The 72,089-nt window shown below is 39.6% G+C and overlaps 3 protein-coding genes and 1 long non-coding RNA gene across 8 annotated transcripts; 2 read left to right on the top strand and 2 right to left on the bottom strand.

The window, feature by feature from the left end:
* Positions 1–18,530: 18,530 nt before the first annotated feature.
* On the top strand, positions 18,531–20,523 carry LOC113282785. Of its 4 annotated transcripts, none has more exons than XR_003327164.1 (4): positions 18,531–18,838; positions 19,039–19,118; positions 19,286–19,455; positions 19,746–20,523. It is a non-coding gene; the product is annotated as an uncharacterized LOC113282785 (long non-coding RNA). The 4 variants fall into 4 exon arrangements; XR_003327163.1 differs by having other exon boundaries at positions 18,957–19,118; XR_003327165.1 differs by lacking the exon at positions 19,039–19,118.
* Positions 20,524–21,065: 542 nt separating this feature from the next.
* On the bottom strand, positions 21,066–24,168 carry LOC113282778 (wall-associated receptor kinase 5-like). The gene is made up of 3 exons (XM_026531861.1): positions 23,210–24,168; positions 22,950–23,105; positions 21,066–22,495 (listed from the first exon to the last, which is right to left on the bottom strand). The coding sequence occupies exons 1-3, from the start codon at positions 24,105–24,107 to the stop codon at positions 21,357–21,359; spliced, it is 2,193 nt and encodes a 730-aa protein (XP_026387646.1). The 5' UTR covers positions 24,108–24,168; the 3' UTR covers positions 21,066–21,356.
* A 14,035-nt stretch (positions 24,169–38,203) lies between these two features.
* LOC113282773 (probable F-actin-capping protein subunit beta) lies at positions 38,204–41,660 on the top strand. Its single transcript, XM_026531848.1, has 8 exons — positions 38,204–38,550; positions 39,426–39,496; positions 39,790–39,903; positions 40,026–40,111; positions 40,219–40,292; positions 40,395–40,514; positions 40,855–40,950; positions 41,264–41,660. Exons 1-8 carry the CDS (start codon positions 38,422–38,424, stop codon positions 41,348–41,350), a joined length of 777 nt encoding a protein of 258 aa, XP_026387633.1. The 5' UTR covers positions 38,204–38,421; the 3' UTR covers positions 41,351–41,660.
* An 898-nt stretch (positions 41,661–42,558) lies between these two features.
* LOC113327460 (putative receptor-like protein kinase At4g00960) lies at positions 42,559–45,248 on the bottom strand. Of its 2 annotated transcripts, none has more exons than XM_026574685.1 (7): positions 44,418–45,248; positions 44,171–44,305; positions 43,960–44,081; positions 43,673–43,883; positions 43,364–43,595; positions 43,105–43,255; positions 42,559–43,018 (listed from the first exon to the last, which is right to left on the bottom strand). In XM_026574685.1, exons 1-7 carry the CDS (start codon positions 45,226–45,228, stop codon positions 42,710–42,712), a joined length of 1,971 nt encoding a protein of 656 aa, XP_026430470.1. In that variant the 5' UTR covers positions 45,229–45,248; the 3' UTR covers positions 42,559–42,709. The 2 variants fall into 2 exon arrangements, with proteins under 2 accessions (XP_026430470.1, XP_026430471.1); XM_026574686.1 differs by having other exon boundaries at positions 42,751–43,018; positions 43,128–43,255.
* Between the last annotated feature and the right edge of the window lie 26,841 nt (positions 45,249–72,089).

The raw sequence follows: 72,089 nt of genomic DNA, 5'->3' as shown, positions 1-72,089 counted from the left end.
TTTTGCATTTTTAGGGAATAAATAAAGTTTGGATGAGTTGCGGAGCGAAAAGAGCAGAAAAATAGTGAAAAGTCGGGAGAAATTACGCAAGGAAGCTGTGAAGAATGATGTGCGGAAGACCAAAAAGGGTAGAAATGGGCTTTAAGAAGAAATTTGTTCTTAAAGAAGAAGTTGGCTCAAGATTTTCCAAGCCCAAACTCATTTCTCAAACCCATATTCTAAACCCAAAATCCTAAAACCCAAATCCATACCCGTCTCGGATTTCAGCCGTCAGATTTATTCTCAGAAACATCCTACGGTCGCTCCCTTGCTGTGCATCAAAGTTTGATATATCTGATTCACACTACAGTACCTAACTCCATCAAATGCCGTTCGTTTCATTGTATCCCTTCATCTGACGGTCGCTCCTCGCCTGCCTCCGAATCGCCGTCAGATCTACCTACCATCTTCTCATCCTACGACCCGAATCGCATAACATCTTCGCTCGCTGAAACTGCCCAACACCCTAACATCCGAGCCATATACCCCTATCAAACACCCCCTTCTCCTTCTTCCATCGACCTCTCCCCCTCCATGCCTGTTGCAGACCACCACCACCTTCTCCACCTGCTCTGCCTTCACCACCACCACTCCCTACGCCACCAAACCATCCCTAAACCTAAACCCATCATTGCCAACACGTCCTATTTCTTTATCAACCACTAATTTCTCCAATTTCTCATCTTTCTTCTCACTGAAACCCTAGGTGAGAAATTGGGGATATAAGTGATGTTAAAGCAGAAATTGAAGCAAGAGATGAACCAGTAGAAGAAATTGGAGAGTGGGTCGACGAGTTGGAGTGAATATCTCATCTAAATTAGGTAAATCAATTTTACCTAATTTCTGTTTTTGGGGGAAAGTTGCTGGAACCTAATTTGGATTTTTGGAGTATATATTTGTATAATTATGTTGTATCTAGGGGAGGACAGTATATCTCTCTGGACTAGCCAGAAGAGAATTGAAACAATTTTATTTTGCAATTCCAAATTCCAGTTCTTTATGCAGTTAACAGTTGATTGTGTATGTTGTTTTGATTTATCCTCAATGCTGTATATTGTATTTAGATTATCATATGTGATGAATGCTAATGTTGTTTACATGCTTAGCATGAGCTAAACTGCACTAGCTAAGGCTCAGATGAAGCCTAGTGCACTGTTGAATGATGTATTGCTAGGATAGTTATCTTGATGCCTGTTTTGCTTGAGCAATGGGAAGTAATCAGTGCTCTGGTATGCGTGTGATTGACTGTGCTGTCAAAAGACAGTCAATACTAGGGGCATATCAGTGAGCAAGCTGATTTTCCTCCCATTCTAATATATGCTCAAGGTCTTCAACTCAACCTAGAATTGCATTGCTTGATTAGGTCACAAGGTGGATTCTAAGCCTTGGCTTAGCCACAAATCTTTTTACAGTCACTTATAATTTCAAGCCTGTTTTGATTCCCTGCTCAGTTAAATTTCTTAGCCATCTTGTTCAGTTTTTCTTGCAAATTGTAGCTGTTGTGCATTGAAATCAGTGCACAAACTCCTCCCTGCCCTTGGCTTACAGCCTTGGTTCTTAACTGTTTTGCCATATTGCTTTGTTGTTTTGGTTCTTAAATGTCATGTCATTTGCTTTGCTTTGTTAACTGTTTTCCCATCTTTGAATCTGCCTTATTGCTTTGCCTTGCTCACTGCCATAGTGCTTTGCACTCATTGATAGCTTAGGATAATTTCTTTTGTGCTCCTACTCCCTGTGGACTGATCCCTTGCTTATTTTCTATATTAAAGTTTGGCCTTGTATACTTGCAAGTCTTTTGTGTGTCTTTACCATCCACACCACCGCATAGGGAAGGTCGGAATGCTATGGCGCGGAAAGGTGGTTGGCATGCCATTGTCACATGTGGCATGACATGCCTTGGCGCGGTTTGACGTGGCCAAAACTAGGGTTTTGGGCCAACGGTTACCATGCGTTGTTTGGCGACCTTGGACGGCTAGGATTTGCATCTAGGATTGAAGGGTGGCCGTTGATCGTCGCACGTCTTTGTTTTGGTAGCCGCATAGGGAAGGCCGAAATGGTATGGCGCGGCAAGGTGGTTGGCATGCCATTGGCACATGTGGCACGGCATGCCTTGGCGTGGCCAAAACCAGGGTTTTGGGCCAAAGGTTACCATGCATTGTTTGGAGACCTTGGACGGATATGATTTACATCTAGGATTGAAGGGTGGCCGTTGATCGTCGCACGCCTTCGTTTTGGTAGCCGTATAGGAAGGCCGGTATGGTATGGCGCGGCAAGGTGGTTGGCATGCCATTGGCACATGTGGCATGGCATGCCTTGGCGCGGTTTGGCGTGGCCAAAACTAGGGTTTTGGGCCAAAGGTTACCATGCATTGTTTGGCGACCTTGGACGGATAGGATTTGCATCTAGGATTGAAGGGTGGCTGTTGATCGTTGCACGCCTTCGTTTTGGTAGCCGAATATGGAAGGCCGGCATGGTATAACGCGACAAGGTGGTTGGAATGCAATTGGCACATGTGGCATGGCATGCCTTGGCGCAGTTTGGTGTGGCCAAAACTAGGGTTTTGGGCCAAAGGTTACCATGCGTTGTTTGGCGACCTTGGACGGCTAGGATTTGCATCTAGGATTGAAGGGTGGTCGTTGATCGTCGCACGCATTCGTCTTGGTAGCCGCATAGGGAAGGCCGGCATGGTGGGGCCAAGGCAAATGGCGCAGACGGCTTGGCATAGTGGGGCCAAGGGTTTGGCACGGACGGCTTGGCATGGTGGGGCCAAGTCAAGGTGCGTTTGGCTTGGCATGGTGGGGCCAAGGTTTTGGCATGCCATTGGCGCATGGTGCGTCTAGCATGGTTGGGGACAAGGCAAGGTGCGGTTGGCTTGGCATGGTGGGGCCAAGGGTTTGGCATGCCATTGGCGCATGGTGCAGCTAGCATGGTTGGCATGCCTTGGCGCAGTAGACGTGGATCGCATGGTTTGCCATTGGCACAGTGGTGCGGCTGGCATGTTTGGAATGCCTTGGCGTGGAGATGTGGCTGGCATGGTTTGCCATCGACATAGTGGTGCGGCTGGCATGGTTGGCATGCCTTGGCGCGAAGATGTGGCCGGCATGGTTTGCGATTGGCACAGTGTTGCGGCTGGCATGGTTGGCATGCCTTGGCGCGAAGACGTGGATGACATGGTTTTCCATTGGCACAGTGGTGTGGCTAGCATGGTTGGCATGCCTTGGCGCGGAGACGTGGCTGGCATGGCATGCCATTGGCACAGTGGTGCGGCTGGCATGCCTTGGCGCAGAGACGTGGATGGCATGGTGGTGCGGCTGGCATGGTTGGCATGCTTTGGCGCGGAGACGTGGCTGGCATGGTTTTCCATTGGCACGGTGGTGTGGCTAGCATGGTTGGTATGCCTTGGCGCGGAGACGTGGCTGGCATGGTTTTCCATTGGCACGGCGGTGCGGATTGCATGGTTGGCATGCTTTGGCGCGGAGACGTGGATGGCATGGTTTTCCATTGGCACGGTGGCGTGAGAATTAGGGTTTGGTATGTACGAAGATGATGTCGGTCAATACTAAGGGTTCTTCCGTGGAACTTGACACATGTATAAAAAAAGGTACCCTGGTAATTCTTACGTAGGCATGTTGATTGATTCAATAAATACGCTAGTGGTCATAGTGACGTCATGTCGGATGTATGGTTTTACGATTTTAACCCTAAGCTAAAAACCACCATCAACATTAAGTCCCCTGCTTAGCTCGGAACATGGGCATTGTTGCGAGGTAAGCATAAGATGGTGACAGGCGAGGACAAAATCGAAATGACAAGTCGTGAAAATATGGTCAAGAAGACCCGGCTAACCTTTTTCGAGAGGTAAGGAGAGTTCGTGATTCTCGTGTTGAAGGCCTTACATAGATTCTACTTGTGGTGTTGTTGGCTAGACCGTGAAGTGGTGAGATGTAGATTGTCAGCTTGGAATGGGAGCCGCAGGCGTTGGTCGCTTGTAATGGGAGACGCAGGCGTCGGTCGGCTTGGAATGGGATCCGCAGGCGTCGGTCGGCTTGGAATAGGAGCCGCAGGCGTCGGCTGGCTTGGAATGGGAGCCGCACGCGTTGGTCGGATTGGAATGGGAGCCACACGCGTTGGTCGGCTTGGAATGGGAGCCGCAGGCTCAGTCGGCTTGGAATGGGAGCCGCACGCGTTGGTCGGCTTGGAATGGGAGACGCAGGCGCCGATCGGCTTGGAATGGGAGGAAACTGGCTTCGGTCCGCGGAATGGTGGAAACTGTCTTCAGTCTATAGAATGGTGTAAACTGGTTTCGGAACTTCGGCTACCAAATAATGGTGATGACACTGGAACTTCGGTTATCAAATGGTAGTGATGGCGCCTGGCAACTTTGTCTAAATTAGGGTTTGGCATGCCGAAACCCTAATTAGCGTCCCTTACTAGAATCTTTGTAGAATTCTCGTACGAACTTGGATTTTTACGGTCCGCCCCTCCATCTGACCGGAAAAGAATTTTCGATCTCCCTTCGCGGGAGTATTTAGGTTTTGAGATCGTTTAGGAGGTGAAAACGTCCCGACAGTGAAACTCAGGAAGAATTCAGGAGGGATGTTGCGGGCCCGGGGTAACATAGTCGCGCCGAGTCATCTATTCCCGTTCATGTAGCAAGAAGGAAACTTTATTCTGTGAAAACTCTAGAAACTCCGTCCATATGAAAAGAGGTATTGACCTTCTTCTTTTTTCTGTCGCTCGTCCGGATCCTTGCTTTCGTCTGCAGTGTCTCTCCAGTGGATTCCAAAATTTACCAAAATCCATTGCATTCTTGGGACGGATGGATGTGGTTGCGTTGTCGGTTCATCCTTGATTTTAGGTTGTTCAGTCCTGGACCTTCTGATCGCGATGACAGTATGCTGTGGATGCTTGTATGGTCGAAATCTTCTGGAGCCACTGGATGAAATAGATGAGTTGGGAGACGTTTCGTTACCGACGTGCCGCTATCAAGTCTTCAAGGACTTTGTTCCAAGAGACATCCTTCGAACCATCTTCTGAATCTCGGACTATCGTATGGAATGAGATGCGGTGAGCAGTCCCCAGTTATATTTCTGTTAGATCTGATGGCACAGCCGAACATATGAATGTATCTCTGTGGCGTGGTTTTGGAGTCTTCGATGCACATGTACGTCTTTGTGTTGAGAAATTCCCTTGGATCGTAAAACTTCGACAGTGATGATGTTGAAATCAGAAATAACCTGGTTCAGGGGAGTCAAAGCGTCCCATGCTGGTAGTCCCCATGTGTAGATTACTTTCATTACATCGTCTTGACTCCACGTCCACGGGGTTTGATACAAGCTTATTGTATTCTTTTGGATGCGACGCTGGGATGCCCAGAATATCACATGGACGAAATATTCTAGATAGCGAAGAGGTAGAATGAGAGAGTTATGTTGTTTATCGTGGCTTCCTCTATTTCTTCAAGAAAATATTTCAGCCGCGTCTCTGGAGTTATCTCATGAGTTTTGATGGTCGTCGAGTGCGATGAGCAGTCTCCAGTCGCATTTTTCTTTAGTTTCTGAAGTTGTTTTCCTCATAGCAGTCTTGGGATCCTCCGCGGCCTCGCAAAGTGTTGAAGGCGTCTTCTAGACAGAGAGGTGATGATATTCTTGTGATGCACCCTTGAAAAGTAGATGACCTTGTTGTGGCTATGGCCTTTTGGTTGACTGTGTCTTCTGAGCTTTGACAGTGAAGGGATTCCGTTTATATCCTCGGTCCCCAAGTATGGTTTACATGCTTTGTAGCGATTGCTGCTGTGGTGAAGCTCTGGCTGATATCAACAAATGAGTGGTAACAGTTCTTGGTAGCAGATGTAATCAGAAGAGACTATATTGTCGTGGTAACAAAGTAGGTTGGCTGGAATTGTATGGGAATCCATGGAAGTAAAAGGATTGGATGGATGCATAAGCGAGCAAATTGTCCATGATCATGAGTTTTGGCGGGATGGATCAAAAGGCGTTCATGACTACGAAGATTGGCTGGCTGCGATCATGATCCTTGACATGGGGAGCGTGGATGTACGACCCTTTGCAGGAAGGAGGGGCGGCCCCGATACGATCCTTGGCAGAAGGAAGCGGCGTTGAGGCGGCTTCGGCTCTTGGAGAGGATGTTGAAACTTAAGAATACAAACTTTGAAGCTTCGGCTTCGGTCCTGGAGAAGCTTATGGAGAGAATGCTGAAGCGGAGAGGCTGCATCAATCGGTGTGCTGTCAAACTGGACACCCTTCAAGCGAATAGTGGTTAGAAGTCCCCAGTTCCATCTATCGTGCTTTCCAAGAGAGGTAGGGGTTTGGGAGCGGCTTCTTGGATGGAAATAGATGTTTTTGGGAACGGATTCTTGGATGGAAATAGATGTTTTCCTGACACAACGCGGTTGAGGGCTGCAAATATGTCTTGACGTTGCGCTTTGGTAAAATATAAAATCTCTCATAAATGTTCCACCATAGACTGCACAATTTTGTGGGCGAAGTCCCTCGAAATCATGCATCTCCTGACAGGAAGAGAGTCTTTGTGAACTCAGGGGGTTGCTGATCTCCTTGCCTCGATTTTGGAGAAGTCGTTCATGATCTCTACGTGTGATGAAATTGGATTGTTGATTCCCTTCTACTGAGCATTCAAGAGAAACGCTGGAAGGAGGCAAGCTGCTGGCGCTGAGAAGATGCAAGTTGTTAGCGTTGGAAGGATGCAAGTTGTTAGCGCTAGATCGTCTTAGAATGGGCGCTGGCTTGGCGTGGGCGCTGGCTTGGAAAGGCGCTAACTTGGCATGGCGCTGGCTTGGAAAGGCGCTAACTTGGCATGTCGCTGGCTTGGCATGGGTGGTCGTTGATCGTCGCACGCCTTCGTTTTGGTAGCCGCATAGGGAAGGTCGGCATGGTATGACGCGGCAAGGTGGTTGGCATGCCATTGACACATGTGGCATGGCACGCCTTTGCGCGGTTTGGCGTGGCCAAAACTAAGGTTTTGGGCCAAAGGTTACCATGCGTTGTTTGACAAACTTGGACGGCTAGGATTTGCATCTAGGATTGAAGGGTGGTCGTTGATCGTCGCACGCCTTCGTTTTGGTAGTCGCATAGGGAAGGCCGGCATGGTATGGCGCGACAAGGTGGTTGGCATGCCATTGGCACATGTGGCATGGCATGCCTTGGCGCTGTTTGGCGTGGCCAAAACTAAAGTTTTGGGTCAAAGGTTACCATGCGCTGTTTGGCGACCTTGGACGACTAGGATTTGCATCTAGGATTGAAGGGTGGCCGTTGATCGTCGCACGCCTTCGTTTTGTAAGCCGCATAGGGAAGGTCGGCATGGTATGGCGCGGCAAGGTGGTTGGCATGCCATTGGCACATGTGGCAAGGCATGCCTTGGCGCGGTTTGGTGTGGTCAAAACCAGGGTTTTGGGCCAAAGGTTACCATGCGTTGTTTGGCGACTTTGGACGGCTAGGATTTGCATATAGGATTGAAGGGTGGCCGTTGATCGTCGCACGCCTTCGTTTTGGTAGCCGCATAGGAAAGGCCGGCATGGTATGGCGCGACAAGGTGGTTGGCATGCCATTGGTGATGAGTGCTAAAAAGTGCATATTTCTATATATTTTTCATGGCATTTAACTCATCTTTTGTGCATTAATTCTACATTTTATCCCATATTCTGTATTTTCATTGTTTTCAAGAATAAATATTTTTATTAATTAATTTTGCATTTTTAGGTAATAAATAAAGTTTGGATGAATAGCGGAGCGAAAAGAGCAGAAAAGTAGTGAAAAGCCGGGAGGAATTACACAAGGAAGCCGCGAAGAATGTTGTGCACAAGACCAAAAGGCTAGAAGTGGGCTTGAAGAGGAAGAATTGTTCTTAAAGAAGATATGGGCTTGGCATACCCAATGCCCAAAACCCTCACCCAAGTCCATTTCCTATATCCATACCCGTTTCCCTTTCTAGCCGTCAGATTGGATCATCTCAGCATCCTACGGTCGCAGCATCGCCATTACATCAAAGTCTGAAGATCATGTCTAACACTACAGCACCTAACTCCATCTTGAGCCGTCAGTTTCGTTGTATCAGGCATCCAACGGTCGCTCTTGATCTGTCTCCATCTCGCCGTTAGATCCGTCCCAGAAGATATTATCCCACGGCTCAGCTTCGCAAGACATCAAGATTTGTTGTACCCGCCTCACACTCGAACAACCTAACCCTATACCCAAAACAAACACACCCTAGCCCAAAACCCATCGAGCCATCTCCTTCTTCCCCTCTTCTGCAACAGCGACGCTGTCTCCATCACCACCATCTTCTCCCCCAAATCACTCAATCACCACCATCTTCTCCCCCCAAATCACTCAACCACCACCACTCGAGCCATCATCACTTCTAACAACCAAGACATACTTTTCTAGCCACTTATTACATCACCTCCTAATCGTTTCATCTCACAGGAACCCTAGGTTAGGAGTTGATGAAATAGGTGAGGTTAAAGGATAAATCGAAGGCATGGGTAGCATCAGCAGACGACAAGGAAGCATGGGTGAGAGCTATCAATCGTTTTCAGAGATTAGGTAAGGATTTTTTGTAAAACTCTAATTTCACTGATTTCGGGATTTTGGAATTTTTTTGTTGTAACTATAAAAGGGTGTTAGGGGTTGTAAAATTCGACATCTCTGGACTAGCCAGTAGACATTTGAAGAAATTTTCATTACAATTTCAAATTCAGTCCCTTTATCACAGTTGATTTTTGAATGTTGTGTGTTGTGCTTGAATTATCTTGTATGATGAATGCTTGTGTATGTAATATGTTGAGCATGAGCTAAGTAGCATTAAGCTAAGGCTCAGTTGAAGCCTTATGCACTGTCAAATGACAAGTTGCTAGGATTGTTAACTCCATGCCCTGTTTTGCTTGAGCAATTGGAAGAAACTAATGCTCATAGTGCCTGTGATTGACTGTTCTGTCAAAAGACAGTCAATACTAGGGGCAAACTAATGAGCAAGTTAGTTCTCTTCCATTTCTAGATGTATGCATAGGATATTCAACTCAACCTAGAAATATGTTGTTTGATTAGGACACAAGGTGGATTCTAAGCCTTGGCTTAACCACAAATCCTTTACAATCACTTATAATTTCAGTTCTATTTTGTTCCCTGCTAAATTTACTTTCCTTCACTGTTTTTCTTGCATTTTGAAGCTGTTGTGCACTGAAATCAGTGCACAAACTCCCCCTGCCCTTGGCTTACAGCCTTGGTTCCCTGCTATTTTTATTTTATATCCTCTGCCATTTAATCTTTGCTGTTTTTCCATCTTGTGTTAACTGCTTTGGTTTGTTAACTGTTTTGGTTCTTTGCATCTGCCATATTACCTTGCCTTGCTCACTGCCATAGTGCTTTGCACCCATTGATAGCTTAGGATAATTTCTTGTATGCTCCCACTCCCTGTGGACTGATCCCATTCTTACTTTCTATACTAAAACTTGACCTTGTATACTTGCAAGTCTTTTGTGTGTCGTTCCCAAGCACACCAATTGGCACATGTGACATGGCATGCCTTGGCGCGGTTTGGCGTGGCTAAAACTAGCAGCGTTTCAAGAAAATGCCAATTGTGTCGTGAGCAGGGACGGTGCTGGGTGGCTTGGGGGTGCTCCAGCCACCCCCGAATCTCAAGAATTCACCAAACAAATCAAATTTCCATGTGTCTTTTTTGGGAAAAAAATAATTAGACCCCTAGGATTTTAATGTTTAGCCCATAGTGTTGTTTTAGCCCACCTAGACTTCCAATCCTCCTACGTCGCTGGCCGTGAGGTAATTTACAGGTCACATGAAAATTTTGGTCGTACCAGCAGCACTCGTGACAATGTAGGTTGCGGTCACAGTCATGGGACAGTTCTTTGGATTCCAATGTAGATTTTAGGATACTGACCAAATATTTGCCAAGAGGCAGATTCTTGTCATCCAAATTTAAATTTTTTTTCATTTATATTGAAAGCATTCAATTTGCAGTTTTTCTGCAGACTCGTTGGAACCAAGGCAGGTGTACACAAGTTCCGATTTAGTAATGAGTACAATTGTACTGGACGATAACATCCAAACCCTTAAACCCACCGGCAAACTGAAAATACCCACTTCCACCACCAACTATTGAAAACTCTCGTCCGTGCTTTCCATGCTGGTAAGGATTCCGTAGTAAAAACAATACTTATTCCCATGATCAAAGAAATTTCATTATCTGCAGAAGAAGCTCCAAATAAACCCTGAGCTCGACCCAAGAGTTTAGAATTTGGGTCTGCTGTTTCGGTTAACGGATCATCCATCATGTATAATAACCCGAAAGCTGTCGGAGAAGAATTTGTAATCGGCGCACTTGCAATCGGAATAGCTGTCGGATTATATCACCTGTGGTGGAAGTAAATTGAAATTATAAGGATTGTTATATACACATTGTTACACGGATGTGAACGATTAAAAAATTTACAGTAGGCATCCATGACTAAGAATCGATACCATTTGTCTCCATTTTTATTTTTTGTAGTGGTTGGTGAAGTTTAGATTGAAATTATAAGGATTAAGTAAATGTGCCGACATTTTCTTTTTCTGTTATAGAAATCTAAGCCCACGATGAGGTTTTTATTAAGCGGTTTTCAGGTTGCCGCCAGGATCCTAATTTTCCATTTCAGCACTCGCAGACGGCTGCAAGTACCAGCGAGTAGAAAATTGACACCGCCTCCATTAACTTCTTGCAGCTGTTGATGATGGTGATGGGCCATTGGGTAAGTGAATATATAAAGCAGGCCCGTAAGTTTAGCCAAAACTTGAATGAAAATGGCAGCATAAAACAGAAAATGTATATCATTCGGAAGATTCAGTCCTCGCCGGCAATTAATTTTTATAACTTCTGCGGTTCCACTGATGAAGTGCGTTTCATTTATCATAAATTTACCCCGGGAAGCAGGCTTGTGATTTTTTTTTCTTACTGACTGGTGGAGGGAATGTCCCTATAATGAGCAAAGAAATTAGACAGTTTAAAAAGAAAACAAAATGAAAAAAAAGAAACAAGCAAATAAATTCCCTGTAAAGTAACGAAACCCAAAAGAAAAAGGAACAAATGACACCCAACAAGGAAAAAGCAATTAATTTAGGCACACAATTAAAAGGAGTTAAGAGTTTCGAATAGGGGTGCACATACCCTATCTATACCCGTCAGCCCTATCCTACTCGCCAGTTTTTTAACCGTATCCTACCCTATCCACTATTTGGCGGGTAGGGTGGCGGGTGAAGATTTTCTTAACCGCCAATAAACGGGTAGGGTGGCGGGTAAAGCTCGAAATTATCATACCCTACTGATCTTCGAGCAATTCCTATTAGGGATGCACATACCCTACCCATACCCGCCAACCCTACCCTACCCGCCAGTTTTTTAATCGTATCCTACCCTATCCACTATTTGGCGGGTAGGGTGACGGGTAAAGATTTTCTTAACCACCAATAAACGGGTAGGGTGGCGTGTATAGGCTATATCCTACCCACCCTACTCATTGTGCAGCCCTAGTTCCGACTTCATTCAATCAACAATCCCAAATTAATTTAGGCACACAATGTTAGAATAATTTCCAGCGACAAAAAACTATTTATAAAGCAATTATTCAGTTCCCGTTGAATTTTACTTGTGCATCAAGGGACACTATAGGTCATTGAGTCAAAGGATTGAATTTGGTCACTAGAAAAAGATTTTAGGTATCACAGCAAATTGTGTCCATGAGCCCATTTACATTATCTACCAATTTTTTGTCAGGTATATCCGATTTTAAGTGGACTCCTTTAAAGAGCTAAGGGGAAATCTCAATGGGTGAAGTTACAATACTACTCTTACATTATATAATTCTTATTATCCTAAATCACTTTTCATTTTTTCATTTTATTTTCTTCTCCTCCACCTCTACCTTACCAGTTTCTTCATCCCCCACCACTGAAAACTCGTCGATTCGAAAATTCCAATTAATCTTCAAACATGGATCTGCCGCGGCATGGGGCTAGTCGTATGAAAAACAAAAATAGAAAACCCAATCAATATAACCCTGGAATTGCAAATTTAGTTCAAAAGAAAGAGAAGAAAAAAGCAGTTGAAGAAGAAGAAATCAACGCTGCTGAAAAAGGAGAAATGGCGCGATTGAGAAAGTAAGGGCCTACTTAAACTCACTCCAGTATTTCAATTTCATGTTTGCATGTCAAATTAGGTCAGAAAAATCGAATTTGTAAATTTGCAGTTATTTAGCCGGCAAGGTGTTTGTTCCACGAACATTCCGACTTTTCATGTTTAGGGTTAGTCGGAAAGCTATTAGGTTGAAGATCTTGCCGGCTGTTTAGTATCTGTAACTGCTTTTACAGGGTCGGCAAGGTATTCAACCTTAATACCTTGCCGGCGATATTTTTTTTTACAGTCGGTGGCTTATAATTTTTTACCCTGGCGGCTGTTTTGAAAATAGTTTGCGTCTCCTGATGATGCTAAAGTGATAAAGTCGGAACGGTATTTGAATACTACCTTGTCGGCTGTGTTTTAACCGGAATTGTTTGGATTATAGATCTTGTCGACTAATTGTGTGGAAAATCTTGTATCTACTGTGTTCATAGTTTTTATAAGCCGACAAGTTATTTGAATAAGACCCTGCCGACTATAGTTTAGTCGGCATGTATTTTAGTTATCGACCCTTCGGACCGTTTTTCGCCGACTCGGTTATATTTGTCGACCCTGCCGACTATTGAATTTTTTCTTAATCGTTCTTGTTCAAGTTGCCATAGGGAAAGAAAAAAAGTATTAATCCTCCTTCAAGACCTCCTCATGTTGGTGAAAAAATCTTGATTGCAACATATCGAGGGGCATTAGTTGAGCCGGGAACACTCAAGATCCGTGAATGGAATGATTCTCAACCACCGCCAGAACCCAATGATTCAGATGAAACTCCAGATGAAGACCAATCAATTCCATCTGGTAGAAGAGGTAATGATGATGATGATGTTGAAAGAACTTCGGCTGCTGGAGGAGGTAACAATGATGATGATGATGGTGATCAAGACATGCCACCTGTTGGATGAGGTAATGATGATGATGATGGTAATGGAGATAAAGATAAGGATGAAGAAGATGAAATTGTTGAAGAGGAGGAAGAAGAAGAAGAAGAAGAAGAAGAAAAAAAAGAAGAAGAAGAAGAAGAAGGTGGAGAACAAACTCAAGCTAATGATCAACAAACACAAGCTGCAACTACAACTGAAACCGGAAAGAATAAGAGGGTTATCACTAAACCAGCTGATTCCCATATGCCTCCCTCTCACTTGAAGGTTAAAAATGAAACCAGGTGAGCCTCTAAAGGGGACCCCAAAAGATGGTGGACATGTTCTTTTTGGATACAAAGACTGATGGGCACGTGAAATCCAAAATATTGTCGTAAGTAATCTCAATCCGTTTTTTTTAAGTGTATTTATCTTAAATTTGGTTCAAGTGTTTGTATTTCTTTTCATTTTGTGTTTTTGGTATTTAGGATCACAAGCATGCCATCATTCTCTTGAGGCGCCAAGCTTCATGTTCAGTGATTAATAAATGGCCACTTGACAAGGAATATGACGAGGTGCAAGCGATTGTCAAGAACTCCGGCTTATGGCCCGCGGTGGAGAGTTCGATTGCTGAGTATGATAGAGTTACCGTATATGTATTCTGTGAGAGGTTCTACGGAGAGACATATACAGTATTATTCCATTCGGTAAGATGGCGATAACTCCCGATGATGTTCATCAAATTCTAGTCATCGAGATTAAGGGAAAAACAATCAGTGATGACGTTACTTGGGACAAGATCTTCGAATTGACCAAAGATTTGTTTGGTTGGGATCAGATTAAGACGGAGTCTATGCTTGTGATGAAGGATGGTTATCTAAGCAAGATGTTTAATCTGAAGAAGTCGAGGGACACATTCTCTGGGACTAAGAAAATCTATGATAAGGAAGGAAGGGTGGACTTTGTGCGAATCAATGCTACCGCGTCAGCTTATTTGTTATACGTCCCGGGAAAATGTATCTTCCCCGACAGTTCTGGAAGCTTGGTCGACGCGAAGTATATTCAACCATTGCATCTCGTAGATCAGATGCATAAGTATTTTTGGGTACTGCGGTGGTCGCCTTCTTGAACAATGAGTTGACAAAGGCTTCAAGGGCCCTCACTGCGCAAGTCAACGGAAATCTATGTCTCTTCCAGGTAATTTTATTGTCTAAATCATTTATATTTGCAAAATTCTCGTAATGTAAGATTCTTACTAAACTTTGTGTTTGCATAGGTTTGTATATATGAGCACTTCCATACTTTAGTGAAAGCCAACCCCCACGTCAAAGTGAATGATAAGATTGCGATTAATAAGCCAAGAGGACAAAGATACAGTTTTAAGGGTACTCATGATAAGGATATGCTGCAACAGCTTATGAAAATGCGAATTGCCTTGGACAAATTGACTACAGATGAGTTAATATTTGATCCGTATCGAGTTGTTAGAAATGAAGGTTTAATCCAAAGGAGAGATGATGTTGCATTCTATTACGGTCCCTTGTTGTACACCCATGGATTTTCAATGTACGATGCACAACGGATAATGCGACAAGTGGGTTACGTCTAAGAAAAACCTCATCCCGGTGATAAACCGTTCTTTAAAGTGGTAAGGGAATGGTGCACCACGTGCCAAAAAAGTATTGGCGTCCATTACGCTCCAGCACCAGATACATCTCATTGGAAGGAAAAACAAAAGCAAAAAAGCGGTGGTAACGCACTGTTTCACCCCGTTTCTGATCACTAGGTGGTGTTGCAGGTACCAGCGTAATGGCTAAAGCTGCAGCCATTACAGCAAGTGCGACTATAAGTAGAATGTTAATCGACATTGACACCAATGATTTCTATTCGCTCTTTAGGTCGATTTTTTTCGATGTCGAGTTATTTGCAACATTAATCAGATGAGTTAGATTATATATACGCATACATATATACGTATACATATACATTGTTACACAAATGTGAATGTTTAAAAAAATTATACTCTCTCTGTCCCACTATTAAATGACCTATTTGATTTTAGATTTTGACTCACTAATAAGTGACCTATATCACTAAACAAGGAGATATTTCTAAAATTATCATTTTAGTTAATTATAAAAAATATAAGATATATGCATAATTTGATAGGCATGTTTATATTCGTTACGTAGGTGTTTTAAAATGCTTTTCAATGCTATAAAGTTTGCGAACATCCGTGAAGTAGTTTGAGAGATAAATCATTTCTAAATTTCACTAGTTATTATTCATAAGGGTATAATTGTAAAAAATGCTTAAAAGTACTCTTTTCTTTGCTTGTCTTAAAAATTATGTAAACTTAAACTAGGTCAATTAATAGTGGGACGGAGAGAATAGTAGGCATCCGTGACCAAGTATTGATACCACTGTCTCCTTTTTTTATTTCTAATGGTTGGTGAAATTGTAAAGATCGAGGAATAAGTAAATGTGACAACATTTTCTTTTTCTGTTATAGCAGGCTAAGCTCAACGAGAAGGTAATTATTAAGAAGTTCTCATGGTTTCTGCCAGGATCCTAATTACTCTTCTTCACCATATGCAAACGGCTGCAAGCACCGGTGGGTAAAATTGACACTGCTTCTATTGACTTGTTGCAGCTGATGCTTGTTGATGATGGTGATGGGGCCTTCGGTGAGAAATATATAAAGCAGGCCCGTAAGTTAAGCCAAAACTTAAATGAAAATGGCACCATAAAATAGAAAATACGTCGTTGCGAAGATTCAGTCCTCGCCGGCCATTAATTGCTACAATTTCCACAGTTTTCACCGATGAAGTGCATTTTATTTATCATAAATTTACCTCCGGAAGCAGGCTTGTGGTTTTTCAAAAAAAAATTATTTTGAAGCAGCAGGCTTGTGGTGGTGATAGCTGATCTTGGAGTTGGAAGATCGTCACCTGACCTCCTGACTCACCTCTGTCGAATTTCGGAAAATGGGTTATTTGTCCAAATATTTTTAAAACATGTTTCTAATGGACGAGTAAAAATTAGTATGAGTGAAATGAACACCAAAAAAATAGCAAGAATGAAACTGGATTCATCCTGACTTAAACTTATAAAAGAGCGGGGATGAAACTGGATGCATCCTGATGTAAATTAAAAATAAGAAAAAATATTTGAAAATGTGTAGGATGAACTGTTTACATCTGACTATTTTTACATTCTCGTCCATTTAAACAGGATCAAATTTTACATGTCTTTTTCACCTAGAAATAGTTGATTTTATTCTTTTTAACCAATTTTGTGGTCGAATTTTAGCAGCTGATAATGTCAGTGACAACAATGTTTTACCTTACTATAACGTTAGAATCAAACTAATAATGGCTTCCCCCGTTCCCCGGGTTCTCATTGTAAGCACCGTAGTCCCACTACGAGGCATATAGTGTAAAGGTCGTACCGTATGCATGTGCTAGCTCCTCGGGTGACTGGGCTGCCAGTTCAATATTATTGGTTCAGCTTTGATGTCTTTTAGGAATGATTTTGCACTAATTCTACCGAGGGGTACTGTACCAACCACCTGTCAAAATTACCGACTGGTGGAGGGAATGTTCCTTTAATTAGCAAAGCAAATCCATGTAAAGTAGAAAAACACTAAAGAAAAGGGAACAAATGACACCCAACCATAAGGTCAAGAGATTTATCCTCAGAGATACAGTCGCATTTTCCTTTTCATATTATCCAACATCCAACTATTAATAAAGCTCGAGAACCATCAAGTGGTTTGATGGTTCTCATGCTCCCTCCCACTACTGAGGTCAGGGTTCGAACCCACATAATTGCAAATGAATGGAATTTAGGAGTATTCTTGGGACCACCGTACCAAGTTATAAAAAAAAAACATTAATAAAGCTCTCCAATTGTGTAGATCAACCACTCATACATTTTGAACATCTGAAACCATGATATAATCCATTCCCTCACATTCCGACATTTATTGATAATCAGATCAATATTTAATGTCAAAAGATCTCCAGACTGCTTTAGCATGGTTACAACTTACTAACAAATGAAAGAGAGTGTCATCTTCCTGTTTGCAAATCTCACGGTGAGTTTCAATATGCTGCATGGCTTGTGATATTCCAACCCCTGTAGGAATAATATCCTTCAAACACTTCCATGTGAAAAGTTTTACATGATGTGGTAACTTCATCTTCCAAAAAGCCTTCCAAACTGGTTTAGGAACAACATTTAAAGCTGTCTGATGTTGAATTCTTACTTCCATGAGTTTATTGTAAGCACTCTAGACAGTAAAATTGCCATATTTTGAAGGAGTCCATCGAATAACATCATCTTCTTGATAAGAGAGCTGCATATTTTTGATTTTCTCCACAGTGTCCGGAATGAATAACATACTGAGAAGAGGAACATTCCAACTGTTAGTCTCAGAAATAATTGGCTCACTAACAAAAAAAAAATTGAAGACGAGAAGATGATGGGGTTCAACTTTACACTCTAACCCAATAATCCATCTATCAACCCAAATTTTGGTGCCTTTTTTGTTAAAGTATAGACAATCCTATCTCAATACCTTTCCAAGTCTATGAACAGTTACTTCTTTCAGCTGTTAAATGTAAAACAACTTCTTTATAAATGAAGTTACCTTTTGTTAATGAAGTTTGATGAAGTTACCTTTTGCTAAACTCTACTTTCTAAAAACTCTTCTTTCACCAGCTAAATCCTGGTTCAGTCTTCACTTACCTTTTCTTGATGAAGTCCTCCAAAAACTTATAAATGAAACGATGTAATGTCTTCAAAGGTTAGATTTGGGATATAATATGTTTTCATTTATATGTGACTTTTGGTAATAATATTTTTTTTTGTTTCCTTTCAAGGAGGTTAAGATTGCCTGAAAAGATGTGACCGTTGAATCTTTTTTCCTCAGGATTTTACTTTGTTAGTCATGAATTTGAGCGAAGATGCACATAAGTCAAGCTACCATCAAAAGGTGCAGAAACAATATACAGATGTGTCTTTTTAAGTGACTGTTGGGGTTGAGTTAACCATGACATTAGGGGTTGGCAACTTGATAGCGTCTTATTGGAGGAGCCAATCAGAAAGTGATGACATGGATAATTAGTGCTCATGTGGCCTGACGAGATGCAAGAATAATTATGGGACGACATGTGGCATTTTGGGGTTATGTTTACAATGATTATTAACCTGATAGGGGAACCCAGTCGATCGAGCCGCGGATTTATTTAGTAGGAATGTTATAAACACCCCTACTATCCATGGATCCTCCACAAATACCCTTATCCATTTATGTTTGTACCCCTGATGGCATAATTGACATTTGTTTTAAAAACATAACACTGATAATTCTATATTTAGCCTTCCTCTTTCATTTTCGTTCATCTTCACTTCTGATAACAGAGAAGAAATCTCATCCCTCGCACCACCGTTGTCTCCATCGCTCCCTCCACCACCACCATAATTTCTATCACCGCACCACAACCAACACCACCACTTCTGTCACGTTCGCTACTAATATCAGCAGATCTATCATGATTTGTGTTTCATTTCAATTGATTTCTAAACAAGATTCATATATTGATTTATTTCTTTAGGTTTCGTTTTCGAGTTGTCGATTCAGAGTTGTTCTTTTTTATATTTTCGATTTGAACTAATTCATAAACCAGATTCAGAGATCGATTCGAGATGCAGATTCAGATTTCAAAGAGATCGATTTGGTATGTATGATTTTCAATTTTGGTTGCAGAGTTTTCTGAAAGTTTGATTTGTGTTGATTCAATTAAATTTTTTTTAAAGAAATTTTCGATTTAACTGAGATCGAGATTGTTGATTCAGAAATTGATAGAAGAGATCAATATTTTGGTGATGTTTCTGGTTGAATCTCATGATTCTTAGAAAATGGGTGTTGTTGTTGAAGCTGTATTGGTGATGCTGGCGGCGGTGGTGGAGGATATATAGCAAATTTCTATTGGTTAATTCACTCAACGGGTTTTTTAGGTCAATTTCATGTTATTAATATTTATTTGTGATGCAAAATGGTTGCTTTACAATCTAGAAGTGTTTTTTATACTGTAATTTGTACATTATATGGTTTATTATTAATTTCATGTTCAAGATATTTTGATTTTTAATGTACATTCTTGATGTCATGGTGGTGGCGACAGGTGTTGTTGGTGGTGGATGTTGCGGCACCGGTGGTGGATGTTTGTTGCACTTGACTATATGTCACACCAAATAAGGTACAAATGGTGATCAGTGACTGAGATTGTGAACTGAATGGTGATCAGTGACTGAGATTGTGGACTGAATGGTATTGGTGTTTCTATCAAAGAAGGTACAAATGGGTCTGGTGGTTTGATTGCAATTTGGAAATGTTTGTTATGGTTTGAACGCACATCTACTGATTTGTGGTTTTGGACTCTGAGATTTGGATATCGATGGTGATAAACTGATAATAATGGTGGTCTTGGGCTGCTATTACAGTTGGTTGTTTTGCATCAACCTAATAAGTCATGTTTTTGTAGTCTAAATTGCATTAATTGAACTTCCAATATCATCATTAGATGCATAATATTACTGTATTGTGTCGACCTAATACGACTGAAATGACTTACTTATCATTAGGTGATGGAGAGGACAGCTAGTTCGGGCATGAAGGTAGCCTGTTTGGTTGCTGCATCAGTGTCTGCTCTAGTAATACCTTCTGACATCTTCGAAAGCAAACTCATTTTGTATGTTTTCACTAGTCTCGGCCTTTTGTTTGAAGCTGCATGATTCTAGTGATGGTGGTTGCAGAGAAGGATTGAACCTGTTGCAGAAGCTACAAGCAGACTTGAAGTAGTTTATACTGTGGAAAGACACGCAGAGATGGATTTGGTTTAGCAGTTATGCTTGAAGATATACTGGCACTGTTGCAGTTGGAGATGACACTAGAACTGAATACGCATCCAGTTAGTGAAGAGAAGAACAAGGAGTTATTACTGCTTGTGTGTTGTTGATGGTGTTTGAGTAAGGCCATGGAAGTGACTGAAGTTGTTGGCTCATGTTGCAAGTGTACATAGATGGTTGTGGTCATGGAGTTGTTGCTGTAGCAGAGATGGAGGATGTGATACTGTCTGGTGGTGGTTCGAATTGTTGGTTGTGCACTGAAAAGAGATATGAAGTGGCAGGTGCCGGTATATGATTTTGATATGTTACTTTGTATTGATGAATCTGTGGTGCAATGGTAGCACAACTGACTATATGTCGGAAGATGTGTGTTCGACTCACACTAGGTTCACTTTTTTGTGTACAATTTTTATTTTTTGGAGACAACTTGTGATAGTTTCCTCCATATATGAAGACAACTTGTGCTAGTTGCCTCCATATTTGGAGACAACTTGGGCTAGTTGCTTCCATTTTTGAAGACAACTTTGTGCTAGTTGCCTCAGATTGCCTCCGATTCGGAGACGACTTGAGTTAGTTGACTCCATTTTGTTTTGCAACTTGTTCATGTACACTATTTATTGGAGACAACTTGAGCTAGTTGCCTCCACTTTTGGAGACAACTTGAGCTAGTTGCCTCCGATATGGAAACAACTTCAGCAAGTTGACTCCACATGGTAGTGGTGGTCGTCGGCGGTTGGCGACGGTGATGGTGGTTGACGAGGTGGCGGTTAACGGTGACGGTGGGTGGCGGTTATTGGCGGCGACGGTGTATTTGGTGGCGGTGGTGGTCGTCGGTGGTGGTGGTCGTCGGTGGACAGTGGTGGTGGTGGTTGGCGGTGGACAGTGGTGGTGGACAGTAGATTTTTTTTTTTTTTTTGAATAGTGGTTAGTGTTTTTGTATATACACTACACAAAAAAGAGTATTTTAGTAATGTAATAAGATATATTTGTAAAGCTCATAAAGATATATTTAGTAATGTAAAAGGGTATTTGTAAAGCTCATAAAGATATATTTGCAATGGGTCTCATAGGAGGGATATATAGATAATATTCCCATTTATTGAAGTATACTGGACATCGTGCAGTTTATTCTAGTCTAGACCTATAAGTTGCTTCGAAATAACAAACAAGGAAATGATATTATTCATACACAACATAAATACTTTAACTTAACGTCCCTCAGTTTCTAATGCTGATATCCCTTTGCTGCTATCACCAATAGTTGTTATACTATCTGTGTAAGATAGTAATTCTGCCGACTCTAACAAGAGCATGCGTTCTTCTTTAGTTGTATATGTTGTATCCTCGTCATCCAGGATGCCAGGGTAACTCAGAAATCATCATTAATCCGTGTAACACCATTGCTACTTCTTTCATTGTGGGTCTCTTGTCCCCTTTCACTCTTAAGCATTTCTGTGCAAGTTCAGCCATTTGTTGGATTTGTTGGTGCCCATGCACACTACTGACTCGTTCATTATCATTTTGTACCAAACTACTGTCGAGAATTGCAAACAACCTGTTGGTTTTCATAGAAGAAAGGAAATAGTTTGCCAGATTTCTGTCCTCTTCAGGTCTGTCTAGAGAAAATATTGCTTTACCTGTTAGCAGTTCCACAAGAAGAACGCCGAAGCTGTAAACATCGCTTTTGTCCGTTAATTGGCTTGATAGCATGTATTCTGGATCCAAGTACCCAAATGTACCTTGAACTATTGTGCTTAACTGAGCTTGATCAGTAGGATTCAACCTGGAAGCACCAAAATCTGAAACTTTTGCTCTGTACTCATCATCTAGAAGTACATTACTTGACTTGACGTCTCTGTGGATTATGGGTATGGAAGCTTCAGCGTGCAAGTAAGCTAATGAACCTGCCACTTCCGAGGCTATCCTTAAACGACTTTCCCATGAAAGAAAAGGAGGCCTGTCTTGGTTCTCAAGATGTTCATGTAAATGTTGGTAAAGAGTCCCATTACCAACATATTCATAAACTAGTAAAGGAACTTCACTCTCGAGACAGCAACCCAAGAGCTGAACAACATTTTTGTGGTTGATTTGTGATAGAACAGCAATTTCATTTATGAACTGCTCATTTTGATCCATATTAACTATTTTTGTCTTCTTAATAGCAACTACGTTTCCATTCGATAAAGTTCCTTTATAAACCGTACCAAACCCTCCTCGTCCAAGAATTTGACTGTCATGATAGTTGTTAGTCGCCTTGCTTAGCTCCTTCTCGGTGTATATTGTAGCGACTGATCGGTGCTTCTTTTCTCCTCTGCCACTTCTACTAGTCTCGATATCTTCTTCCCTTTCATCAAGGAGTCGATTCAAAATCAACCCACCATTTTGCTTAAAGAATTCCTCCTTGACTTTCATGTGCTTTCTTTTCCTATATACCCAATACAGCCAGAAGCCAGTCACAAGTAGAAGCCATAAGCTTAGGCTAGCCCCTGCATGCAATATAAAAAGTTAAGAAAACTTTAAAAATAAATATCTTTGAAAAATTCAAAAGCTTATATTGTGGATTACTTTTTTTACAATTTGATACTAATTATTGGCGGGGACCTTATCAAATCGTCATACGTTCCGTTCTTTTAAACATTTATATATCTAATCATGAATCATCATATCAAATGGTTGAGTTTTTTAATGGTGCAAAAATGCATATTCTCACCAAAAATTTCAGCTATTATTCAAAGGAAATGCTATTTCCGGCCACCATCATATGGACATCATATTCTATTGTGGCTCTTAAAATTTTGAGGTTTTTCCCTGGTATGATATCTCCTAACTATTTGATTTATCATTACATTGACGCAGACTACTCATCTGATGCATGCAAATATTAATTTAATCAGCTGTTGAGAAGTCATACATAACGATAAATTTTTTTTAATTACTTACCGACTACAATCTTGTTAAATATACTCCGACTGTGGTTAAGAGATGAGCATTCCCCCTGTTCGCAAGAACAATAGTAGCTTCCTTCCATATTCATGCAAATACTTCCTGGTCTTTCAGTACTACAGTTATGTACACCCGTAATGCATTCATTAATATCTGTCCCGTGATCGAAATGCAAAATAGTTAGTATATCGTACGTGATGATGGTGTGCTCAGTAAAAATTTCAAAACTCACAGGTAATGATCAGAATATATAATACCTTGGCAATGACCACCAGAAGTACTGTTGAGATAGGGATTCCCTTGGTATCCCATTTTACAACTACATCGATAACCTTGGACGTTAACAATATTGCGTTGTATGCAGTCAGTGTTAGGTCCACATGCATAGCTCGTTATGTTTCTTTTAGCTTCCTCACATGTTTCATTACCAATAGTCCAATCGACGACTACCGGAACCCTTACGGTCCCATGATTGTTGAAATTTTTGAGGTATGATGAAGAAAAGTTGAATGAGCTTTTTTCAGCTAAAAACGCGTAACTACAAGGATTGAAACTCAAATTCTTGCGGGGACTATACATGCTTCCAAGTCTCGTTTCATATTTCATAAGCCCAGCTGGAATGGTGGCCTCGCAACAACCAACACCGTTGCAAATTCCATCAGTGGTATCTTCTATTTTATTGCAGTACGACATACACCCTGTTCCCACCGATGAGTTATAACCAGTCGTCCCTACTATAAACGCCAAGGTGTCACAACCAATAGCTATGAACTTGTTTTTTGTATTTGAGAAGGTAAACTTACGAAATTGTGCCCCAGTCCACTCATTGTTGGTTTGTATACTCTTATCTGAACAATTAGCGACTATTCCCAGTGTGGTTGTCATTTCTCCATCGAGTATTGATATGTTTGAAACATTTAAGTTGGAACCATACACTGCTCTGGTGCTGTCGTTGCATTTTATTTCGAACCTAGGCATGAAACAACCATTGCCGATACCGAATGGGTAGGGTATGCTAACATTCCCACACTTGTCTTGGCAGCCAGGCTTGGTAATTACTTTGGAAGCGATGATCGGCGTTTCTGTAGTAGATGCTAATTGCAGACATAGTACCAGGAGGAAACACTGGAACTTTAGAGTAATATGTAAACCCATGATTCATTTGTGTATTTTCTGTTTATGAGTTATACATATGATTTTAAGTACCGGCCGCCACATTTGAATGTAATTTATAATTGAAGTCGTCCATTTGAATGTTTTTCTTTCTGCGAATACGTTTGAAAGTTATTTACTTCCTGTTTCCATCCTTTGGAAAGTCATGAAGAAAAGACAAAACAGTGTCGCAAGGAATCTCAAATTCAATAATCTTGGCTACCGATCACAAAAACAAATTGAGCCTACGTGGGTTGTGACATCATCTCTCTTTGTCAGACCAGTCTAAATTCTATATATTCTTTTATTATTATCATTATTTTGCAAGGTAAGAAATTCACAACCAAGTCTCGAGGAATTACAAGGAAAATGTGGTCCTCCCTGGCTCCAAATTATGGATGAGAATGGGTCTGATCCAGTCCAGGACATCTTTTCGTTTATCCACGGAAGGAAAGGTAGCTTGGAATTTGGGTGTTGCGAAATGAGCCAAACAAAAGGATTTTGAAGAACTTTGGTGTTGGTTGACATGGGCGGTTGCTGCTGGCTCTATGCTTCACGTTAACTTCTCTGGTTCAGTACTAGACTAGGCATCAATATTCATGTAGCGCTTCTGCAATTTTCTCTGTATAGCTTGTAGCTACTTAAAGACTCATTTCACTAATGAAATTTTCTCTTCTCATTATTAAAAAATACAAATAAAAAAATCAAGTGTACGTCCCAGAGAAAGGGAGACAAAGAGATAAAAAAAACAACAAATCAAAATCAAGAAGGTTTGAAAAAGACGCGTCTCAAGTTAGCCCGTCAGACGGGGATGAGAAGAGACCCAATATACATTGATTTCATCCCCGCCCCTTGACGCTTTCATCTAATTGAAACAACAAAGCCAAATTCCTTGACGCTTTCATCTGATTGAAACCTCAAAGATTAAAACTATATGCCAGACAAAGCCAACTTCGTTGACCCTTTCAAGCACGCAACAGCAGACAATAAACAAACTAAGTTTTAATTATAATTTTTTTGTCTTTTTTTTTTTTTGATAATTAAACCATTAGTATTTCATTCCAAATATAAGAAACGTTTACATGATGGTTTTTAAGAAAAAACAAGTACAACATAAGCATGAAACAAATACAATGATAGATGTAAAACGAAAATAAATCGCGAAGAGAAAAGAGCGATCCACAACGACAGCACCCAAATCTTATACGTAGAGATTGGAGAAGGAATGGTATTCAAAATTATAGTTCGGCCATTTTGATTGATTTTCTTCTTGAAAAGAGATACTCTTATGAGAGAGGAGTGTTTTGCCCAAAAACTCATGCGTAGCGAGAAGCCCAAAAACTCTAGATTTATTATTCTATTGAAGAATAATTTGATCTTGCGCCTCCTTCAAATCGCCGATGTACTTGTATCCAACAACCCAAATCACGAACAAATCTGTAAAATCAAACACTATCAAAAGTGCAGATAAAATCGCTCTAACAGCGAAGAGAATGATCGCGCTAATAACGAAGAAAAGAATCGCTCTGATAACGAAGAAATTTATTCAAAATAACTAAATAACTCCTAAAAACAAACAATCTTTGCTCAGATCTAGCCCCAAAAGGACTAGATCTGAGCAAATGAGGAAGAAAATGATGAGTTTTCTCTAAGCTTTTGAGAAGGGGTGAAAGAAGGGAGAGATTATAATTATAATTAAACATATGCGGTAATATGGGCTTTAGATTTAGACCATGTACAACGAGGGAAGAGAAATATGAGGTGGCATGGAAATGAAATCTAATCGCCGTGTAAAGCAGTAGCGGAATACCAAATCTGTTAAAGTATGTGGGTATCTAACTCAAAACCAATTGGAAATAAGTGGAGAGGTCCTACAATATTATATTTAAGTTAATTATGCGGAAACTAGCGATGTGGGACTATTATCCTTTCACACTCCCCCTCATGTGCAAGGCCAGTCATTCGGCCTAACACGTGGACTTACATAGTGTGAGTCATGAGTGTGCAGGTGACATTCGGTCACGATACATCCCATGTACATGTCATACGAATGACCAGTCATTCGATCACGGGTGTACAAGAGACATTTGGTCACATTGGCTTACACCCCATGTACGGGCCTAGCTCTGATACCATGTTAAAGCCTGTTGGCATCCAACTCAAAACCAATCACTAGTCCAGAAAGGCTTATAAATGACGGAAGGAACCCGTTATAAAACGTGATTTATCACAGATTTCATCTGTCATTCAAACCGTTATTTATTTGGTGTGACTTTTTCTAAATGACAAACAGAAAACGTCATTAAGTATGACGACCATAATTCGTCATATTTATACAGAATCACGTTTTTTATTTGTTAATTATAATAACAGTTGGGAACTGTGATTTCCTAGAAACTGACTCAGATTTTGGTATTCAGATTTGGTGAATCAGAAGCATATTTTGATTCAGCTAAATCTGAAAACTTACTACGTTTTGACACTGAATATACAAATGCATTTTCAAGATTAACTTTATATTAATTATTACTGAAAATTACATCAAATATCTAAATACAGATAAAATGTATATTCATCATACAACATAAGGAACTTGAAATTACATCCAAATATTAAAACTGATCTTTTTTCACTGAATTCGATTTACTAAACTGTTACCTAGCTTCACCACTCTAATTTGGTAGCTCTTATATAAGATTTATGCAAGTGTTTGGGCCCCTAACCTACTGAAACATATCCAAGTACGCCATCTCTATTGCGTAACATTGCACTTGCGTCCACAATTTCATCAACCTGGCACTCAAAATCGTCATCGTTTGGAGGCTTTGCGCTATCAACACTGCCTTTGCAACTGCCCTTTTCCTGAAGTTCCTCAAAATGCAAATAGTAATAGGAATGTGCGGGGAACCCACTCTCCTGTATAACAAGATACCAAGTTAGTATAAATACTTCCTGATGTGAACCAATTCGAAGGAACCAACTAATCCCACTTTGAAAGAATCATCATTTGTAAGGGGACAAGACTAATTGTGACCCCCCATGAGTAATATTGAAGCAGGGGTGGTAACAGGAACCACAACAAGAAGGTGATTTAATATCTAAAGAAGAACACAATTTCAGATAAAATTCAACTTCAAGAGACAAAATACAAGTTCTGCAATCATTAGGTGATATATTTAAATGTCCAGAGATATTCCAAACCCCTAAAACTAGTGAAGAGTTCAAGGAGCCTAGCGAACTCAAATTAATAAATTTATACATTAATTCACTATAATTATCAGGGAGGATAATTGCAATAATGAAGATGTGGTGCAGCATGAACAACAAACATATCTAAGCCTCTACAAGAAGTGCTGAAAATTAAAAAGAATAGCTCTGGAGATTGTGCATTAAGCAAGCAGATATCAAATAATAATACAAGGGTATGGTATTTAAGATAATAGAGCTAGAGGAAAGGAGCTGAGGTCTCTGTGTTGCAGGGTAATGGTGTTACTTGTAAATTCATTCCCTGCTGCAACAAATGGTATTACTCGTGGCAACAAATGGAGCGCAGAATAACTTTAATTAGCCAACTATAAAATGGATAAATACAAACAAATAAGAGAAGTATTGTACTAAATACTAAGATGCATCAAAAACTAATGAAGAAACAAACATGTATACTACTCTAATATTTGTTGTTAAAGACTGAATCTTTTGATCCTGTAAGAAAACAAATTACAGCATCACCATCTGGATGTAGAAATCTACAAACAAGTAGGAACCAATCTAAAGTGATAAGAAAATGAGGCTGCAGGACCTGGAAGAATAATTGTGAGAAGGCAGCTGCTTGCTGCACTTGTGTAAGTTGAAGATACATGATCATCTGTATGTGATGAATGTTATACTTTTATTCTCGAAGGTCCGTCATATTTCACATTATAACTGTCACCGCCAACGGCTCCATTAACTTTTCCAGGAAAAATGTGCTTACCCAAAAACGAACCAATGGCACATGTAAAAACTCTCTGATCAAAAACGTCAACAAAAAAATGTATGATAAAAAGAAAAAGTTCTAGTAAATGAGAATGAAAATGAGAGCTTACCTTGACTTAGATTGAAATGAATCATAACCATTCAGAGCACATTTGACAACCCTTCACCAACCTATCTACAGTTCGAAGTTCAACCTACAACTGCCACAAAAGATATAGGGACGTGCAGAGCAGTTTGTTAGGGTGACCTCTCACAGGTCTAAACACAAATAATTAACTAAACCCGGTAATATTAATTGTATAAGTCATATTACAGTATGGAAGTTTATACATACAAGCTAAAAGATTGAATGAACTTGAGAACAACCAAACTCGAGTCGAAAATCGACGCCCTTTTGTCCACTCTGCACACAGTATACACCACCTGAAATAAAAATGAAATTCTCATAGATGTCATGGACACAAGAGATGAATTTAATTCAATATTAGCATACCCTTCCTATGCAGTAAGAGCTCTTACTAACTTTGATCATGATATCAAAAACCTAGCATCAACAGCAGAATCATTGATATAACCCAAATCAACATTAACTCACAAAATAAAAAACCAATTCCTAACCGATACCAATAATATTCCTAGCTTACAAAAATCAAATCAGCTTAAGGTGAAAAGAAATTATACCAAAGATCTGTAAGGAATGCTACTGATGTTGACGAAATTTGATGTCTTTAGTGATGAATCCATATCTTGAGGTCGATTTAAAGAATACCAATCAAATCTAATCTAATCTAATCAAATAACAATAATCTCAAGTAAACTAAATCATAGTTGAAAATGAGTTGACTTCAGTTACATATCTTCTTCTTTCCATTACTCAAACCCTAGGATTTCAGGAGAAAAACAACTAGATTTAGGGTTACAAAAAAAGGTTTGCTTTTGATTACTGCTGATACAAGGTTTGATTTTGATATGAGGGTGATGATTAAGCTCCATTGGTAAGAGTGACGTTCAATTTCAGAAAAATAATGAGGGGAGAAAAACTTTTTTTCTTCGAAGAGAAAAGAAGAACGAGATGGGAAACAGGGAAAGAGAGTGCAGACAGGTTTGTCAGTTAAGATCGAGATGGAAACATACTCGTCTATAACCTTAGCCTTGCTACCTCCGATTGGATTGTGTTTGTGGGTGGGTGGGGGGTGGGGGGGAATTCAATCCTAGGCCTAATTATACCGGCCCAATTACTAGTGGAACCAATATCGCACTATGGGGAAGACCTATATCTAACCATTTTCATTATTCTAGATACGTGTGGCTAGCCACTTTTGGGCACACAGTAGAAAACTAGTGATGGGTGTATAAAACCTATAAATATGTGTCGGATTTATTTCGTAATTTAATAGTTTATTATTAAATCACACACATAGTAAATTACCACATTTGAGAATGACGGTTCTTTTATGTTAATTGATGGATCCAACTATTTAAATGGTATATGACAGAATTTGTTTGTAATATCCTATTCACATAACTAATCCGTCATTTAAAAACGTTATTTATAACCCCTTGTGGACTAGTGAATTGGCAATGAATGGAGAGGCCCTACCATTTTATATTTAATTTAATTACGCGGGAACTAGCGATGTGGGACTATTATCCTTTCACAAAGTCTTATGGTGGTCAATATGATATGTTCAACGATCGCTTAACAAGTCTGCGATCCGTAAAAAGTTTCATGATAGGTGAACAGTTTAGCGAGAACAATTTCCCCAATAGTTTAGTACAATTATCAGCACTAATATTTACCTTTTGTTGATCTTCGCCTTCAAACGATAAAATGCAATGATGACTGTCGTGATCCACTGTTTCTCAACTACATTGCTATCCTAGTCCGAGACTTTACTAATTGTAGACTAGAAATCAAGATATAGTTTTGACAACTAAATTTGACAACAAGATTGAGATAGCAACACTTGTGAGTTCGACCGAATAATACTCTAACAATCTCCCCATTTGTCAATTTTAGTGACAAAACTATCAATACATATGGATAAAAAATAAAGCTTTGACAACTTCTCGAATCCATTATGTCTTGATTTCCTTGGCATCTTCAACTTCTTGAACTCTTCGTAATTTCAAGCTGCAATGATTTTGAACGTGTTCAACTCAGCATCGTTGGTGTTGAAGAACCGATTCCATAGCGATAACAACTTTTGGAAAAAAATATTCTCAATCGTCGTCATACAGAAACATAGTGTTTTCCTTCTCCAAAGTTCAATTGTACCCCAACTCTGAAGTAATATACTGTACAGTGATATGTTTCTCCCCCTTAATCAATACTTATATCTTTTACATAATATGTGAAACCTATAGATTATTGATTCACTCCCCCTTACATAATGATCCGAAAGAAATATGTATGTAGTATGAAACTACTAAATAATTTTCCCCCTTTTTGTCAATAAAATTAAGGTACAAAAATCATTGGATTGTAATGAATACAATCAAAAGATACGTCAAGTTTTAAGGAAGTTTTGAGATTAACATTATAACATAGTTAAAATGCAACTCCTCATATCAACTTTATTTAGATTATATCATATAATAACAAAAAATTAGCGCTTATCTAGGAGATTAAAAATATACAAGCATCCCCTTTCAATTCCACAACCACACATTCCACAAAGATTTAGCAATTAAGCACAAGTTCATTTAATAACTCTCTCCCATTTGATGTCATTCCCAAGAGAACAACATGAGTGACCTTGCTTTATGAAAAAAAAAAGGATTTTGTTGGACATTAACAAATCACATGGATTTGTACCCGAAAAATCGAATTAAAATAATCTCAACGCCAGTCACGGACAAATAGATAATTTTGATCAATATGACTCAACATAAAAAAATCTTACGGAGTGTGTCAAGCAGTAAAAACACAAAAGTGTGACCACAAGTAGATCATTACTGCGAGAAAAATTCTCAAAGAGAATGTTCTATTCTCCGTTCTATAAAAACATAATAGATTTAACTTCTGAGCATATCTGAAATATCAGCTCGATTCATGAAAACGTAGAGGCACATATATTTCATAAGAATTTGGCAATAATTAAACCAATAATGATTACATACTGCAAGTTCATCTTCCAACAACTCTAGAATTTAAATAAATAAATCTAAAAACATGCAAGATGAAAATCATTGGAAATGGCTTGTCAAATCATAATTTTTGCTATACCGAATCCTAGTTATCCTTCTCAAAAGTAAGAATAAATTCTCACAAGAAGTTTCCTAGATATGGTTTGGCATTTATGTATAAATAGGAAAACCGAAATCAGGTACTTTAATGATAATATGTTGAGAATATTTTCGGTTTTGGAATTTCCTTGTTGTCCAAAAAATCTTGGTGTATAAATACATGAGTTTGCATTTTTTGCAAACTATCCTAAGATCCAGAAAAACTTCATTCTTGTTGTTTCTGATGGATCCGTCTATCCGGAGAGGAAAGTATCCTAAATAGGTGAAATCTCTTACGAACGCTCGTATAAAGACTTCTGTGGGATCAAGAAGCTCTACGAATACCGTTGGTGCGAAACTAGATAATTGCATTGTTATTGCAGTTTTCGATTATTGATTTGATTGACCAATGGTTGTTGAAACTTTGATTGCACCTAGTTTGTTTATTCTTGAGAACCTTCTATTCTGATATAAGGTTCACTCAAACTAGATCCAAGTATTGACGGGATCTTAAGAACCATTTTCGGATCTAAAGACATCTTGTGATAATCCATTGTTAACAGAATCCGTTCTGTGTGTGATTGATCACAAGAGATTTCAAGTGGTGTTGTGCAGGTTATTATTGATGACAAACGAAGATTTGAAGAAGATGGAGTTTTTCTTATTAGTTTTCGTATCTTGGGAATCGTGTTTATCTTTGATAGACTTGATTGATTAGTTGCGCGATATCGACAATGACTTATACTTTCTCTTTGAGATCTATATTGATTGATTGTGAATCTAGAGTTTGATTATTTCAGTAGTCAAAATTTGGATCGATCTAACCAAACAAAGGAGTTTATTAGATTAAACAGAAGAGACTTTGTCAATGAATCAAATATCTTATTACCAAGATTGAATAGAGTGGTTACCAAACAAATTTATCATTTACTGTTTGGAATACGATCTAAAGGATTCGTGATTCATGACGTGCGTGACTCTAGAAGTCGAAGGCACGGGGATACTGAGGAAACTAAGTATCTAGGGGTAGTATGCTTGGTCTCAACCATACGAAGTTGATATTAGATTTTGTATAACGTCTTAATTCTGAGAGTATTCAAAACTGGATAAGGTCCCGAGGTTTTTCTGCATTCGCAGTTTCCTCGTTAACAAAATCTTGTTGTGGCATTTACTTTATGTTTACACATTATAATTATTTTATTATAATTAAACTAAATTGCACTTGTACGTTAATTCTGTAACACTTGATATTGATCTTATAGAATTTCGGTTTATTATCAAACCTATTATCAAGTGATCACTTCGTTGTCGTATCGTCTCGATCTCGTATCCATAGACGATCATATGAAGTGTGTACCAAAGTTATTGTATTGTCTCGACTCTGTCCATAGACGATCACGCTTGGTAAAGTACATATAGGTTGATAAATAAAAGATTGTGATGTGTATGGATACCCTCGTCTTTTCAATTATCATTTATAGAGATGTAAAGTTTGATGAGAATGAATTTCCATATGTAGGTCTATTTCAGTCCATGAACTCTAATAGTCCAATTCTCTCCATAATTTTAATTTTACCATCTAGTACTCATCTACTTCAATTTCCAATGAATTAGACATTTCTGACATGAATTAGACATTTCTGACATGACTGCATTCCTTCCTTTAAAATATTCACCTTCATCCACTGCTGCATCTCCATTTATACCCACTACGGTCATAACCACACATACTCATTCTCCCATTCCTACAACCAATGATCATTTTATGGCCAGATGAGGTAAAAGAGGTATTTTCAAGCCAAATCCAAAGGTTTGTGGTTCAGAGACACAATCTGTGTATGAGGATATCACTATCCTAACTTGTTACACTAAATCTTACAAGGACCCCAAGTGGAGAGCTGCTATGGATGAAGAGATTAATGCTTTTTTGCAGAGTGACACATAAAAATTAGTCATTGCTAGTGATGGTCAGAATTCATTAGATACAAGTGGATATTCAGAATTAAAAGGGATCCAGATGGTTCAGTTGAGAGATATAAGGCTAGGCTAGTTTCAAATTAAGGTCTATAATCAAATTGAAGGAATTGATTTATCAAGACTCTTTCGGCCAGTTTTCAAGCTAACTACAGTGCATGATTCTTTCTACTTCTCTCTACAAAGGTTGGCAGATTAGGCAATTGAATGTCAAAAAATGTTTTCCTCCATGCTTATTTGTCAGAAGATATTTTTATTATTCAGCCACTAGGTGCCACTAGTAAGATTTTTCCTAATAATGTATGCGAGTTACAAAGGTCTCTTTATGGTAACCTCTAAGGGATGGGTTTGATAGATTTTTGCTTAAATCTGGTTTTTGTTCTTTAAGGACTGACATTTTTCTTTTCTACAAGGTTAATGATTTTGTGGTCATCTACTTCCAAATCTAGCCATGTAGATGATATTTTGGTTATACAGTTCGTCTATTGCAGTTGATCAACTTATTCATGACTTATAAAAGGATTCCACAAAAGACTTAGGTCCACTTCATTTTTTTAGTCGGGCGTTCATGCCACATCTTATTCAGCGGGTATTCTCTTATCTCAAGAGCAGTATATTTCAAAATTGTTGAAAACAAAAATGAGTGAAGCAAAGTCATGATCCACTCCAGTTTCTTATGCCACTCCTACCACTTCTTACTAGATTTAAGGATCTTGTCTTATACAAAATTACTGTAGGGGCTTTGCAATACGCAGAAATCACCGGACTTGATGTTGCTTTTGATGTAATAAAGCATGTCAGAATATGTAGAATCCATCTAAAGCAAATTGGTTGGCGGTGAAAACCATCTTCAAATATCTGAAAGGTACTATCACATATGGTTTGCAGTTGAAAAGGTCAATATATCTCTCTCTCTTCAATTACAGTCCTTCTCAGATGCCGATTGGGCTGGTGACTTGGCAGATAAAAGATTTACAAGTGGTATGACTATTTTCATGGGTCCAAACTTGATCTCTTGGTGCTCCAAAAAGCAGAAGACCGTGTATTGATCAAGTGTACATAGGCTAAATATCGTGCCTTATCAGATGCCACATCAAAATTGGTATGGATTCAATCTCTTATGACTGAACTTCAGTTTTACACGCTTAGGGCTCCTGTTTTTTAGTGTGATAACATGGGGGCTACATATCTAACATCAAATCCTATATTTTACAATCTGATGAAAAATATTGAAATCACATTCATTATGTTAAAGAATTGGTAGCATTTAAGGCTTTGGAAGCTATATTCTTATCTACTCAAAAAACAAATTGCAGACATCCTTACAAAGGGGCTTATCCAATACAAGTTTTGATGTTCGTCGACTCAAGCTTAGCATCTCTGTTTTCATAGGGTGTGCTTGACGATGTACTTGTTCTCATGTGTGTCTCATACTTGTGCAGCTGACAAGTGAAAGTTTTCTGCTAGTCTAGTTAGCGGTCAAAACTGTCACCGAACTTGCAAAATGTATTTGGATAAATAGTTATCTTTAAAGGTACTAACAAAGAGTAATTCGTGAAGAGAATTAACGAACTACCAACAAAAGTACCAAGCAATCTGAAGATTGAAAGAATGGTTTTGGGAATATAATCTGGTGGGCCCGGAGGTGTGTGAAAATTAAGCGCAATAAAAACGGGCCTACAGTAATACCGCAAGTGCACGGTCGTCAGTTGTAGCTCGTGCAAGTACGGGTCGATCCACAGAGACTGGGAGTGTTGGAGTTTCTAGCTATTTTGGGCTCCTAAATTGTTGTTGGTTAACTATGAAGCCTTTTGGGCTTTGGGTACCTTTGGATTATAGGCTTGTTTGACAATGAAGTGAACTGAGCTTGGGCTCAGTTGGTCTTGAAGTGTACTAGGCTTGGCCTTTGAAGTGCACTGGGCTTTGAGTGTCAATGGGCTTCTAGATTAACCCAAGACTGAACTGGGCTTTTTAATGAATCTGGGCCTCAGTAGTCTTTGAAATGAACTGAACTGAGTTGGGCCTTAGGTTTCTAAACAGATACAGTGGGCTTTTGTAATGACTGGACTTGTAGCCCAGAATTGAACTGGACCTGGAGCAGCAGCAGTGGGGGCTTCAACAGCAGCAGAAGCAGTGCACAGCAGCAGCAGACAAGGCTGGGCTGGAGAAGAAGCAGCAGCAGGGGAGGAAGGTAAGCAGGCAGGGTTGCAGGGCAACTGAGCAGAACTGGCAGCAAGGCCAGGGAAATAAGAAGATGGTAGGGGAGGTGGAGCAAACTAAATGTAGCAGTGGCACTAGGCCAAGGTAAAACATGGATATTTACAATGGCATAAGCAAACAGCAAACAACAATGATGATGGTGAAGGTGACAATGGCATAAAGAATGACAAAGAGATAAACCAAGGCCTAAGCCAAGGGCAATGGCAGGGGAGCAAAATTACAGATACAAAACAGAGAAACAACACAACTAGGTTATGAATCCACCTTGTGACCTAGCCAGATAATGTAATTCTATGTTAAATCCCTGTCCCTAATGGAGCTAGGTGAAGGTTCAAGCCTGCCTATGTTCCAGGGCATACATAAATGGAATGGAAGGAGAAGAAGCTTGTTCAACTGTTTACTCCTAGCATTGATTGTCTTTTGACAGCACAATCAATCACAAGCACAGTTGAGCACTAAATTCCTCCATTTCTCAATCAGCTCAATTTACATGAATTATAACCTAACATTCCACCACTAACAGTGACTTAAGGCATCATCTCAGCCTAGCTATACACATACACATGTGAGCTCACATAACAGCAACAAAAACAAAACATTTACTAAACAGAGAACTACAAACTAACATGTGAACTAGAATGAAATGTGAATTAAAACATAAAACAAACTGAATTGAAACAAGATAAACTAAAACTGAATTTGGAATTAAAATTGAAAATTAAAATTAAATCTACAAATACAAAACAGGGAAGAAAAATCTACCCAAGAGGAACTGGCTAGTCCAGCCCTCATGGGGATACACTGGCTAGTCCAGAGATAAGCCTTTACATCACACCCACAGTCATATTTATACCCAATTACAAGTTAGGGTTCTTCCCAAAAAATCCCTAAAATCAAACAGAAATTAGGTAAATTATTTCTACCTAATTTGACAGTACAAATCAGACCCATATCTTCTATAATGCTCCTCCATGCTTCTCCCTAACAGTAATTAGAGTTTACTCGAAAATCCCCAAATTAACTGAAATTAGGGTTTGGGTTTTTCTTACCTTGATGTGACAAATCTCCTCAATTAGCATCGACCCATGTCTTCTCTGCTTCTCCTGGTGCCTTTCCCATACCTTGATTTCTTTTCTAGCTTCACCTAATTTCTCTGCCATGTCCATCAATTCTTTTTCCCTAATTTTCAAAACCCTAGACTAGGGGAAATCAGTGAATAGGAAATGATGGGCACGTTAGAGGGATTTGGGAGTGATGATGATGGTGTTTGTTGGCAGTTGGTGGAAGTGGTGGTTGTGGAAGTGGAGTTGGTAGTGATGATGGCGGACATGGTGGTGGTACGGGTTCTGCAGACGGGGGAAGGAAGAAGAGATGGAGAAGAAAGAAGAAGTCGATAGAGTTAGGGTTAGGGGGCGTTTGGCTAGGGGTATAGGGTGTTCGATACTTGGGTGTTAGGCGGGTTCAGAGAGGTTTGATGATCTGCGACAAGGAGCGATGGATGGGAAGATGGTAGGTGGATCCAACAGCGATACAGAGGTAAGCGTGGAGCGACCGTCGGATGAAGGGATGTAGCAAAACGGACGACCCAAGATGGAGATGGGCGTTGCGATGTAAAGCGGGGGCTTCGGAGTTTGATGTGCGATGATGGAGCGACCGTAGGATGCTGAAATGTTTCGATCTGACGGCTGAAATCCGAGACGGGCTTGGATAGTGGAAATGTGTTTGAGTAAGGGTTTTGGGCCTTGGGTATGCCAAGCCCATATCTTCTTTAAGGACAATTCTTCTTCTTCAAGACCATTCCTAGCCTCTTGGTTTTGTGCACAACGTTCTTCGCGGCTTCCTTGCGTAACTCCTCCCGGCTTTTCACTACTTTTCTGCTCTATTCCGCTCCGCAATTCATCCAAACTTTATTTATTACCTAAAAATATAGAATTAAGTAAGAAAAATATTTATTCTTGAAAACAATGAAAATACAGAATATGGGATAAAATGTAGAATTAATGCACAAAGGATGAGTTAAATGCCAACAAAAAGGGATAAATATATACATTATTTGGCACTCATCATAATCCAACCATTTTGATAAAGTTTTTTCTTCTTGAAAAAGAGATCTTTTCATAAAAATATGAGAGATAATATGCCCAAAGTCTTGAATCTTGGTTATCATACTTGAAAAACTTCCACCCAAAATCTCTGTTTGAACCACTAAGAAACGCCATGAGAGCGCACAGAGAATTCATAAACGAGAACACACAAGCAAAACACCCACAAACACACTATAAAAATTTCCTAAAAGCAATGGAGATTGAAGCAAAACCTTAAAAAAACCTAACGTAAACTACTAGTTACCTAAGAAAACAACGGAAAGGAAAAAAATCTGCACAGATTTAGCCCAAAATAGTCCGGATTTGAACAGTAAAAATTTGTGGTGACGAGGGGTTTTTAGGTGTGGAGAAGAAGCTAGAGAGCATAGAGACGAAATTTTAGGTTCTATTTTCACCGGCACCAATTATCAACATACAAACTCCCTACTCCCTAGAACTTATAGACACGTTGCCCATCTTATCGCCAGGAAAGCTAGTCTTGGAAGGATATATCAGCCTTTGGACATAACGTGAATGTCATCATTGCTAACCACACGCCATGTGCGTGTAAAGCCCCCCAAAACACCCCCCACCCCCACCCACCCATTGAAAGGTAGGTTTTAGTTGTAAGCCATGTCCCTCCCTCCCTGTGTCCAAGTCCTGTAATAATAAGGCACTGACGAGTGTTTTCAAAGTCATCGTTGATGATAACAAAACCTCAGCTCCTCTATAGAATGAAAACCCATTTCCCGCGAGCAAATATCGGATCATAATTCACATCACATCTCTTTTTTATCTCCGGCGGACTCACCCATAGAATTTAGGGCATCATCAGAATGGAAGCAGCAATGGGATTAATGAGAAGGATTCATCCAAAACATTCAGAAACTGCATTATCAGCATTACTTAGTCTTTTACCTCAACATTCCTCTGATCTTCTTTCTCAAGTCGATCAACCTCTTCGGGTATTCTCTATCTCATTTTTTATTTTCTCCGATCTGCATTTTCATTTGGTGTATTCTAGGGTTTTCATTTCTTATAATTTTTGGGTTTATGATGAATTGCATGTGTCTAATTCTTCATTTTATGTGAAATTGATGTAGTGTGTGGTTCTTTTAGTTTTGGAATTTGTTTAGAATTGACTCAATTAGGTGGGTTAAGTCTTAAACCCTTATTTCTGTTTGTAATTAGCTTAAATTTTGTTACACATTGAATGTTTAGGGTTTTGAATGATTCTAGGATTGTAAGTATTCTGAGGATTGAATGCTTATTCTCGAGACTGATACACGAGTCTGTCAATTATTAGCTTAGATGCCCTGTAGCTGTATGTTATGGTATCTTTGGAATGATGAGATTTTCAAGTTCAATTTGGGAAGTTTGGACCAGACTAAACATGGGAGTAAATGTAATATTTCTTTGTTTGTGTTAGTTTTCTGGAGATCTGATTACCCCGTAGATGTAGTATTCACAACTAATGAGGGAGTCAGGTGTTCTAAATCGTAGTAATTGTCTGGTAGATTTGCATATATATCGTCTACTTAGTGCAGTAAGCATTAACTCATTGGATGCCCTTGTTTTTGTCAATTTCGTTGGTAGGTTCGGTGTTTGTTGCAACTCGTTTCTCTTTTGGATGTTCTTATCCGTCCACTTAGTTATGATGGCTATATTGACGCCTCTTTCCCTGTTTTTGAACCACTGTGGTCTCCCTATTATGATATTATCACATACAATTTGAGGCTACATTGAATTTTTAAAGTGTTTATGACTAAAATATGTCGTTTTAGTTTGTGGTTTCTATATGTGCATACATTGATTGAATCTTGTTTGGCCAAGAGGACAGGTATTATCTGATATGGAATCTGGAAACGAGTTCATCATGTGTGAATACAACCGAGATGCTGACTCCTACAGGTGAAATGCATACCAACTCCAATTTTGTTTGTTCATGATTCACAATAATTGTGGCTGCAGTTCTTCGAACTTGAGATATTTTGATATCATGAGTATATTTTGCTTACTAGAAAATGCATTTACTCAGTTCTAGAAAACAAGATATGACCATTTTGTATAAATGCATGTATAAGTTCTCTTTTACAACTTAAGGCAGCTCTGGTGTAAATAGATAAAGCATCATCAGTTTGTATTTTTCTTCTTCCTTTTTATCCAAGCAAGCCTTATTTGTTTACATGTTTTTTCTACTGCAGGTCACCTTGGTCAAACAAATATCATCCACCTCTGGAGGATGGGCAACAACCATCAGCAACCTTGAGACAACTGGAGATTGAAGCAAATGATGTCTTTGCAGTTTACCGTGACCAGTGAGGTCCTTTACTTGCATCCTCTTTCTCTCTTGCCGTGCAAATAATGCCAGCTTGAAGAGTTCAATTGTCCTCCTTTAATTTTGTAGTAATTGCATTTGTTGTGCAAAACTGAATGATAGGTATTATGAAGGAGGCATTTCATCAGTATACATGTGGGAAGACGAGGATAATGAAGGTTTCGTTGCCTGCTTTTTAATAAAGAAAGGTTAGCTTCTTCATTTTTATTTTCTTTTCTTATACTGGATAAAAAGTATTCTCTGCCAAACTTTTATATGAGGGAACTGATGTAAGCACAATTTTTCGATGCTCAAGATGGCTCCAAAGCTGGCCAGGGTAGAAGGGGTTATTTGCAAGAAGGTGGATGGGATGCCATTCATGTTATCCAGGTGGGTAGCTTAACATTGTTAATAAATTATTGTTGAAGTGATGGAGATGTTATACAAAATTCTTATATTGTTAGTCTTCTTTATTTTATTTCTATTGAGTAGGTGGGACCAGAGGACGAGACAATGGCTCATTATTGCTTGACCAGTACGGTCATGCTCTCGTTGACAACAAATGATGAATCCTCAGGCAATTTTAATTTGTCGGGATCAATCAGAAGACAGGTACCTCTCTTCTATGTTTGTATATGTTTGACCCTTTTCGACTTGCTAGAGTGCTATCATTTTAATATAGATCAGTTAAAGTTCGTTTGCGCTATCTGGAAGCACTTACTGGATGTTGGAGGAGTTAGAATATGCTGTTTCTGTAAAACGCTTTAGGTCTTAAAGCTTTGGCTAATTTGCCTAAGTTCTCAAAAATTTTCTTACCTTGATCACTGTTTACTGTTTGAAACTACACCATGTTACAAGTCATGCTTCATGCCTTCAACGTATATCTTATAACAGCACCCGCAAGTCTTTTTTGGCCATAGCTTTGTCTTAACTTTAGGTTTTGATTCTGCAGATGAATATGGACCTCGCAGTTACTGATGGTCACCTTTGTAACATGGGAAAGATGATTGAAGAAATGGAAAGTAAGCTGAGGAACTCGCTGGATCAGGTATTTTGATTCTTGATATCTGTTATTCATATATTTTAGTTCCACATAGATCTCTAGCTCGATGGGTCAATATAACATATATCGTCACATTAGATACACTAGTATGTCAGAAATAGTATCAGTGATGGGCAACTGTTGTAGTCATACTGGAAACCGCGGACTTGAGCCATGCGTATAGACACAATCACCATCAGATAAAATGGTGCTGTAACTATGCGTATCCCCAGTGCATTTTGTTACCATTACTTTGTAATAGCTAGATATGGTGGGTGTTGAGTTCCTATCTTACAAACTCGCCAATATCTATCTGTAGGTTTACTTTGGAAAGACAAGGGAGATGGTTTGCACTCTGCGTCCACCAGCCGAAGTCGCACAACTGAGAATATCAGAGACTAAATAACTGCCGCATATCAAGAAGTCCAGACAGAGAGAGGAGAAGAAGAAATTTAAGTTTGCTTGTGTTCAGTCATTATATATTTTTTGTGTTAGCTAAATATAAGGCCCGATTTCATGATTTTCTCGCGTCTTTCTTGGTGTTCTGTAATCTTTTCTCGCGTCTTTCTTTGTGTTTTGTAATCTGTTTATGTACAATTTATTCAGAGGGATTTCACCAGTATTTCTTGAAGAAGTCACAAAGAACCAGAACACAAACTGTTTAAACTCTGTGCAATACAGGAGATTTGAATTGAATTCCATTACTAACAGATGAAGCAAAAGTTACAACCTAAAAAAAGAAAACATAGTGTCAACCAGGACAAAAACTTGTGAAAGTGGACAACCCTTGAGTTGGTGTTTTCCCATGAAGAATATCAGTTACACCTGCATTCACTTCTTCCATAATTACATCTTTCTCTAATTTTGGTGCATTCTGCTTCAACAACTCGGTTTCGAGCTTCAACTCTGTTGGTTGATCATCAACTCTAATTTCATCGTGTAATGGCGACCAGTGCTGTTTCTCAGCGACGCCCATCTCTTTGAACTTTTTCATGGCAGTTTCTATTTCTCCATCTACATTGATAGGCACATAGATATAACCCATCTTTCTCTTCTTCTTGTAAACCCTCATTATAATTTCGGCTTCCGTTCTCATCTTTCTCTCTTTCTCTAGCATAGTTGTAATGATTTTGATTTCCATTAAACTTATTTTATATTGTATCCATGTCAGTGTTTCATTCTAATTCTACAAACTGTATGATACTTGGGTAATACGTTTCATCGAGGAAAAAGGAATGTAGTTACAGAATTTGAGTTAGCTTAGGAAAGGTTCCCACTTTAGTAACAGCTGACAGCTCTCAACTCTCAAACTCTTATTGGGCTACTTTATGTAAACAAACGACCCATCTACGCACTTCTGGAGCCCAAAGTTACCCCCCAAGCCTACGTGATATTCTCTGATAGGTTAACACTTGACAACTTAAAACATTACCGGAGTGCGATTTGTGCACAGTCTCTGACCAGTGTGCATATGACATTTCAACCTCATCCTTCAGTTTAATTTTAGGAGTTACGTAGAGAGGGATGAGATTCATAGCACATGTGGTAGTAGAGTAATCTGTTAACTACTCAACCAATATGTCAAATTAGCACTCTTTTAAAGGAGTATGCACAAAAATGAATTCCTCCAACGCTGATATGCTATGATGCACACATACACATGATGCATTCATGACAAACAATCCAAATATACTGACATAATTACATCTACCTTTGCTTAAACATAAGTTGAACTCCCAGATGTAGTCTATCTAGTAGTACATTGTCAACGAGGGTAAAATTCCGTTATTGACACCTGATTCACGCTTATGTTGTCACCATCTTCAGAAGGGATGTTGGGTTCTGTTTCACCGCACAACACAAAAGCAGATGGTGCTAAAGGTGATGGAAGAGCGACAGAGTGGTTATTGAGCATATGAATAATCCACGCCATTGTGGGTCTATTAGCTACATCCTTTTGACCACATAACAACCCAATTTGGATGCATCTCATCACTTCCTTCGGTGAATAACAGTCTCTTAGTGATGGATCTAACAACTCTATAGATTTCCCCTCCTCCCAAAGGCCCCATGCCTACAAAATACGGTTTCTATGGTTAGTGTGCAGTAATGAAGTTCATCTACATGTACAAAAACTACACAAACAAAATTCATACTCACATAGCTTAAGACATTTTTAGCACCTTCAAAACCACCAAAAGAGTTGCTCCTCTTTCCGCACAGGATTTCTAAAATTAACACACCGAAACTAAAGACGTCTGATTTTGCAGAGAATTTACCATGCATTGCATATTCTGGAGCCATGTATCCACTGCAAAATCCAGGAGCAAACATATGGAAGATTTCTTTCTGCAGTTAACTACGTGGTCACATGTATATTGAGAGATATGACTTGTGAATAGACAGAATATATACTTACAAAGTTCCACAAATCCGTTTTGTGCTGGCTTGATTTTGATTCACCATCCTAGCCATCCCAAAATCTGAAATTTTGGGAACCATGTCTTCTCCTAATAATACATTGCTGGCTTTGAGATCTCGGTGAATAATCTTAAGTGGAGAGTCCTCGTGAAGATAGAGAAGTCCTTTACCAATGCCCCGTATAATCTTGTATCTCCTTTCCCAATTCAAATACGTGCTTTTAATAGGATCTGCACATTCAACAAGTCTGAATTTAAAAGCTTTTGCATTGTGAGGGATAGAAAGAAACAAAGGAAAGAAGCCAAACCGAATAAAAATTGATCGAGGCTTCCGTTCTGCATAAATTCGTACACGAGTAGCTTTTCATCTCCATCTAAACAGAAGCCTAGAAGTCTTACAAGATTTTTGTGTTGTAGTTTCGCCAGTAATACAACTTCGTTCTTAAATTCTTCTTCACCTTGACCGGAATGTTCAGATAATCTCTTCACAGCTATTTCTTGTCCATCTGACAGTGTTCCCTGGCAAATGCGACAAATGGTATAATTAAACTGAAAAGTGTGTGTAAAGCCACACCAGCAATCCTATTGTCAATACCTTGTATACAGTACCAAATCCGCCTCGCCCAAGCTTATTGGCATCTGAGAAATTGTGCGTAGCCGTGCTTATGGTACTGAATTTGTATTGCAAAGATTCAGAACTTTGAATCTCATCGATATCTTCACATGTAACAAAAACAAAAAAACTAGAATCAAATGACCTAAAATAAATATCACAGAAATACAAAATAAGAAGTAAGAAAGCTTACCTGGAGTTTTCCTTTCAGGTAGTTTTTTTCTTCTGTTTTCGCAGAAATACAAAATGATTATGATGGATAATACTGTAATCACTGATGGAACAACTACAATAATCAGGAACAATTCACGCGAAATCTTTGGCTTTGCTGCAAGAACATGAAAGAATATACATAGCAATTCAGTAATCAATAATATTGTGTTCTTCTCCAAACTAAACCATCTAGCTCAAACCGTGGATGTACGTATTTAAATGCTTACACGATGGTGAAGTTGCGTTGTAAAAAAGATACGTCTCATATCTAAAATAGCAGCTCCAACAAATAACTCTGCCGCCTACTCGGCCGCTGTACGATTTCCGGTAATCATCAATTTTCCCACGAAGACATTGAGTGCAATTTTCAACTGATAAATCAGCACTGCACTGAGCTAGCCCATATATTTTCTGCGAGCTCGATACATCTATGCTTCCAGTAGCATACAAATTTCTATTTGTTGAAGAAGAAGTATTGGAGACACCATTAGAAGCAACTTTTTCAAGAATATTATTCACCAATTTGCCGAGTCCTGGATTAAACTCATCCGGGTTTGTGACCGAATTTGCATTAGGGAGAGGAAATGATGGAGCATCTCGCATGACTGAGAAGATTGATTGATCGGAAAATTTTAGAGCAACTAGTTCTTTGTATGTGATCATTGCTTCTGTAGAGTTTGGGCAGCGGCCTATAGCTAGTACTTCTTTAGCGGCTAAATCAACATTGTATCGACATTCTTCTAGTGTAAGATCACCTCTGCACTGATAATACCCATAGGCGGTATTAGGCTTTCGACCGATTGTGTCGTTGTAATATCCATTACGGATGATGGTTCTGTTGAATGAATTTGTTAAAGAAGACAGAAGAAGATTAAGGTTTGACCGATATGTATTAGAAATGATATTAACTCCGAAGCACACATGAAAAATGTTACTCATATCAATTTGTGCATTAGTTTTCAACACATAGCACTGTATATGATTGAATATCAGAATTGTAGAAAGAATTTTGATGAGCATCTGGAAGAAACTACCCATATTTCTTCTTTGTTGTTTTTATGATGAAATGTGCATTCATTAACGGTTTGATAGCTTAAATCTTTCAGGTATGCCTGTTATTGATTTGGTTGTTAGGTCATATCAAGGAAGTCAATGATGGTGATAGTGTATTGAGAAATCCATTTTTTTTAAATTTTGGTTGATAAGCCAAACATTATTATTTGGTTCTTCTTCGTAAGATGGTTGAAATTTGAAAATCAAGAAGAAATTGTGTCGTTCAACAATTGGTAGTATTGATAATAATTTATTAAGATATATCAATAATTAATGACCATTAAATGCACTTATTTGGTTAGAAGTTATTTTTTTTCAACATTCAGAAGTCAGTTTGGTGACATAATAGTTTTGCTTTTGATTTCTGAGATTGAGTCTGGAAAAACAAAAGCATTTCTGCATTTCACATGATGGTATCCTGCACAAATATTTTGAAGGACCGGTTTTAGCACTTCTAGGTGGAAGAATTCAGAGCTGCAGGCCCATAAGGTGTTTGAGATTATATGCATTTTTAATACTTGGGATTCAAAAGCAGATGAACGATGCCAAACTAGCTGATTTTTCATAAATTTAACTACTAAATGTATTTGATTAAAGTTGAATGTATTACTAGGTACTCGTGACCTGAGTACCAAAGCACTTAGTTTTCTGAGTACGTATAATTCGATAGCATATCTACTGAAGCAAGAAATGTTGTCTGGATGGGACAAACAACTTGTCTTATGCATGAGTACAGTTCTTGAAAAGTTGGTGCATTTAGGTATCAATTGTGCATTAGTTTTCAATACATGCTCATGTATACGGTTGAATATCGGAATTGTAGAAAGAATTTTGATGAGCATCTGGAAAAAAAAAACTATCCATATTTCTTCTTTGTTGGTTTTGTGATAATGTGCATTCATTAATGGTTTGATAGCTTCCATCTTTAAGTCATGCCTGTTATTGAGTTGGTTTTTCAGGTCCATATCAAGCAAGTCAATGATGGGGATGGTGTATCAACCAATCCATTTTTTTTATTTAAGCCAAACATCATTATTTGATTCTTCTTATGGTTGAAATTAACAAGAAATTGCGTCGTCCACTAATTGGCAGCATAATTTTTATTATCTTCCATTTTGTTTCGATAAACTATAGATCTCTTTTGTAATCATGTTCTGCTAATTCTGTTCTTTTTATTCATTTGTTATCTATCTTGTATCCTACTGGTGGATTAATACTAGCCGTTAACTCTGCGCTTCGTTCCAAAAAAAAATAAAATGCCGCGGCTTCGGCCACCGTCCAGAGCACTTCATTTTCGTGTATGTATAATTCGATAGCATATTGGAAGCAAGAATTGACCCTGGATGGGACAAACAACTTGTTGTGCATGGGTATAAACACCTGAAGAACAGTTCTTAAAAAGTTGGTACACTTACGCGAAAGAGAAAAAGAATTAATAAGAACATTCCGTCCTTGATTGATCAGGGACAAGGTTTTAAAAGCCGACAATCTTTGAGTGTCCTTAGGAAGACGAAGAACTTTAGTTACACATTTTTCGAATGCTTCCAAAATCTCTTGTTTTCTAATACTTTTTCATTCTGTTGTAGCAACTTCTTCTCGAGCTTCAACTCTGTGGGTTGATCAACAATCTCAATTCCATCATATATAGGAGACCAGTACCGTTTTAAAGCAGTGCTCGTCCCTGCAAAATTCCTTATTTCACCTGACATATCTCTGGATTCTCTCAAGTAATCCAAATTCCCGTAAAGATAATCCATATTTATCTTATTCTTTTGTTATTTCCGCATCAGTTATTTTCTCTTTCAGTTTCTTCGCGGCACCCATTAATTAAGAGTGTAGATTAGGTATTAAATAAATAAACAGATATAAGGTGATCTAGAATTACTCCTTTACCCAAAATAAAATCATGGTCCCCAAAAAAACCATGGTCCCCAAAAAATCGTTCCTCACTAACTATTCTCAGTCCTCACACTAGTGGCTGAACGAGCCCATCTAAAACAGTTCAATTTTTGGGCCCAAACCTACGTGACATTCTTCTAGAAGACTAGAACCCAAAATAGAAAAGGTATGTATGATCACGGATAGAAAATGTGAATGATTAGCAAGAGAAAATCTCTTTGGCAAATCTCAGACCAAGCACTTCAGTAAGATAAGGCTGCTTATCTACAAACCCTAACTAAGTGCGGCTAATCCTTAGTTATAAAAGTATGCAACTGTAGTGGGCGTTGGCTGTTTATTCATAGGCACCAAAATAATAATAATTGTGCACTGATTCTATGTTAACTGTGTTGAGCATTGGCATTTGGTTTTTTAAATCTTACACATGTCAGCCAGTGGGCTGGTCATTATCGATGAACTAAGACAGTTTGCTAGAGTCTCGGTTTTTGGCCTTGTCCGCTCGTTCGAAAAAAGCTTAGCTGAGATTCATGAGGAATTTAGGTTTCCTATGGATCTTAGTATCCCATGTTCGTCGTGACTGACTTATGTATGAAGTAGGGGAATTGCAAGTTCCTGAACCTGCAAGGTTTGTCGAAGTATTGAGGCTTTAGCATGTTCTGTTTGTTGTTTAAGTTGGGTGTTGCTAATCTGATGGTTTTAAAAGATAACACACTGTTTGTTGGTGTATTTGTTTTGTTTGTTGGTTTGCTTCAGTAAGTCCGTGTGGTTTCCAACGGTGTAAATGGGAAGGAGTCCCTAAGGACTCTTATGTAAGGTTAGTGTAATGAATGAAGGTGGTGTTTAAGCAAAAATCTTGTCTCTTTTTGATCAATGTAAAGCTAGTTCATTGGGGAAGCACTACAAGTATACCAAGCCAAAGTATACAATAAGAGATGCTGAAAGTAAAAACAAAGCAAGTTAGTTGGTGGTAAGCGAGTTTGTTGTTGGGAGAGTTACGTAGAAGAGCGACACTATTTGGCAGCAATAACATGAAGTAACGCAGCAAGAATGAAGATGTAAGTCTATCAACTATATGAGTTAAGAGTAACTCATAATCGGAAAGAACATGACGTTTTTTTTTCCACCAAATTAAAGCGTAGCAGTTGGAAGGAACAAGTGAGGTCTTGTTAGTTTCAAAGGCACGTGAAAAGGAGCCTTGTCCAAAGTGACAGTGGGATCGATGTACCGGGTTTTCCTAAGTCATGGATAAAGTCATGCATTTCAGTCGAATTTTCATAAGAGAGTTGCAAAGTGATTGAAGAATACTTAGTCTACAGTAAGGCCTGTTGAGTTGTAATATGGCAACATAAGTCGGAGTTGGAGGAAGCAAGCTAAGTTAAGCATATCAGGATGATATGTTGGTCATTTGGCCTGTACACTTAGGCACGGAATGGCTCTAAGAATATTTGTGTGTTGATGCAAGAGAATAACAACATATTTGTAATAACTTTTGGGTGTTAAGATATAAATGAAGTGCAATTGAAGCATAGTCGACAATGCGACAGTGAATCTGGAATTTGTAGGCTTAATGGCAAGGAAAATAAACTAAGTGATGGCATATGGTACTAGCAGAGAATCTTGGCAAAGATATAGGCCAAACAAATTTGCTGATTTCTGAGAGTAGCTCAGATACGTACAAGGCCAAGGTAGTTAAGGATATCCTGAACTAATGTAGCATTCAACGAGGACGTTGAATGGATTTTGTGGGGGGGAGGTCTATGACTGGTCCCAACAGTCAAGTATCATGATGACGCAATACCGAATCAGGGGCCTAGCCGATGGAGCTTCATAGTCCAACAATAAATGTTACTTAACACATGCAATATTATACGATAGTGTTTCATATCCTTAATTCAGAGTTAGCCAGCTCAAGGAAGGAACGAATGATAAAATGAAAGTCATGGAATGACTTAGGCATTGGCCCAAGCATTGGACAACCTTGGACAATGCATATGCAACAATAACGTTTCCAAATGCGACATTGTTGTCTATTGCTCGACAAAAAGAATGCAAGTGAGGAACCTAAAGTATGAATTTGAAATAAGCAGTGAGACAAGACTAGATTGTCATGATTCCACTCGGATGTTGGAATTTAAAAGTGCTAAGTATATGGACAAGTTGATGAGGAGCAATTATTGATGTATATTAAAAGGCAAAGTTGATGAAGCGCAATCATTGTTGTATATTGGCAGAATCCAAGTTGATGAAGCGCAATTATTGATGTATATCGACTTAATCCAAGTTGGTATAGCGCAATCATAACTGTATATTTTCTTAGGCCAAATTCGGTATAACACAATGTTTGTTGGTTGTTGGTTCAGACTGTCAGTTACATGTTGTGTGTGCATCACACGCATGCCATAGAAAAAGAGTGAGTTGAGACGGTTATGAAGAGTCTTTTTAACCAAGTTTGGCATATCCTAACTGTTGATACATGAAAAATAATACCCCTTAACGGGTTTGGGGTGCCCCCAAAGGGGTGGTTATGTCAAGTAGGAAATGTAGGGACTTGGGGACTAAGACCAAGTCCAACAAGAAAGTGCCCATTAAAAGGAAGTATAAGAAAGGAATTAGTGAATAAGAAAGAGGTTATATTAAGGAAGAAGTGGCATTATAAGTAATGAAATAGGTTTAGGACACATGGCGCGATGTCATAAAAGGAAGGGGCTTTCGGAAAGTCTATATAAAGGATACCCAATCATACAAGCGAGGAAACCAGATACCCCGTGTGAGAAGGATAAGAAGCAGGAAGTCGAGAACACATCACCCACACAGCCTTCTCTAAAAGAGATGCGGAAGGAGCTAGAGGACCACATCCGTAGAGAGCAAGAACTGAGAGAACTCCTAAAAGCGGCCAGCGCCGAGCAGAATACCGGAGGAGCAACAGAGGACATAGGAGAAAAGGAGGAAGAACCCATAGCCATGATGCAAGAAGCGATGGCCAAGTACTTAGAGACGAACTACAGAGTCGTGAAGCAATATAACTACGATTTCGTGGCTAGCCCGTACTCCTCAGAAATCACAGAATACCAATACCCGGAGGATTATACTTCACCAAAATTCAAGGTCTACAATGGCCAAGGAAATGCGCGAGAACACCTTAGATGATTCCTATCTACAATGAATGATCACGCAGCCAACGGGAAGTTATGCCTGAGTGAATTCTTAAAGTCGCTAACTGATGTAGCATTCACTTGGTATGACAACCTAAAGTCGGGAAGTATCAGTTTGTGGGCGACCATTTCCACTCTCTTCCTAAGAAAGTTCTATTCAGCAAAAAGGAAGATTACGACTATAGACCTGAGCAAGTGCAATCAGCGCCCAGGTGAAGAGATAGGAAAATATATTTCCAGGTTTCGCCTCCTCACTCTGGATTTCCATGAAGACGTTAAAGAAGAAGCGCTAGTAGAGATTTGTGTACGATGAATGACCCCGTCGTTCAACAAAATCTTGGTCAACTTCCGCTTTCCAACGTTCGTCGAGCTGGAAGAAGTGACATCAAGAATCGCCGACTGTGTCGAGGAGCATAACTCGGACTACATTTGGCGAAACACAGTTAATATAGTATCAACCGCGCCTAGGAGCATCCGTGCGAACAATAACAGAGAAGTTTGGAGCACACAAGCGCTCCCTCCGCCCTTGCCTTGCAGTAAAGAGCAGATTGTGGGTCTGTTGGAACAATGGATGGCGAACAAAGAGACCCAGTTGCCTCCAAAAAAGACGGACCTCAAAGCCATCGACCAGAACGATGCAAGATACTGCCATTTCCACCGAAGGATACAACATCCTACTATCGACTGCTACAACCTCCGAATAATGTTCCAGAAGAAGTTGGAGATAGGCGAGATTGAGATGGGTAATCCCGAGAATGGTAAGGTGGTACAACATCAAGTTATCATGCTCACTCATGATCCAAGCGGGGACGTTTGGAGACCATGAGATGACAATGAGGAAGAGGCTTATTAGGTCGATATGGAAAACCCTGCGTTCACAAACACCGTTGGAGTAGCCAGCAATTTTGCAAAAACAGTATTGGCCCAACAATTTTTTGATTCCCTCGGTTTCAGCGAGAATCAAATCAAAGAGGCGTCAAAGGCTATAACAGCTATCGCGGCGGGAAAACCTTACGACTCCCTCCCCAAGGAAGCAATCGTGTTTACCGATGAAAACATCTGCTACCCAGGGGAACATCTTAGGCCCTTGTACTTAACCGCATACATCAACAAGCAATCGTTGAAGAGAGCCTTTAAAGATGGGGGAGCGTCCCTAAATTTGATCTCGATGAACACGCTAGACGTCTTGGGGGTACAACGGTCCGTGATCAGGATGCGAACTACTACAGTAAGGGGATTCAGCGGTCATACCCAGACGGCCGTCGGGATCATCAACCTAGTCATGAAGTTCGGACCGACCCGAGCCCTCACACCATTCTACTTACTGGAAGATGATACCACATTCTATGTGTTACTAGGACGAAGATGGTTATTCAACCACAAGGTAGTGGCGTCAACATACCACCAGTGTGTTAAGACCAATATGGGAGGAAAGCAGTACCGGATACCATCCACAAGCAACCCTTTCGATCCCGAGGAAGCGTACATAGCAGACGCCATCTTCTACGATGAACCAAAGGAGGTGGATGAAGTACCCGAAATACGACTTACTCCACTCCCAAAATGGGGGGAGGAAGAAAAACCAGAGCCTACCAAGTCTGTATTTAGCCCATCAAGGATGGTGAAAATGCGATGGTACAACAACCTCACCCAATATTTCGATTAGCAATTTGTATGGACTAACTCTAATATACTTTTAAGAGAATCAACTAGACAGTCAGACTCAATCGTAATAAAAAGTATATCAAGGAGCTAATATCTCTATCTCTATATTTGATCTTTACTCGAGAAATCTGCGAGTCTTTATCAAATACTAGAGATATAAACTTGGACGGTACCAAAGACCAATATCCAAGGATCAATCAATTTCAAATCAAAAACCAAAGGTTGGATTTCACAATTGATCGATACAACGCATAACCTGTGATATTTCAAATATAACAAAATATAAAGCGGAATAGAAATAACACAGACACCAGAAGTTTTGTTAACGAGGAAACCGCAAATGCAGAAAAATCCCGGGACCTAGTCCAGATTGAATACCACACTGTATTAAGCCGCGACAGAGACTAGCCTACTACAAACTAACTTTGGTATGGACCGTAGTTGAACCCTAATCAATTTCACACTGATTCAAGGTACAGTTGCGCTCCTTACGTCTCTGATCCCAGCAAGATACTACGCACTTGATTCCCTTAGCTGATCTCACCCACAACCAAAAGTTGCTACGACCCAAAGTCGAACACTTTAATAAAAAAATTTGTATCACACAGAAAAGTCTATGATAATAGATACATATGTCTCCCATAGATAAACCTATGAGTTTTTTGTTCTGTCTTTTGATAAATCAAGGTGAACAGGAACTAATTGATAACCCGGACTTATATTCCCGAAGAACATCCTAGTATTATCAATCACCTCACAATAATCTAAATCGTATGGTAGATTATTGTGAAGAAACCTAATGAAGTCTTTCAGTCATTAACCTATAGGGTGTCGAGAAGAAACCTAAGTTTAAAGGAGAATCGACTCTAGAAAAACCAACTAGTATCACACATGAGGTGTGGGAATTAGTTTTTCCAGTTGCTAGATGTCTCCTTTATATAGTTTTCAAATCAAGGTTTGCAATCCAAGTTACCTTGGTAACAAAGCATTCAATATTTACCGTTATATGAAAAACCTGATTCAACCAAGCTAATATCTTTCAACCATTAGATCGAAACTTCGCTTGTCACACACAAATGAAATGTATTGCATTTAGGTTTGAGTAACCGTACCTAAACGTGTACACTTAGTTGGTTCACAAACAGTTAACCAATGGTTAGCCATATGAGCACTTTCATATTAACCGTATTCATCTTCTTCACATAACTAGTTCAAATGACTCAATAAGAACTAGTTGAAGAGTTGTTCAATTGCTTAGGTCTTTATTCATAGACACAATTGAAACAAAATTGGTTTGATCCATTTGAATCAATTCATGAACAATATACCCACGGTTTGCAAAGATTGCATTCCTTATAATTTATTGTTTTAAGTTCATGAACTACCGATTTGAGAAATAACCAGCTTGGATACGCGTACGGGTATGCGTACTTTAGCTACCGGATTTCAGTTTACAAACTCAGCAGAAATTTTCGGTTCGAAAACTTCTGTGGGTATGCGTACGGGTATGCGTACCTAAGGTGACTGGTTTACTAGTTTGCAAACTACAAACTCAGCAGAAATTTTCGGTTGAAAACTTCCGCTGGTACGCGTACCCAACCTGTCTCCTTCACCAATACCGTATGCACACATATGCATACACTTGGTTTCCGACACATGGATTTATACACTAATGTGCGAACACACTATATATGCTTATATCCATAGTTGGTAATCTCAACTCTACATTTCAATCATTGAAACATTATTCTATAATGTTATAACAATCGTTATTCACGACTATCGTCATCAAAGCTATTTTTAAGATTTAAACGTCTTCATGACTTTCGTCACGGGTAAAGATGAATGTGGTTAAAGAAAAAGCTTACCAACACATATTTCGAGAAAAATATAGGCGAGTAAACTCGTCTCGAAATAACAAATATGTATGTGTGAAAACTATCATACTTATACGACTTTGTCTCAAGAGTAAGAGATAGAGTAGAATTTTGAGTGACACATAAGTTCAAGTCTCCATATACCTTTTTAGTCGGATGAAGTTCCACTGGTTCCTCGAGTAGTTCTTCGTTTTCGTAAGATGATCGCCATGGAGTCTGGAGCTCAACTATACTTAACTATCCTATACTGAGACTTAGTCATAAGTAAACTAGAAATCAAGACATATAGTTTTGATCACTAATATTGACAAACATGCTTGAGATAGCAACGCATGCGAGTTTGACCGAGTAATGCCCTAATAATCTCCCCCTTTGTAAATTTTAGTGACAAAACTATCAATACATATGGATTACAAAATAGATAAAACTTTGTACCTTCTCGTCCACATGCTTGATCTCCTTGGTGCTTCAACATTACTCGAAAACTTCGTCTTTTCCAAGTATTCCCATGATTCCATAGATGTTCAGTTCAACATCATAGTTGTTGAAGTTCCGTAGCCATAACAATGAGAAAACAAAAGCTCTCGATCATTGTTATACAATGTCATATTATTATTATACAATATCAAAGTTCTTATATCACAACTTCGACAACAATACTATGGTGATATGTATCACTCCCCCTTAGTCAATACTTCGTATCAACACGAAAACCACTCCCCCTTACAGAATGATCCGAAAACCATATGTATTTATAGTGTGAACTACATATTAATTCTCCCCCTTTTTGTCAATAAAATTGGCAAAGGTACGAAAACGGGATCCTAATGAAATTTTCATGGAGACACTTCAAGACCAAAGAAAAGCACATATCAACTTTGTTTAGATGCAATCATAAAGCCGAAGCTAAACGCATTCATCACGGAGTTTTTAAAGATACAAGATAACTCCTCAAATATTCCATAGCCGCACTCCCCACAAAGATATGGAAATTAAGCGCAAGTTCAAAATAACTCTCCCCCATTTGATGTCGTTCCCGAGAGAACAACAAGAGCGACCTTACTTTTACAAGAAAAGAAGGATTTCTTTGGACACCAAAAACCATAAGGACATGATTTTGTATCCAAAAATTCTCAATCAAACTAATCATAAGAGAACCCGTGATTAATTTAATCGGAATACACAACCAAATTAATCACAAATGAATCTATGATTTGTTTAGTTGGAAATGCTCACATAAGAGAACTTATGGAGCCGCACAGTATATACATAAGATATGGATCAGGGAAGATCAATACTGCAGAATATACAAGGATTCATTCTATTTCCCATCACTATTTGCACAATGACATATAATAGACATAATCCTCGTAAAACAAAAGATTTTAACCTATATTCCATCAATAAATGACATAATAGGCTTAACTTTTGTTTGTCAAAAGTTCATCGATCTTGTATCAATACATGCATATCGACATATAAACGAGATAACTTTTGACAACGTATGGGACAATAATAGTTCACGGATGCAAACACACATATCCCATAACATATTGCAATATATAAAACCATAAAGATTAATACTGCAAAAATCATCTTCCCAAATAACTTTAGAATTTAAATAAATAAATCTAAAAACATGAAGATGAAAACGTTGGAGATAGCTATGTGTACTCACAATAATGGCTATTTCAAACCCGAGTTATCCTTCTTAAACAAAAACAAGAATAAAATGATCTTAAGAAATTTTACTACACATTAAGATCTTTGAAAAATTCCTTGTCGTCCCCGAACTCCTTTTTGTCAACAACCATTGGAACATATGGTTCATGGAGGAAGGAGTCAATACCAATAAACCTTCTTGGCTGATGATGTCGAACCAGGGCCTTCTGAATTTCTAACGATGTTCAAACACAAGCCTTTATTTGTTGAATCTCTTTTCTTGCCAGCTTCAACTCTTCAAGAACATCATAAAACTTCTGAGAATTAGAAGGAACTGCTCTTGGCTTCCTCATATTCCTTCTTTTTCTTTTCAAAGTTGGAGACAATTGAGATTTCTATTTTTCCTTAGTGATTGATGGCTTAACAATCATATTGATATCTTTTCCATCAGAAGACATAATGCTTGGAGTATCCATGAAAGCACGGGTTTGTGAGAGGAATTCACAATCTCAACAAGCAGTCTTAAGATGTAAAGAGTATCAGAGAAGGAAAAAGGAATGTAGGGTTTCAAAACCTTTAAATAGGTTTGTACACGTCCAACTCACAACCCTTATAAAGTATAGAATTGTCGATAATAACCCTCTTCTTTTGGAAAACTGTTCTCTTCCCCAATCAACAGTGATATGGAGGAATTCCAAAAATCCAAACAACACAAAGCTAAAAAAAACTAAAACAAGTTTTATTTTTAAAGCCTGAGGTGTGCAAGATCTTGTCTCTTTTGAGTAGGCACATGAGACAAGATGCACATGACAACACAATCAAGTTGTGTTGTGGTGAACAACAATTTTTCCACCATGACCCTTTTGGTTGGAATTCATGTAGACCTGCCTTACCGTATTTTTAGACCATGTTTTCTTCTCTAATGGCCTATATCTATCTTTGGAAACTAATATCTTCGAGGAAGATAAGATCTTACATACCTAAGCTGTTTTCTCCGCGAGTTTAAGCTTGGTGGATAGACGATCTGCTCTTCTTTGAAGCTTGTTGACATATCTCATCTTGTGTTTGTATTCGAAACACTTTGAAAACTCATGACCATTGAGAGAACAATAGGAGCATGTCAACGTATGACATGGTTCAGGTGCCCGAGATGTGCAGGCTGTTAGGCACATAGTTGATCTTGAAACATTAAACATAGAGTTTCCAACAGAGGGTCAAATGATTCTTCTATCTTAATTAGGTTCTCTTCTAAAAGATTATCAAGATTGATGCTCTAAACTATCTTGTGATCATCGAGACCGATTTTTCAAGATCTTCATCTGATGAATCAGTCTCAGAGTGATCGTCTTCAGATATGTACACATTTTTTACTTTTATCAAGTAATTTTGTGCCTTTTAGTGCTTTGAACGCAACATCCTTAGATTTGGATGAATGTTCGTGACCAAAGATCTTAAGCTTCCCAACCAGCGTATTTCTGGAGAGATTATCAAGGTTATTTCCCTCAAAGATGGCATGCTTCTTAGAATCGTATCTAGATAGCAGCGATCTGAGAATTTTCGTCACAATGTCCTTTTTAGAAATAGTCTTACCTAGAGATGGAAAACGGGCGGTCCGGGGCTGGCTTGTTACGGGTTACACGGGTACGGGTTAACACGGACCCAAGCTTGCGGGTCGCTATTCTTCACGGGTCGTCATTTCTTCAACCCGTGCCCGTAACGGGTAAAGCTTGCGGGCTCACGGGTTAGCTGGTTTCTGGAGAGTCAACTCAGGTAAACGTCAGTCAAGGGGTCAAGTGGGAGAGAGTCAGTTGGTGTTAGTCGTCTGAATCCCCGATTTAGTGTACCGAGTCGCACCTGAACTGAATTCTGCAGAATTCAGTCTGTTTCTGGCTACTTTCCGGCTGTTTTTTTAACATCTCTTCTCTGCAATCATTCAACATCCTAAACATACATCTAGTTCACAGTTCAATCCATTAACAGACTCAATCACTCCCTTCTCATCTTCCAAAACCCTCTTCAATCTATTGCACCTGCACTTGCTGTTTCTTCTCAGTTCTTCTTCACTAAATCGAACACAACCCATGTCTCAACATATACCAACTCCTTTCCCTCCTTCCATGATTGCTCTGAAAACTCGAATTTCACTATCTCATCTCACCTTAATCCACTAACAGTAATTTCATAACACCACAGATCCATTTCTTCAAGATTCTTCGATAACTGCTGAAACCCATCTCCAATTTCTTCAACAATAGATACCCATCACAAATAACAAAAGATTCAAAAATCGAATCGTAATTTCGTTCTTCTCCTTGTTGTGAATCTCAAACCCTTGATAGCAGCATCTCCTACATTATTACCAATTTCTTCTTTTGTTCTTCGTATCACGACCTTCATCCCTGATTTCTTAAGCAGCACCACCAATTTCTTCTTGAGCCATTTTTTTTTAAACATTGAGCAGCTATTATTTTGTCCGTCAGGAAAGAAAAGAAGAAGAAAGGAGAAAAAGAAAAAGACTACCGCTAGGGTTTTCTTTTTTATATGAGTGGGGAAAAGTAACGCAGTAACATTACATTACACACGTTATACAGAGGAGAGTGGACACGCGCGGCGTAATATAGGGAATGAAATTGCGGGTTAACGGGTGAACTTGCGGGTTTTACGGGACGGGAAGGGTTTACCCGTTTTTCTACAAGCCACTATTTCTCTAACCCTAATCCGGCTTGTTTATAACCCAGCCAAGCCGGGTTAGGGTTTTTACGGGCCAGGTACGGGTTTATCCGCGGGTTTCGGCTTGTTTGCCAGCTCTAGTCTTACCCAATGCAAAATATGCATTAACAATTTCAGACACTTTGTGATTAAACTCATCAAATGAATCTTCATCTGCTATACAAAGGTTTTCCTAATCAGAATTAAGGTTTTGAAGCCTAGCTTCCTTTTCACGGGTATTACCTTCGAATACGGTTTCTAAGATATCCCACACATCTTTAGACCTAGTGCAATTTGACATATGGTGCTGAAGATTTGGGGTAATGGCATGTATGATGGCATTCAAACCGTCGAAGTTTTTCTTTGCAGCAAGTATCTCAACAGCATCGTATTCGCCAATATTCTTTGGAACAGTAGTGTTACCTATTGGCACAACGGGAGCATCATAGCCATTAACAACATATACCCATGATTGAAAATCACGCGCTTGAAGAAAAGATTGCATAACAATTTTCCACCATAAGTAATTAGAGCCATCGAAGACTGGTGATACGTTAATAGAGATAGCACCTCTGTCCATAGAGTCAGATCGCTACAAATACAGACTTGTAAGGTCTTAAAACGTGTTTTCCTGCTCTGATACCAATTGAAAATGCGGGGGTAAAACAACCTCACCCAATATTTCGGTTAGCAATCTGTATGGACCAACTCTAATATACTTTTAAGAGAATCAACTAGACAGTCAGACTCAATCTTAATAAAAAGTATATCGAGGAGTTAATATCTCTATCTCTCGATTTGATCTTTACTCAAGCAATCTACGAGTCTTTATAAAATACTAGAGATATAAACTTGGATGGTACCAAAGACCTATATCCAAGTATCAATCAATTTCCAATCAACAACCAAAGGTTGGATTTCACAATTGATCGATACAACGCACAACCTGTGATATTTCAATTATATAACAAAATATAATGCGGAATATAAATAATACAGACACCAGAAGTTTTGTTAACGAGAAAACCGCAAATGCAGAATAACCCCGGGACCTAGTCCAGATTGAACACCATACCGTATTAAGCCGCTACAGACACTAGCCTACTACAAAATAACTTCGGTCTGGAATGTAGTTGAACCCTAATCAATCTCACACTGATTCAAGGTACAGTTGCGCTCCTTACATCTCTGATCCCAGCAGGATACTACGCACTTGATTCTCTTAGATGATCTCACTCACAACCAAGAGTTGCTACGACCCAAAGTCGATGACTTTAATAAAAAAATCTGTATCACACAGAAAAGTCTATGATAATAGATAAATCTGTCTCCCACAGATAAACCTATGAGTTTTTGGTTCCGTCTTTTGATAAATCAAGGTGAACATGAACTGATTTATAACCCGGACTTATATTCCCGAAGAACAGTCTAGTATTATCAATCACCTCACAATAATCTAAATCGTATGGTAGCGAAACTAGATATTACGGAATCAGAAACGATGAGACGAAGATGTTTGTGATTTCTTTTTATCTTTCCCTATCGGAGATATAATCTCAGGTCAATTATTCATTTGAACTCGTACGATAGAAAATGGCAAGATCAGATCGTTCAACCACAATCCCAATGAAGTCTTTCAGTCGTTAACCTATAGGGTCTCGAGAAGGAACCTAAGGTTAAAGGAGAATCGACTCTAGCAAAACCAAATAGTATCACACATGAGGTGTGGGGATTAGTTTTTCCAGTTGTTAGATGTCTCCTTTATATACTTTTCAAATCAAGGTTTGCAATCCAAGTTACCTTGGTAACAAAGCATTCAATATTTACCGTTATATGAAAAACCTGATTCAACCAAGCTAATATCTTTCAACCGTTAGATCGAAACTTCGCTTGTCACACACAAATGAAATGTATTTCATTTAGGTTTGAGTAACCGTACCTAAACGTATACACTTAGTTGGTTCACAAACAGTTAACCAATGGTTATCCATATGAGCACTTTTATATTAACCGTATTCATCTCCTTCACATAACTAGTTCAAATGACTCATAAGAACTAATTGAAGAGTTTTTCAATTGCTTAGGTCTTTATTCATAGACACAATTGAAACAAAATCGGTTTGATTCATTTGAATCAATTCCTAAAAAATATACCTACGGTTTCCAAAGATTGCATTCCTTATGATTTATTGTTTTAAGTTCATGAACTACCGATTTGAGAAATAACCAGCTTGGGTACGCGTACGGGTATGGTACCTTAGCTACCGGATTTGATTTTACAAACTCAGCAGAAATTTTTGGTTCGAAAACTTCCGTGGGTACGCGTAGGGGTATGTGTACCTAAGGTGAATGGTTTACTAATTTGCAAACTACAAACTCAGCAGAAATTTTTGGTTGAAAACTTCCGCTGGTACCCAACCTGTCTCCTTCACCAATACCGTATGCACATATATGCACACACTTGGTTTCCGACACATGTATTTATACACTAATGTGCGAACATAATATATATGCTTATATCCATAGTTGGTAATCTCAACTCTACATTTCAATCATTGAAACATTCTTCTATAATGTTATAACAATCGTTATTCACGACTATCGTCATCAAAGCTATTATTAAGATTGAAACGTCATCATGACTTTCGTCACGGGTAAACATGAATGTGGTTAAAGCAAAAGCTTACCAACACATATTTCGAGAAAAATGTAGGCGAGTAAACTCGGCTCGAAATAGCAAATATGTATGTATGAAAACTATCATACTTATACGACTTTGTCTCAAGAGTAGGAGATAGAGTAGACTTTTGAGTGATAGATAAGTTCAAGTCTCCATATACCTTTTTAGTCGGATGAAGTTCCACTGGTTCCTTGAGTAGTTCTTCGTAAGATGATCGCCATGGAGTCTGAAGCTCAACTATACTTAACTATCCTATACTGAGACTTAGTCATAAGCAAACTAGAAATCAAGACATATAGTTTTGATCACTAATATTGACAAACATGCTTGAGATAGCAACGCATGCGAGTTTGACCGAGCAATGATCTAACAGATGGTGTTCCCCGCTGAAAGAAAAAGGAAGCAGGAAGAGCAACTCAGGTTTCAGCGCTTCTCTAAAATGGATTGGGGACACGTATATCGCTTGAAGCAATTAATCGAGGGATCGTATCCACATATGCGCAAGATTGCGCCGATGTGTCGTGAAGCGAGGCGGAGACTCCCTCTGAAAACAATGAGAAAGGATTAGCTGAGCTGCCTTATAGCACAATCGATGATGAGGAACTGCGAGATCAGCTCACTGACGAGACCCCTAGGACCACGGGAGAGCGAGTACCTGGAGATCTCACTGCGGATGGTATAGAGGAAATAAGTATAGGAACACAGTAGGACAAGCGCCCCATCATGATAAGCAAAAGTCTAGACGAAGAAGAAAGGGAAGCGTTGATCGCACTACTCAGAGACTATAAAGATGTCTTCGCCTTTAATTATGACGAAATGCCAGGACTAGACAGCGAGCTCGTGGCCCACAATCTCGGAGTGTCACCCGAGTTCAAACATGTAAAGCAAAAAAGCAGGGAGTTCCCTAGAGCCACGACTCTTGTGATAAAAGAAGAGGTAGAACGGTTGCTCAAGGCCAAGTTCATCAAACCTATCCAACACCCGACTTGCCTAGCTAACATTGTACCCATAGTAAATAAAAATGGAAATATCAGGTGTTGTGTGGATTATAGGGACCTAAAACGAGCATGCCCAAAAGATGACTTTCCCCTACGTAATATCGACATGACGCTGGACGCGACAGGAGGCAAGCAACGCTACTCCTTCATGGATGGATTCAGTGGATACAACCAGATAATAATGGATTAGGATGACCCAAAGAAGACCGCTTTTCAATCTCCATACGAGAATTTCTGCTACGTGGTAATGCCCTTCGGTCTGAAAAACGCCGGCACCACATACCAGCGCGCCATGACATCCATATTTCATGATCTACTGCACCAAACGGTGGAGGTTTATGTCGATGACATCGTAGTCAAAACACAAGCGGTCTAAGATCATATCTCCCATCTAAATACACCCTTTGAAAGATGCAGGAAGTTTAAGCTTAGAATGAATCCCCTCAAATGCGCCTTCGGGGTGACGTCAGGAAAATTCCTTGGCTTTGTGGTAACCAATGAGGGAATTCAGGTGGACCCGTGTAAGGTTGAGGCGATCAAAACCATAGCGCCCCCAGCAAATGCAAAGGAACCGCAAGCCTTCATAGGAAGGATATCATATATACGATGCTTCGTACCTGGCCTAGGGAAATTAATGACCGCATTCCTTCCCTTGCTAAAGAAGGATTTAGTGCGCCGCATTCGAAATCTTAAAGCAGTGTCTTGTAAGCCCAAATATCCATAGACCTCCGGTAAGAGGAATCCCCCACTATCTCTATACCTCGTGCAAGACATGGGAGGGACCAAGTTATCGCCTATTTATTATGTTAGAAGAGTCTTGCGAGAAGCATAATTGAGGTATCCACACGTAGAACAAGCATGTTTAGCCTTCATCTACGCAACACAAAAATTGTGCCCGTATATCTTGACGCACGAGACCATCGTGGTAGCCGCGACGAACTCTATAGCCTACCTGGATTCTAAGCTTGTACTAATAGGAAGAACTGCTCGATGGCTGTTACAGTTGTCAGAATTCGAGCTCAAATATCAGCGACCGAACGCAGTAAGAGGACAAGCAATCACCGACCTAATAGACATGTTCCCAGGAGAAGGAGACGATGAAGTGCATGAGTACATACCTGGCGAAGTAGCAGCCGTCTATGTTGACAAGCCTTGGTCTATGTTCTTTTTCGGATCATCATACGACACTGTTGGATGAGCAGGGGTAGTGTTCGAATCCCCACGGGGTGATCTGCTCTCGTACTCGTTCAAGTTAGGTTTCCGGTGCAGTAACAATGTTGCCAAATATGAAGCGCTAATTCTAGGACTTGGTATGGAGAAAGAACTCAATTTAGGAGGCGTGGAAGTTAAGGGCGACTCAAAACTGGTGACAAACCAAGTAAACGGCGACTTTCATGTCAAAGAACCGCACTTAGCGCCCCATCGGGCAGAAGCCCAGAGACTAATGAATCAGACAGGGTCAACATTAGACCATACAGGTAGAGGAGGGAATCGACATGCATATGCTCTAGCAACCCTGGAAAGCAAGGTGCAGTTAAATGGAGAAGAAGAATGCACGGTCACGATGTGAATAAAGGAGTTACCCATCACGTGGAAAGAGGACTTAGCCTTCGAGGAAGCGGACGAATGGAGGCGAGTATATACTGAAGACCTGACTCGTATGGATGAGGATCGAGCGATGCTGACCTAAGCCTTGAAGCAATTTGTAATGATCCAAGGGGATTTATATTATAGAGCTGCTGGAGGGTCTCTCGCAAGATGTGTAAATAAAAGGGAAGCAGAAAAAAATACTCCAGGAGCTGCATGAGGAGACATGCGGGCAGACCGGCGCCGCCCATCTCTACAGGAAACTTCAGAGGTTATAAGTATATTGTAAAAGCATGTCAGCGCAAGCATCAGCCCTCCACGACAGCTGTGTCGACTGCCAAGCTTCGCCACATCCCGCAGAAGTCTGTACCATCGAGGGGGTAGATTGGAGACAACCTTACATAGATTTCATCCAACATGGAAAGCTACCCAACGAAGCGCAAGCGGCTCTAAAAATCCAAAAGAAAGGGGGACGTTTCTTCATGCATGAGGGTGTCCTTTATCGCCGAAGCTACAACAACGCTATGTTACGATGCTTTTCTGACCAAGAAGCAGTAGAAGAAATGACTCGGTCTCACGACGCGGAGCATCAAGGGATGCGAAAGCTATTCCTACAACTTTACGAGGGAGGATTCTATTGGACGACCATGGAAAATGATACCGCAGAACATGTCCGAAAATGCCTAAGTTGCCAGACGCCACACTCAACTACGCAGCATAATAACCCCGTGGCCATTTCATAGCTGGGGGCTTGACTTTATAGGACCAGTCAACCCAACGTCCTCAAAGCGCCATAAATACATTATAACAGCTACCACCTATGCATCAAAGTGGGTCGAGGCGATACCCCTCAAAGACTATGCCGGAGCAACCGTAGCCGCATTCATCAAAGAGCATATCATTTATAGGCTCGGCGCACCTATGATAATTAGAGAAGATAATGCTAGGTCGTTCGTAAACAAAGATGTGATCGATATAATCGGCCAATACAACATAAGACTGCACACACCGACTCCCTACTATCCTCAGGGGAATGGGCAGGCCGAAGAAACGAACAAAACACTCATCCGAATCCTCAGCAGAACCGTTCATGATCATCATAGAAAATGGCATGAGCAGTTACCATTGGCATTATGGGTGTATAGAATCTCGAAACGCAATTCTACAGGAGCATCACCTTTTTCCCTAGTCTATGGAGAAGATGCGATACTACCGGCAGAAATAGTAGTTCCATCTGCAAGAGTGGCGATGGCCAGCCATACCACGCCAGATGAGATAAGTCATTTCTCCCACCTATATAAAATAGAAGAAAGAGCACGAGTAGAACGATTTGCATAATCTTACAGGAAGCGCGCTGCCAATTACTACATCCAAAGCGTAAAGGAGAGAACCTTTAAAGTGGACGACTTAGTCCTAAAATTTGCCCCTCATGTGCAGAGGAATGCAAGTGCCGGTAAGTTTACAACAAATTGGGAGGTCCCATTCAAGATAAGCAACGTAGCAGACCGGATACTACAAGCTTAGGCGAATGAATGGAACCAAGGTCAAATCTCCCATCAACGACAAATGGATGAAAAAGTTTCACGCCTAAGTCACTCAATGTATAAACATCTTCCCTAAGTAATAAAAGTAAGTTATCAAAAATGGTGTGAATCTACAAAAGGTCTCAAGAAAGCCAAAGGCGCCTGATTGACTGCCAAATCTACAAAAGGTCTCAGGAAAGCCAAAGGCGCCTGATTGACTTACAAATCTACAAAAGGTCTCAAGAAAGTCAAAGGTGCCTGATCGAATGACATCTACAAAAAGTCTCAGGAAAGCTAAAGGCGCCTGATTGACTGACAAATGTACAAAAGGTCTCAGGAAATCCAAAGGCACCTGATCGACTGACAAATCTACAAAAGGTCTCAGGAAAGCCAAAGGCGCCTGATTGACTGACAATTCTACAAAAGGTCTCAGGAAAGCCAAAGACGCCTGATTGACCGACAAATCTACGAAAAGTCTTAGTAAAGCCAAAGGAGCCTGGTTGACTAACAAATCTACAAAAGGTCATAAGAAAGCAAAAGGCACTTACATGGCGCACAAATCCAAGAAAAGGATGTCGCGGGAGGCACGTTTCACTAACGCCCACCCCACCCAACACCCTTCGATAAAAAGAGGGGGGAGTAGACGCGTTTCACTAAAATCCCACCCCACCTAACACTCTTTGATAAAAAAAAGAGAGGGGGGGAGTATGCGCGTTTCACTAACGCCCACCCCACTCAACACTCTTCGATAAAAAGAGGGGAGGAGTAGGCGCGTTTCACTGAAAGCCCACCCTACCCAACACCCTTCGGTAAAAAGAGGGGGAGTAGGCGCGTTCTACCGACGCCCGCCCCACCCAACACCCTTTCAATAAAATAGGAGGGAGAAGGCGTGTTTCACTAATGCCCACCCCACCCAACACCCTTCGATAAAAAAGGGGGGAGTAGGCGCGTTTCACTAAGCCCACCCAACCCAACACCCTTCGATAAAAAGAGTGGGGGAGTAGGCGTGTTTCATTAAAAGCCCACCCCACCCAACACCCTTCCAATAAGAGATGAGGGAGTACTAATGCCCACCCCACCCAACACCATTCGATAAAAGAAAGGGGGGAAGTAGGCGCGTCTCACTAATGCCCACCCCACCCAACACCCTTCGATAAAAGATGGGGGAGTAAGCGCGTTTCACTAACGCCCACTCGACCCAACACCTTTCAATAAAAAAAAAGGGGAAGTAGGCGTGTCTTACTAGTGACCACCCATCCCATCGCACCTTTCTCATAAAAAGAGGGAGGAAGTACGCGCAACCAATCAACGCGCACCAACCCCACCATACCCTTACTCAAAAAAAAGTGGGGAGGGGGGGGGAGAACAAGCGAGAGGGAGGGAGTAGGCACGTTTATAAAAAAAAGAAGGGAAAAGGGGGAAGAGAACAATACTCCAACTTAAGCAAAAACTTTATTCACACCGATTCAGAACAAATACATAAAAAGAACAACAGAAGAACCAAACATCAATACAAAGACAACCCCCGCAGAGGGATACATAACCTAATCAACCATTAATGACCGACAAAGAAATATCCGCATCCAAAGCTTCCACCATCAAACGCCCGTCATCACACTGGGAAGTAGCCAAACGAAGATCCTGATCATCTTCATGAGCTAACTGATAGATGTCTTGAATAACCTCACCCTCAGCTCCAACTCCACGACTAAGCGAGAGAGTATCCTCATGTTCATCGTACTCTTTACGTGCTTTATCTTGACGAATTAGCCTAAAATTCCATAATAAACCCGCTTCTTCCTTTAGAACCAATAAACGCGCCAATTCATCCTCAAGGTAAGGGTGGGGTACGAGCGTATACGTGGCCTCCAATATCAGAACATGCCCAAGAAGTGGTGGAGATTCCTGATTGGAAATCCAGAGATGGCAATCAGAAACGACGCGATCTATAGTAGCCATAATCATCAAAGAATCTGCGAACAATTGATTGACCGCATCGCAAGCAACAACAGCCTCGTCCAACGCACGCTGGATCTCTAATGGCACACGACCTGATGATTCAACTTGTTGAACGGTCTGGTATGCCTCGTGCTGTAACGTAAAGCTATCAAGTATATGAGTTAAAAGTAACTCATAATCGGGAAGAATATGTCGCTTTTTTTCCACCAAATTAAAGTGTAACAGTTTGAAGGAACAAGTGAGACCTTTTTAGTTTCAAAGGCACGTGAAAAGGAGCCTTGTCCAAAGTAACAGTGGGATCGATGTACCGGGTTTTCCTAAGTCATGGCTAAAGTCATGCATTTCATTCGAATTTTCATAAGAGAGTTGCAAAGTGATTGAAGAATACTTAGTCTACAGTAAGGCATGTTGAGTTGTAAGATGGCAACATAAGTCGGAGTTGGAGGAACCAAGCTAAGTTAAGCATATCAGGATGATATGTTGGTCATTTGGCATGTATACTTAGGCACGGAATGGCTCTAAGAATATTTGTGTGCTGATGCAAGATAATAACAACATATTTGAAATAACTTTTGGGTGTTAAGATATAAATGAAGTGGAACTAAAGCATAGTCGACGATGCCACAGTGAAGCTGGAATTTGTAGGCTTAATGAAAAGGAAAATAAACTAAATGATGGCATATGGTACTAGCAGATAATCTTGGCAAACATATATGCCAAAAAATTTGATGATTTCTGAGAGTAGCTCAGATGCGTACAAGGCCAAGGTAGTTAAGGATATCCTGAACTAATATAGAGGTCTATGACCGGTACCAACAGTCAAGTGTCATGATGGCGCAATACCGAATCCGGGGCCTAGCCGATGGAGATGCATAGTCCGACAATGAAGCGCCATCATGGCTGAGACTAGAAAGGTTACTTAGCATATGCAATAGTATACGATGGTGTTGCATATCATTAATTCAGAGTTAGCCAGCTCAAGGAAGGAATGAATGATAAAATGAAAGTCATGAAATGACTTAGGAATTGGCCAAGGCTTGGACAATGCATATGCAACAATAACGTTGCCAAATGAGACATTGTTGCCAATTGCTCGACAAAAAGAATGCAAGTGAGGAACCTAAAGTATGAATTTGAACTAAGAAGTGAGACAAGACTAGATTGGCATGATTCCACTCGGATGTTGGCATCTAAAAGAGCTAAGTATATGGACAAGTTGATGAAGCGCAATCATTGATGTATATTAAAAGGCCAAGTTGATGTAGCGCAATCATTGTTGTATATTGGCAGAATCCAAGTTGATGAAGCGCAATTATTGATGTATATTGGCATAGGCCAAGTTGTTAAAGCGCAATCATAACTGTATATTTGCTTAGGAAAAGTTCGGTATAATGCAATGATTGTTGGGTGTTGGTTCATACTGTCAGTTACCATAGAAAAAGAGTGAGTTGAGACGGTTATGAAAAGTCTTTTTAACCAAGTTTGGCATATCCTAACCGTTCAAGACAAGTGTGGCATAATTTTGTAAGCCAACACAAAAGGTAGCAGTTAGAAGGCTTTGTGACGGTTAAGGTAACTGCCTATGGGCAAATGACTATTTATAGGCCGTGCAATGAGTTACACATGGATTGGCATGGTTCTTGGCATTATAAATAGGCCATAGAACCTTTGCAAGTGCATATATTCAAGTGTTGAGGCACTACATTGAAGTAGAGAGTATTTGTTGTAGGCTTATAGAGAGAATAATCTTGTAAGTCCATTGGTTGGACAAAATTTTGTAATCTTCCCTTTAAGCTAATGAAAGTGAGTTTGTTGGCTTAGATTTGTCTATGTGTTCTATTGATTCGAAAGTATTTCCAAGTTTTTATGAAGCATAAGTATGGGATTAACCCCTCTTTTTAGTATGGTCTACAATTGAAGGAAAACAGAAAATGTAAGTAAGTCTTCCGTTGAATACTTAGACTCTCAGAGTAGGGTTGTTGTTTGCAAAGGTGAAAACTTATGAGGCTGAAATACGAGTGGGTAATAAGAGATCATGTTAGAGCACTTCTCGGTCAAACTCGCATGCGTTGATATCTCAAGCATGTTTGTCAATGTTAGTGATCAAAACTATAAGTCTTGATTTCTAGTCTCTTATAGCTAAGTCTCGGACTAGGATAGTAAGTGTAGTTGTTAGAGCATAGCTCGGTCAACCTCGCATGCGTTGCTATCTCAAGCATGTTTGTCAATGTTAGTGATCAAAACTATAAGTCTTGATTTCTAGCCTACATAGCTAAGTCTCGGACTAGGATAGAAAAGTGTAATTGAGCTCAAGGACTTCATGGCGATTCATCATACAACGACGAAGATCTATACAAGGAACCGTGGAACTTCATCAACAAAAAGGTATGTGGATACTTGAACTTATTTATCACTCAAAAGTCTATCTCTTCTATCTCCTACTTCTTATGAGACAAAAGTCGTATGCTATATAGACTAGGTCATACACATTTGACATTTCGAGCTGAGCATTCATTGCTTATATTTTATCTCGAAATCGTGTGTTGGTAAAGCGTTTCTCTTTGATCAAGTTTATCTTCACCTTGTGACGAAAGTCATGAAAAGTTTCAATCACTTTGAGAATTTCTCTGACGTGAATCATTCAGTGAATAACGGCAACATAGCGTCCTCTGGGAATGTCCCGATGATTGAAATGAGAGTTTAGACTACATAACCATGTATTCCTTGAACCGAAGTTTTCGAACTTTGTTGATCAAGAGAAATCGGGAGGATTGTGGAATTGGCTTGCCAAGTCCGTGAACCTAGTTTGCAGACTCATTCCGCGAACTGTCAGAAGTTCTCGACCGAGAATTTCTGCTGGGATTTTCCAAAACTCGTTTGTGTGCTAAGTCCGCGAAACCAGTCCGCGAACTGGCGGAAGTTCTCATCCCGAGAATTTCTGCTGAGTTTGGAAAACTCAACCGATTAGCTTAAGTCCGCGAACTTGTTTGTGAACTTTAAAGGTTATGATCTAAATATGTGCTCTGAACATGAAACATTAAATTACTATGGAATGTTTTATGCAAACCGTGGATATAATGTTCATGAGCCGATTCAATCGAATCGAATCATCTTTGTTTCAATTGTGTCTTGTGTAGTTACATAAGATCTCATAACAATTGAACAACTCTGTAACTAGTTCAGAGTCAATTGAACTAGTTATGGTGAATAAGAACAAGGTTAATATGAAATTCTGATATGGTTAACCTTTTGGGTTACTATGTTGAACCAACATACACGTACACGTTTGGGCATGGTTTTCACGAACCCAGTAAATGTCTACCCAAGTGTGTGTGACAAGCTAAGTTTTCAATCTAACGGTTGAGAAATATTAGCTTGAATCTAAATCAGGTTTTCATCTAACGATGAATATGGATTGCGTTGTAACTAGAGCAAAACCCTGATTTGAAGGCTATATAAAAGAGACATCTAGCATTGTCCAAAACTAATCCACACACGTCTGTGTGCTACTAGTGCGCCCGCTAGAGTCGATCTCCATTAACCTTTGATTTTTTTCTCTAAATTCATATTAACAACTTAAAGACTTCATTGGGATTGTGAAGCCAGAACGATACTACTTTATCGTAGTTGTGTGATATGATCTTGCATCTTCTATCGTACGAGTACAATCGATTGATTGGATTGAGATCGTGAGAGTTCTCCGATAGGCAAGATAAAGAAGTCACAAACATCTTCGTCTCACTGTTTGTGATCCCTCGACAATCCGCTTGTGTAGTCAGGAAGGATTGTAGAGAGGTGATTGATTAATCTAGGCTGTTCTTCGGGAATATAAGACCAGATTATCAATTGGTTCCTGTTACCTTGATTTTATATCTAAAGACGGAACAAAACCTAGGGTTTATCTGTGGGAGACAAATTTATCCTCTTATAGACTTTTCTGTGTGAGACAGATCTATTTATTATCAAGTCTGTGATTTTGGGTTACAACAACTCTTGGTTGTGGGTGAGATCAGCTAAGGGAATCAAGTGCTCAGTATCCTGCTGGGATCAGAGGCGTAGGAGTATAACTGTACCTTGGATCAGTGGGAGACTGATTGGGGTTCAACTATAGTCCAGTACGAAGTTAGTTTGCAGTAGGCTAGTGTCTGTAGCGCCTTAATACAGTGTGTATTCAATCTGGACTAGGTCACAGGGTTTTTCTGCATTTGCGGTTTCCTAGTTAACAAAATTTCTGGTGTTTGTGTTATTTCTTTTCCGCATTATATTTTATATAATTGAAATAATACAGGTCATGCGTTCGTGATCATCAACTTCTCTAATCCAAACTTTGGTTGTTGATTGTAGTTGATTGATCCTTGGACATTGGTCTTTGGTACCGTCCAAGTTATATCTTTTTGATAAAGACTTGCATATTTCTATTTGCTTGAGTAAAGATCAAATCGAGGGATCGAGATAATAACTCCTTGAGATACTTTCTATCTAGATTGAGTCTGACTGTCTAGTTGATTCTCTAGCAAAGTGTTTTGGAGTTAGCCCATACAAATTTCTAATCGAAATATTGGGTGGTGTTGTTAGACCCTCATTTTCTCAATTGGTATCAGAGCAGGCAAACACGTTTAAGACCTAATAAGTCCGTGTTTGTAGCGATCTGACTATATGGACCATAAAGTCTCAATTAACGCTTCACCAGGAGTTAAAAACAACCGCAACACTTTCTCCATGAATACCTCTTTTGGAATAGTGTTAGTTCATGATCCATGTTCTGTGTCTACCCTTGCACTCAATGTTGTTTCCGAAACAAGTAGATTCTCAAACTTTTCATGGGCTGATGAGTGATGTTCTATTGGTAATCGGTTCAATAAACCTTTGAGAACATATAGGATCAAGAACTTTGTAAAAGGAAGTATTAGATCTGAAAAACATCTCCTATCAACTGCTGCTTCTAATGATTCTATGGAAGAAAAATCTCTTTGTGTCAATGCTTTAATTGCGTCTATTGGATGTGATGAAACCGCAGCTCTTATGGCAGAAACATCCATATACTCAAAGTCTGATTCAGAGATTGAGTCTGACACATAGATTTTTGAATTCTTGAATAAAGAGGTCCTTCAAGAAAATCTTCAATTAAAAGCTTC

Source organism: Papaver somniferum, chromosome 1 (assembly GCF_003573695.1).
Source record: "Papaver somniferum cultivar HN1 chromosome 1, ASM357369v1, whole genome shotgun sequence".
NCBI lineage: Eukaryota > Viridiplantae > Streptophyta > Magnoliopsida > Ranunculales > Papaveraceae > Papaver > Papaver somniferum.
Note: the sequence above shows the minus strand (reverse complement) of the source record. Positions and strands in the feature narration are given on the sequence as shown.

What these genes read in the sequence shown, in the direction of transcription:
- LOC113327460 (XM_026574685.1), bottom strand. Translation starts at nt 45,228, where the DNA reads ATGGGTAGTTTCTTCCAGATGCTCATCAAAATTCTTTCTACAATTCTG. An exon ending in CAACGCAACTTCACCATCGT is followed by an intron (nt 44,306 to 44,417) that starts GTAAGCATTTAA and finishes ATGTTCTTGCAG; the next exon opens with CAAAGCCAAAGATTTCGCGT. An exon ending in CTAAAAATGTCTTAAGCTAT is followed by an intron (nt 43,019 to 43,104) that starts GTGAGTATGAAT and finishes CGTATTTTGTAG; the next exon opens with GCATGGGGCCTTTGGGAGGA.
- LOC113282773 (XM_026531848.1), top strand. Translation starts at nt 38,422, where the DNA reads ATGGAAGCAGCAATGGGATTAATGAGAAGGATTCATCCAAAACATTCA. An exon ending in TTTGCAGTTTACCGTGACCA is followed by an intron (nt 39,904 to 40,025) that starts GTGAGGTCCTTT and finishes ACTGAATGATAG; the next exon opens with GTATTATGAAGGAGGCATTT. An exon ending in TGAGGAACTCGCTGGATCAG is followed by an intron (nt 40,951 to 41,263) that starts GTATTTTGATTC and finishes ATCTATCTGTAG; the next exon opens with GTTTACTTTGGAAAGACAAG.
- LOC113282778 (XM_026531861.1), bottom strand. Translation starts at nt 24,107, where the DNA reads ATGGGTTTACATATTACTCTAAAGTTCCAGTGTTTCCTCCTGGTACTA. An exon ending in TTCTGGTGGTCATTGCCAAG is followed by an intron (nt 23,106 to 23,209) that starts GTATTATATATT and finishes ATCACGGGACAG; the next exon opens with ATATTAATGAATGCATTACG. An exon ending in ATTTAACAAGATTGTAGTCG is followed by an intron (nt 22,496 to 22,949) that starts GTAAGTAATTAA and finishes TATTGCATGCAG; the next exon opens with GGGCTAGCCTAAGCTTATGG.